A 69,444-nucleotide genomic window follows, 5' to 3' on the forward strand; every position below is an offset into this window, starting at 1 on the left:
ACTGGGAAATTGGGATTGACATATATACACTACTATACATAAAATAGATAAGTAATAAGGATCTACTGTAAAGCACAGGGAACTCTATTCAGTACTCTGTAATGACCTATATGGGAAAAGAATCTAAAAAAGAGTGGATATATGTATATGTATAACTGATTCGCTTTGCTATACCCCTGAAACTAACACAACATTGTAAATCAACTATACTCCAATAAAAATTTTAAAAAAAGAAAGCTCATCATTACCTACTGTGCATTGAGTGTGTCCACCATGCTGGGAGATATGTGAAACTATTTTATCCTCATAACAATCCTGAATCAGAGGCGTGAAGTTACTTAGCTAGGGCTACAGAGTAAGGCAGCATTCGAACCCGGTCTGGGTGACTGCAAAGCCTGGGAGGTCCCAGCAGATGAGGGGAAGGAAAGAGGGGGAGGAGTCATCTGTGGCAGTTGTCCCAGAATGGGCATAAACAGGATGTGGTGTTAGATGAAACCTTTCCCCTACCCCACACCCTGCCCCCTGTAGCCCTGGTCTCCACCCCTAGAGGACAGCGGAACCCAGGAAAGAAGAGGCCTGTGGACAGAAAAGTCATGGTTGGGGCCAGGGTCGTATGGAAAGGGCTAGGGGCTGGAGTGGGGCTGGGGCTAGGAGGACGCCAGGGTGAAGGTCAGGCTGTGGAAGGGAGGTCAAGGCTGGGGGAAGAGAGACTGTGGTTCCGGGTTTAGCCCCAGGCAAGCAAATCCCTGGGCCACCCTGGGCGTTGCCCAAGGGCACCTGCTGAGAGGACTCGAGTCCAGCCTCTGCTCTGCAAGGGGCAGCATCTGCCCTGAGGGAAAGGAGCCTTTTCCTAATGTTCACAAAGGCAATCTATGGGCTATTGGGTCTTCTTCTTCATTAGTAGATGGAGAAACTGAGGTTTGGGCAAGGGAGCAGGGCTGAGGCCAGGCGACTCAGCTCTTGCTGGGCTCCTCTGACAGTCTGACTCCCTGGTGGTGTGCGAGGTGGACCCAGAGCTAAAGGAAAAGCTGAGGAAATTTCGCTTCCGAAAAGAGACGGACAATGCGGCCATAATAAGTGAGTGTCATCTTCCCTCCTGGAAGGATGGGGTATGGGGACAAGAGTGGGGGAAGATGGGAGGGGCCTCTAACCCCCATGTGCCCTCCCTCCTCAGTGAAGGTGGACAAAGACCGGCAGATGGTGGTGCTGGAGGAAGAATTTCAGGTGAGGGGATCGGGGGATGGGACCTCCAAGAAGGGCAGGGTGGGACTGGGAGACCCAAGCGACTGTGACTGATGCTAAGAGCCTGGCACTGGGGGCCAGAAAGACCCGGAGGTCAAGTCCCAACTTAGCTGTGACCCTAGGCGAGAGACTTCACCTGTATGGGTCTCTCTTTCCTCATCTGTGAAATGGTGATAGCAGTCCCTACCTCTTAGGGTTGTCTGTGGATTCAATGATTTAATCCTTGTAGTGAGTTTAGAAGAAAAGTGTCTTAACACCTCTGGGCTTCAGTTTGCTCATCTGTAAAATGGGGATAACAATAAGACCCACCCCTCTGGGATTTGGGAGAGGTCAATGAGTTAATCCATGTGTATTTCTTGGACTAGTGCCTTGGCACACAGTAAGTGTTCATTTAATGGCAGTCTTTTTTTTTTTCTCTCCCCTCATCCCCAGAATATTTCTCCAGAAGAACTAAAAATGGAGTTGCCAGAGAGACAGCCCAGGTATCCTGGGGGAAGGAAGGGGAAGGTTAGGCCATGGGGAGAGGGGTGATGATAGGGATATAGACTGAGGGACTGCTTGGGTTCCAGTCCTATTCATGGGCTCGGGATCTATGTCTTTGAAGTCAAATGTTCCTGTCCTAGGACTTTTTGGTTTGTTTACCAAAATTTTATTGCAGAATTTTACACTAATAGTCATATGTAATGTTAGAGTTTGCTTTTTTTTTTTGCTTTTATTTTTGGTCTCAACATTGCACTTGCTTCTTTAAAAAAAAAAGTTAAAATTTCCTTATTTTTCAATACTTGGGAATACTTTGAGTAGCAAAGGATTTATTTGACCTTTAATGATTGGGGAGAATCCTGTGTGAAGCCAGAGACTGGTGCTTTTGTGTGTGGAGGAGCTTTTTGACACTTCTGTGAAAACTGGTCTCTTTAGATTTTTCATCTCGACTGGGGTGAATTTTGGGTGCCCTACAACTCTGAGCCTCAATCCCAGGCTCTAGATCTCAGCCAGGACCAGCATCCTGGGCGTCTGACAAGTGCAGTCACACAGGGCCCTGTACCCAGAAGGGAGCCTTGAATGCAGGGCTTGATGCTCTACGACTGCCTGCTGTCTTGAAATTCTTTATAGTTATATCTTTGAATCCGTGTTTTGTGTGAAGTGTGATGGAACAATGGAGCATGTGCTGGGGGCTTGGAGCCTCCCTCAGCTCATATCTCCAGCCTGGATGGGTTCTCAGCTACCCATTCCCCGCATTGCCCAGCAATGGCTGCTGCCCTCCGTCCCAGGCAGGGGACCTGATTACAGATCCAGGGAGTGTCAGGGTCAGGGTCGGCACTCACCCCCTGCATGACAAGTTCCAGGGTGTGCCTTTGAGCATTTCCACTCCCTCTGTGAGTGTCCCCACGCCCAAGACAGCGTGATTTTAAATAGGAAATTTTAAAAGATCAATCTGGAGAGAGACTGCAGAAGAAAGGAAAAAAGCCTTTCTCCTGTGTTTATAACAAGGGGTCCTGCATTTTCATTTTGCACCGGGCTTGGGAAATTATGTAGCTGGCTCTAGTCTCATCCCCTGATTCTAGTCCTCTGTATAGTAAAACATAGTGGTTGAGCACTTATACTCTACCAGCCAACTTCCTGGGTTCAAATCTATCCATAGAAGCTTGGGCAAGTGACTGCACCTATCTGGGCCTCAATTTTCCCATCTGTAGTATGGGGATAATAATAGTACTTACATCATAGGGTTGTTGTGAATCAAATAAGCACTTATTTATTTATTTATTTATTTATTTATTTATTTTGGCCACACCACTTGGCATATGAGATCTTAGTTCCCTGACCAGGGATGGAACCCGCACCCCTGCAGTGGAAGGGCAGAGTCTTAACCACTGGACCACAAGGGAAGTCCCTAAGCCATTTTTTCTTAAAAAATTTTTTTATTGAGATATATTTGACATATTATACTAGTTTCAGGTGTACAACATAATGATTTGATATTTGTATATACTGTATTACAAACTGTTCACCACCATAATTTAGTTAACATCTGTCATCATACATAGTTTAAAAAAATTTTTTTTCTTACGATGAGGACTTTTAATATCTACTCTTTTAGCAACTTTCAAATATACAATACCGCACTGTTAACTATACTTACCATGCTGTACGTCACATCCCTAGGACTTATTTAAAATAAATAATGGGAAATAAAATAACTGGAAATTTGTACGTTTTGACTCCCTTCACCCATTTCGCCCACCTCCACCTTCGGCAACCACTAATCTGTTCTCTGTATTTATGAACCTGGTGGCTTGTTTCTTTGTTTTTATTTTTAAAATTCCACATATAAGTGAGATCATAAGACATTTATCCTTCTCTGACTTATTTCACTTAGCGTAATGCCCTCAACATCCATCCATGTTGCATATGGCAAGATTTCGTTCATTTTTATGGCTGAATAGTATTCCATTGTGTGTGTGTGTGTGTGTGTGTGTGTGTGTGTATACTGCATCTTCTTTATCCATTCATCCATCAATGGACACTTAGGTTTTTTCCATATCTTGGCTATTATAAATAATGCTGCAATAAACATGGGGGTGCATATATCTTTTCGAATTACTGTTTTCATTTTCTTTGATAAATACCTAGCAGTGGAATTGCTGGATCACATGGTAGTTCTATTTAGCATTTACTATTATTATTATTATTTTAATTATTAAAAGGACTTTTTGAAATTATTATAGATTCACAGAGTTGCAAATAGAATACCCTTATCCAGTTTCCCCCAATGGTTACATCTTACCTAACTATAGTGCAGTATCAAAACTGGGAAACTGACATTTATACACTGTATGTATAGGTCTATGTTATCTTTTTAAAAAAAATTAATTAATTAATTAATTAATTAATTTTAATACAGCAGGTTCTTATTAGTTATCCATTTTTATTATTATTTAATAAATCATTTATTGTGTTTGAGGCCAGTACCCTGCGTCTCAGTTGTTAACCCTAGGTTCTCAGACTCAGTCAAGATTTCAAGGTTGTGGTCTCAGGTAATGGGCACTGGGCCTGGGCTCCAGGCCAAGTCCTGAGTTTGGATTCCCTCTTGCTGCTGTAGGTTCGTGGTCTACAGCTACAAGTACACGCACGCCGATGGCCGAGTGTCCTACCCCTTGTGTTTCATCTTCTCCAGCCCTGTGGGTAAGACACAGCTCTACGCATCCTGAGAAAGTGGTCTTAGATTCTGTGTGAGGGTGTGTAAGCGTGTGTGTTTGAGTGCAAGTGTGTGTGCATGCCTGTGACTGGTGACTGTGTGACTGTGTGCATGTGTGTAGGTGCCTGTGTGAGAGTGTGGTGTGTGTGATGTGAGTCCTGAGAGGGCATTGGGTGGAGGTGGAGGCACAGAGCCCCCATCCTCCTTAGTCCTGAGGCGTATAAGCAAACTCACTTCTTCCTTTTACCTAGAAACCCCTGTCTGGCCCCAAACCATCTCCAGGGACCCTAAAATAACTTCAAGCCCCCAAACAAACCTGGAGACTCTGACTATAGCCTCCAGGGACCTCCTTAGAACAGTTCCTGGGACTCTTAGAAAACTCCAGGGTCTGCAGGACATTACTAGGGCCTTAGAGAACACTCTGGCATTCCCCAGTTATGCTTCTTCCTTCTCTTTTCCACACAGGCTGCAAGCCTGAACAACAGATGATGTACGCAGGAAGCAAGAACAGGCTGGTGCAGACGGCAGAGCTCACAAAGGTCTGGGCCTGGGGCTGAGGCTCCCGAGTGTGAGAGGGAGAGTCTGGACTCCTGGTCTGAGGCAGGAGGGGGCTGGGGATCTGGGTTCCTGGGTCTGAAGGAGGAGGGGGTCAGGGCCCTCACTGTTTTTGGTTCCTGAGTGCATTATAATACTGAGCCCTCTCTCTGCCCAGGTGTTTGAAATCCGCACCACTGATGACCTCACAGAGGCCTGGCTCCAGGAGAAGTTGTCTTTCTTTCGCTGACCTCTGGGCGGGGGACCTGAACTCAGGCCCCCTAGGACCTGAACATCTGAGACCTTAAAGAAATTAAAATGCAAGAACTCAGAGACCCTCAGTTCTGGCTCAGTTTCTGTTCCTCACTGTGGGCCGTAGGTGGCAGTCCTGCAGTACCAGCCTTAGGCCAGTAGAGGGCAGGCAGATCCAGTGGATGCCTGCTGAGGCCTGGGAGTAAAGGAGGATACAGTACCTGTTCCTCTGAAAGAAAGGGAGGGCCTGCAGGATTTCCTAGGGAGAAATGAGGGAGGCCTGGTCTCCTAGAGGGATTGGGGGGACATCTGAATCTGTGGAGGGGCCACTCCCAAGGGGGACAAGGACACCTGTGTCCCTGAGAGTAAAGAAGGCAGAGTGCCTGTCTCCCCACCTCTCACCTTCCCACCCTAGCAGGCATTAGCTTGTACCTATGCTAATTTTCTCAGTGAGCCCCCAGGCAGGAAGGTTTTAAAGGCAGAAAAGTTGTTGAAGTTGCTATAAAAGTGAAATATAACAGCTTCAGGGGCTGGGGAGTTGCTGGGGGTGGGTGGTTTGTGCAGTTGGGTAGGCCTGAGGGCCCAGGTCTGGGGAAGATTAAGAGGATCCAGGACTCTCAGTGGACCCCCGAGGAGTATGAGGTTGAGGAGGCAGGAAAGGGACACTGCCTGCCCCTGTCTGGAGATTCTTTCTTTCTCTGTCATCTCTGGGTATTTGACTCTCTCAGGCTTTCTGTTTCTGAGGGACATTCATTGAGCACCCACAGTGTACCAGGCTCTGAGGATTCTGAGATGGGCAGGTCTTCACAGAGTTAAATCACTGTCTCTCTCTGCCTCTCCTCCAGGTCTCTGATTGTTTCTCTCTGTGTCCCTAGATTCAGGGACCTGGGAACTCCCTCCTCCCACCCTTTTCCAGGTTCCCAGTTGAGAGGTGGCTGTTGCCATGGTAACAATGACAGAGTGACCTTGGGCCCTGGCTGCCCCTCCCCCGGCCCTGTCATTCCTGGGGGAGGGTCCACAAGCCCAGCTCCAACCCTTCCCCTTCCTTCCCAGCCTTAACATGCCCTGTCCTCATCACCCCACTCTGTCCCATCCCTTGCCCCTTGTCCCCAGTCAGGACAAGCCCTTTCCATGAGGGATTCAGGATAGAATTGCTCTACACTGGACTGTAGAGAGATCCCCACTGCCCTCAGTTTTCTGGGGGGGAGAGGGTTGGGTTGAGCGCCTCTCTTCTCTTTCACCCATTCTGGTGCCCCTATCCCATTTCTCTTGCTAGGGATGTCTCTACACATCCCTCTGCACAGCCTCAGTTCCTGAAGGCTAGAGACAGGAGATAGGATGTGTCACTCAATGAAGAGGTCAGCAACTCCTGGTCTGCAGGGATCAGAGAAGCAGAAGGACTTGTCCAAGGTCATGAACTTACATGATCAAATGGGTAATAATAGCAATTCTTTGATTGAGGGCTTCCTATGTGCCAGGTACTTCTATAAGCACTTTACAGGTATTAACTAATTTAATTCCTACAGTAACCCGTGAAGAAGGTACCAGTATCATCCCCAGTTTACAAATGAAGAAACTGAGGCACAGAAGTCAAAAACAGTTGCTCAAAGCCACACAGCTAGTGGTCTGTACAGTTAGAACTTTAACCCAAAGCTATCCTGTGGTCCACGGCCACTCCCTCTCTTAGGCAGGGGATTCAGGGAACCCGCTCCTCTTCCTCTACCTCCTCTTTCTCCTTCCACTACCCCCCACACCACAGTTGAACTGTCTGCCTCCAGGTTCATGATTGCAAACGATCCAATCAGAAAGAGGCATGTGCAAGGACTTGCCCAATCAGGAGCAAGGAGTTTGGAAAGCAGGGACCAATCAGAGAGGGTGACTCTGAGGGGCAGTCCAATGCAGAGTAGGTTTGAGTAGAGGGCTTGTGGAGGGACCAATCAAAGAGGTCAGAACAGAATACCGCTGTACAATGCAAAGTGGGCTCAATGGGGCGTTGCTTTTGGTTTGGGGCCAGGCCTTTGAGGGGCGGTACAAACTGGGAGCCACCTCCTCTCTTTCCACCAACCTCCCATCTAGGTTCCCACAGATCCAGGCTCCTTAGGCTTTTCCTGGGGCACTTCTCCCTGCTAACCTTGAATGTGAGCAGGGCTTATGTTGAACAGGTGAAGACTGGACGTTAGGTCGGAGCTGAGGATGGGGTACCCAAGCTAGGCCTGAAGGGCCAGTGCCTAGACTGAAAGCTTGATGCTTTTGGAGTGGAGCCTAAGGTGGAGGGGTGGGGCTTAGGTGGGGGCAGGGCCCAGACTGAAGAAGTATGAATGTTATAAATTTTAGGGTGGTGACTAAGGTAAAGGGGTGGGGCTTGGGCTGTGAGGGTGGGACCTAGGCTTGAGGGGGTGTTATTTAAAATATTTATTTATTTATTTATTTTTGGCTGCCTCGGGTCTTAGTTGCGGCATGTGGGATCTTTCCTTGTGGGGGGTGGTGCGTGGGCTTCTCTCTAGTTGTGGCTCGTGGGCTCTGGCCGCGTGGGCTCTGTAGTTGTGGCATGAGGGCTCTGTAGTTGTGGTCTGCGGGCTCCAGAGTGCGTGGGCTCTGTAGTTGTGGCACGTGCACTCTCTAGTTGTGGCGTGTGGGCTTAGTTGCCCCACAGCATGTGAGATCTTAGTTCCCCAACCAGGGATAGAACCCGTGTCCCGGGTATTGGAAGGGGGATTCTTAACCACTGGACCACCAGAGATATCCCGAGGGGTGTTATTTATTTAGGTCAGATAGGGCAGGGATTTTGCTGTGGGGTGGGCCCTTAGAGACAGAGGGTGGAGCCTATGCTTGGGGGCAGGGCCTAAGTTGCTGAAGAACTAGATTGGATCTCTATTAGCTGGTCTAGGTCAGGAATTAGGGCCCCAGGGAATTAATCACACTATCAGCTTCCACCTGTTGCCCTGTTTTTTAGGCCATCTCACATTCCCTGACCTCATGGGGCATTCCCCTGCCTCTGGGGTATATCTCTCCCCTTGCAGGGACCCCAGGCTGGGAGATCCTGTTTATTCCTGAATGTGGGCTCTCCAGTGAGTCTGCAGCAGATCTAGCTTCCAGACCCTCTCCTAAGAGGCGTTCAAGAACACATGTTTACCGAGCACCTACTGGGTGTCAATTACTACTCTGGACACTGGAGAAAATTGGTGCCCATGCCACCTCCCTCAGGTGGCTTACGTTCCAATGACTAGACAATAAGAAATAAACAAGTAAACAATAAATAGGTAAACAAACAAGCAAACAAGAGTATTAGCAAGAGTGATTGGGCTATGAAGGAAATAAAATGAGGTGACGGGATGATAGAAATGGTGGGACCCATCTGAGTTTTTTCTTTTATTGCTGCCTCTTTAGTCTCTAGAAGAGTCTTCTGGTTTTTTCCCCACCAACATTTATCATGAAGCATTTCAAACATACAGCAAAGTTGAAATAATTTTACAGTGAACACCCATATATCCATCACCTAGATTCTACCATTAACTTTTTTTTTTTTTTTTTTTTTTGGCTGCGCCATGTGCCATGTGGGATCTTAGTTCCCTGACCAGGCATTGAACCTGTGCCCCCTGCATTGGAAGCTTGGAGTCTTAACCACTGGACCGGCAGGGAATTCCCTACCATTAATTTTTTTTTTTTTTTTTTTTTTGCGGTATGCGGGCCTCTCACTCTTGTGGCCTCTCCCGTTGCGGAGCACAGGCTCCGGACGCGCAGGCTCAGCGGCCATGGCTCACGGGCCCAGCCGCTCCGCGGCATATGGGATCCTCCCAGACCGGGGCACGAACCCGCATCCCCTGCATCGGCAGGCGGACTCTCAACCACTTGCGCCACCAGGGAGGCCCCCTACCATTAATGTTTTGACCGTACTTGCTTTATCACATAGCCATCCATCTATCCATCCATTAATCCATTTTTATTTTTAAAGTATTTCAAAGTAATCTGCAGACATCAGGAGAATTGGTGGTGGTGGGGATGTAAATTGGTCATGGGAAAGAGATCTCTGAAGAGATTACATTTGAATTAAGAATTGAATGAAAAGATGGGATCAGCCATGGAAGGGGAAAACAGTGCAAAGGCCAAGGGGCTGGAATGAGGTGGTATGTTGGAGGAAGAGAAAATTCATTATTGAGGCTAAAAGACAAGCATGGTGAGGGATGATGTCAAGAGGTGGGCAGGGGCCAGAGCTTACAGGGCCAGATATGCTCTGTGAGTGAGGCTGTCTCTGCCTGGGCTCAGGTTCTTTGTTTCTCCATCTCTGTATACCTTTGTCTCTCTTATTATTAACTTCTCACCGCCCCGCCCCCTTCCACTGCCGTCCATCCCAGGCCCGCCCTCACCCTCTTTCCCCTTTGCCTCCACCTTGTTCTGACATTTACCATCTGTGTGACCTTAGGCAAGTGACTAAACCTCTCTGTGGCTCAGTTTTCTTCATCTGTGAAATGGGGATAATAATGCGACTTCCTTATCTGGCTGCTATGAAGAGTGAATGGAGTCATATATGTGAAGCCCTTAGATCCACTCCTGGTACATAGTAGTGTTGGACACGTGTCCCCTTTTGCTGTTGCTGTTATTATTCTCCCACATCTGCCCTCCCAGCCCTGGTCCTCCACATCCTGGCAGGGAGCACCAAATACCAGGGTGAGAGGTGGGGATGGTGCCTGGGTGGTGGTGGTAATGGTGGTGGTGATGATGAAATCTAAAGACTAGGGGGTGGGAGGTGGGATTGTGAGTGTCCCCAGGGGGATCTAATGGTTGTGCGTCATTCACTAGAGCTTCACTAGAGGGAGGTTCACTAGAGGGAAGCTCTGCAGAGATGCCCTTGATCTGGGGGGCAGGGCAAGCTCCATGTGATGATGTGGCTAGGAAGAATTTAGGGAAGGGGTTTAGGGGAAGACCTTGGAATCCAAATGGGATTCAAAATGGGAGGGATTTGGGCCACCAGGAAGCTGGGGAATTGCAATAAGACAGATTTTGAGGGGAGGACTTGCTGCGTTTAGGGGCCAGTGAATATCTCAAAAAGAGGTGGAAAGTGGCCTGAGATACTCAGTGGGAGAAGGGCTGGGGGTCAGCTATTTGATAGGAGTTGGGCAAAGGGGTCTGAACAAGGAAGGAACAAGGCATTCTGTACTCCACAGAAGTCACAGGGAGGGGGAAAGGTCTTCAGGGTTCAAGAGAGGGAATAGGAATGGGGAGGAGGCTGGGTCCTCAGGAGGGCAGCACGGTGGAGAGGGTGATCAAGAATCTGGAGCAAATTGGGCATTCTGTAAACCAAGGGGTGCCTTGGAGGGGAGGATGATCTGGGATCTAATGGGGGTAATCAGGAACGTTTAGGGTCATGGGGGTAAGAGACATATTTGAGCCTCCTAGATGTTAGACGTGGTCTGGAGTTCCTATTGGGGGGCAGGGAATGGTTTGAGGTCAAGAGGTTAGAAGGACATAGAGGGTCCCCAGGAAGGAGTGGGATACGGTTTGTGGTCCTGAGTGGCTGTAGAACATGGTTTGGGTCCCCAAAGGGAGTAAGGCGCGATCTGGGGTCTCCCTGGATGTTGACATATGGTCTGAATCCTCTCTGGATGTTGGGGTGTGATCTGGGGTCCACCTGAATGTTGGGGTATGACTTAAGGTCCCTGATGGGGGTGCTGTGGATCCCCTTGGATGTTGGGATGTGATCTGGGGTCCCCTTAGATTTGGGGGTACAGACTAAGGTCCCTGATGGGTTTGGGGCAGAGTCTGAGGTCACCAAGGAGAGTAGGACATGATTTGTGGTCCTGGGTGGCTGAGGAACATGGTCTGGGTTCTCAAAGGAGGTAAGGCATGATCTGGAGTCCCCCTGGGTATTGGGACACGATCCGAGGTCTCCACTGGGGCTTCAAGGGTTCCCCATGCCAGTCGGGGCGTGGTCTGGTGGTCTCCGGGGAAGCCGGCAAGGCTGGAGGTGGGGCTGGGGAGGGGTTGGGGGCGGGCCGGCAGCTCCGCAGGGGAGAGGGGTCTGCGGCGGGCCCCAGGGCGGGGGGCGGGGGCGTGTGGCCCCCCTGCCCGGCCCCTCCGGTCGGCGTCTCCTCCCCGCTTGCGGCGGTGGCGGCAGCGGGGCTCCGGCGGCGGGCGGTGCGGAGGGCGGAGCTCGGCGGCGGCTCGGGAGGGAGGGCGGGAGGCGGGAGGGAGGCGGCACCGCGGCACCGCGCCCCCTCCCCCGGCCCTCCCCCCACCATGGCGCGGAGCAAGGCAGCGGCGGCGGGGCCGGGCCCGGGCCCCCCCCCCCGACTGGGTGAGCGCGGCCCGCAGCGGCCAGGGAGGCGGCGGGCGGGGGCGCCGGTGTGAGCGCCGGTGTGAGCGTGCGAGCGTGTGAGTGTGTGTCCGCGGCGCTGCGGCGGGCCCGGCGTGCGCTCGCGCGGCCCTCTGTGTGCCCGGCGCCGGCGTGTGCGGCGCCCTGCTTGTGTGGCCATCCGGGTGTGTGCCGGGTGTCGAGCCGAGGTGCTGTGTCCTGCCGTGCGTGTGTGTCCCCCCGGGTGGCTGCCCCTCCTGCTGTGTGTCTGGGGGGCTGTCGCGCGCCCATCGGAGGGGCTGTGTGCAGGTGTGTGTGCGTGGGTTGTGTGCCCAGGTGTGGGTCCCCCACCCTACCCCCCCCGCAGCTAGTGTGTTCGCGCGGCTAGCTGCGTGGGGTGTTTGTGTCCGGGTTGGATGTCCATCCCAGGATCTGTGTAGCCGGGTGTGCCCGATTGGGTGTCCATTTGTGCGTGTGTGTGTGTGTGTCTGCGGGTTGTATGTCTCCGAGGGTGTGTGTCTGTGCGTCCATGTCAGGTTCCCGGCGGGGGGCTGGGGCTCAGCGCCTCGTGGGACCAGGCCTCTGTGTGGGTTTGGGGGAGGGGAGTTTGCCGCTTCCTCGGTCCATGTCAACTCCGGCGGGGGGTGGTCCTCGGCGGTCCTTGGGGGAGACGGCCATGTCTTCCCCTTCCCGGTAGCTGGGGGGGGGGGATGGGCAGCCGGTAGGTGGACAGATGGAGGGATGAGAGGCCGAGGGATGGACAGATGGGCCCTAGGGGAGGGACGCAGACCTGGCCCTTTCCCACCCATCCCACCCCACTCCCCCACCGGCCAGATCTCCGCAGACGGGGCCGGAGTTGCCTGCATCCAGATAGCCAGGCTGAGGGACCTTTGGGCTGCTGGTGGGAGGATTGCCTTGGACCAATGCTCTACGACTCAGGCCCCCAACCCTCTGAGATTCGACCTGCTCAACTCTGACCTGGCTGGGGAGGGGTTGTGCTGGGAGGGAGGAATGTTAGGATTTCTTTGGCCTGGGAAGTAGGTGGGGTGGGGGTGCCTCAGGGCTGGGAGGCATGTGTGTCCGTGACTGTGTGTGAGTGGGATTCTCTGCTTATCTGTTGACTGTGCCACTGTGGTTCAATATTTTGTGTGTATTTGTAAGTGTGTAAATCCCTCCCAGGGCAGTTGTGTGAGCATGTCTGTTATGAGTGAACATCTGGGAGTGTCTGTGCAAAGGTGGATCTTTCTGTACCTGTGTGCTTGTTTGAGTATGTATCGGCCTTGTAAGTGTCTGTGCACGTTGTGGTTCTGTGTATGTGTGTGAGGTGTGTATTTGCAAGTGTGTGCATTTGTGCATCTGTTGGTGAAGTAATGTATCAGCTTTGTGACCATGCATCATGGAGATATGTGAAGTTGCATGAGTGTGTTTGGGCATTTAAGAGCATGTACCTGTGTATCTTCGTATGTGCCCCTGTGTGTTGGTGAGTGTGCAAGGGTAGATCTGTTATAGGTGCACGCACCTGGGGACACGTGGGTTTCACTGTAGTGTGTGTGCATCTGTGTGTGAGTGTACAAGGGAAAAGGCAATATTGTATGTGTGGTTGTGTGTCAGTGTGTCAACCTTGAGGATATGTGTCTATACTGTGAGTCCATTTTTGTGTTCACGTTGGTCTCTGGGGGTGGGGTTGTGTATGTTCAAATACATACATTCAGGATGATATACGCACATGTGCCTGTGTCCTTGACACAAGGCTGACCCCACTTATGGGCCCAGTGAATTGGGGCCCATATGGCATGACCTGTGGTATGCTGGGAATCCAAGGATACAAGTGTGCCCACATCCTGGACTAAGAGCCTATTGTAGGCAGGGGGCACACAGATCATGCTGCTGTGTCCATGGAAATCCAGATGGAGAGTCGTGGGTTGTGGGCCCATGTGGGTTTTGGCATGGCCACACATGTTGGTGTGACAGTGGTGTGACGGTGAAGATGAGAATCTCTGGTCCTCCCCCAGCTCCTGGTACTGTTCAGGTCTTTGAAGTTGGGGGACTGGGATGTGGATTCTGGAAGGAGGAGGCTGGGAGCCTAGAATCCTGGGTTTGAAGGAGAAGAGGGCTGGGGGGCCAGAGTCCTGTGTCTTGAGAAAGGAAGGAACTGAGACCTGGACTCTTGAATCTGAGGGAAGGGGAGGATGGGGTTCTTAGCCTCTTGAGCCCCCAGACGACAAAGGACAAAAGTCCTAGACTCTTGGGTTTTGGAGGGTGAACAGTCATAGGCCCAGACTCCTTCGTTTCCAGAGATGACTTTCTGGGTCCACCTGAGACTATGCAGAATCTGCAGCAGGAGAGCTGAGAGAGTGATCACACCAGGGACTTCCTTGGCTGAGATGGTCTCTGGAGAGGAGCCAGAAGAATGTTAACAGTGCAGTTTTGTTCCTTTGCAGGTACTGGCCCAGGCCCTGATTCCCTGAAGAGAGGTGAGTGGGGGTCCCACAGGCTGGGGAGAGAGATGTGGAGTGACTGGGCTCGTTCTGAGCCAGCTGGAGGCCTGGAGCACTGCCTTGTATGGATTTTAGTGGCGGGTATGGCAGGGACCAGGTGCCCCCCAGGCTGGGGGGTAGTGACAAGGTCAGGAACATCGTGTTTGGGTAAGGGCTCGAAAGAACCATGGCATGGGTGGTAGGTGGTGGTCTCAGACCTGGAGACATCCCCTTTCAGGACGAGTCAAGTGGTCGGAAAAGGGAAGTTTCCGCATATCTGTAAAGGATGCAAAAGAGTCTCCTGACGTGATATGACCCTGCATTTGGAGAGTGGCATGGATATGGTTTACCATTGTGTGTGTGTATGTGCATGTACATGGGAAAATCTCCTGATACTCAGACCTGCTGGTGGCTGAGAAAAAGCCAGAGAAAATGATAATTTAATGCTAATAGCAGCTAACATTTATATAGTGTTTACTCTGTCAGAAACTACTCTAAGCATGTTACAGTATTATCTCATCTAATCCTCACAATAATCCTATGAGGCAGGTGCTGTCATCCTTGTTTTACAGATGAACACACTGAGGCACAAAGAGAGGAAGTCACCTGATTAAAGTCACACAGCAGGGAATTGGGGTGTGAACCTGGAAAGGTTGGGGCCAGATTCTGTCCAGCAAAGCTGCACTGCCTCTCGATGAATGTTAGCTATTTTCAGTGTTATTATTACAGTTTCAACTTGAGTCCCACCCAAGCTGTGGGACTTCCCGTTGCATAGATTGTGGTTCTGAGCCCTAGAGACCCTACTGCCAAGCAGGTACAGAGCTGGGCCTCCTACCTTGGGAGCGCCACCTCCCAGGCCAGGGTTTTCTGTCTGATGTAGAGCAGTGTCCTGGAGGGAGTGCAAGACAAATTAGTGGGGGGCCTCAGAGATGGTGGGATGCCCTGACTTAGCCTTTTTCTCTCTTCAGCCCCATCACCATCTCCCTCAGTCTCTCTCTTTCTTCCCGTCTTTATCTGTCTCTATAACACTCTTACTTTCTCTTCCTGTCTCTCCCCCTCTCCATCTCTGTGTCTCAGTCTCTCTTTTCTGTGTGTGTCTCCTCCACCCAGTTTTTCTGTCTCTCTTTGCTTCAATCTTACTGTCTCTTCACCTTTCTTTCAGATTCTTTCTCTTGTTGTCTCTTTGTCTCTCTCTCTGAATCTGTCTCTCTGTAACTGCGAGTCCATCTCTTTCTCCCCCTCATCTCTGTCTGTCTCTTGGTCCCTTCTCTGTGTCCACAGTCCCCCTCCCCATGGGCCGAAGGATCAAGGCCACATCAGGCCCCAGGCCCCAAATGCAGATTCCTGGGAGGTGGGCCAGCAGGGACTGGGGCATGGGGTGGGGTGAAAACAGTTTCAGGGACCCCCCCTTCCCATCCTTTTCTCTTCACCCCCCACCCACCCTGTGTTGTGATGGGAGCTGACATGTCGTGGGCTGCAGCTGCCGCAGGGGGAATCCCTGCCGGAAGGTTTTGCCTGGAGCAGAGGCACAGCCTGATTTTGTGTGTGTGTGTGTGTGTGTGAGTGTGTGTGTGTGTGTGTGTGTGTAGGCATATATGGGGTCTTGTGTTGTGCCCATTAATGTGAGCATGAAAGTCTGCCCCCTGTGTGGGAGCTCAGCAGAGCCCAGGATGAAACCAGGCTCAGAGAAAGACTTCTCAAGACTGAGCAGGGAGACTGACGTGTTTTTCTCAGCCTCTCCCACCTTCAGACCCCCTCTGCTACAGCCAGAGATTGCGGGGGGTGTATTACCCTTAACATGTACTGAATACTTACTGTGTGCCAGGCCCCGTGCTCAGTGACCCCTATGAATGAGTTCACTGAACTCTTGCAGCAACCCAATGAAGACAGTACAATTATCAGACCATTTTACAAATCAGGAAATTATGGCCTAGTTAGGGAAAATCATTGGTTTGGGGTCACAGAGCTATCAAGTTGGGGAAGCCAGGACTTGAACCTGAGTCTATTTGATCTAAAGCCCTCGCTCTTAATAATAGTGCACATTTCTATCTCTGGCACATATTGGACATGATGATAACAATAATAATTATCCACTTACATGTATTGAACACATTTTATGTGCTGGGCACTGTTCTGAGTATACCATGCTCATTAATCCATTTAATCCTCACAGAGGTAAGGCCTGTTTTTATCTCCATTTTACAGATGAAGAAACCGAGATTCAGAGAGGTTCAGACACTTGCCCGAGGTCACACAGCTAGTAAGTGGCAGAGCTGGAATTTGAACCCAGGGAGTATGGCTTTGAAATCCATGACTTTAAGCCCTAGTCAGCAGTGATTTTTCAAACTATATCATGGGTAGTGGAAGACACAGGCTGGGCCAGATGACATCCCTCTGGTTGTGAGATTATAAGAGGTCTGGGAGCTCCTAGAAGAGGGGCAGAGGTGGGGGTAGGACACTCAGAGGTGGGACAGTGGTAATTTACCAAGCAGCCATGGAAATACTGTTATCTGTTAACAAGTGCATGCCAGCTGATGATCAGTCTTGTCACTGTCCTATAGGATCCGCTTGTCAGGAAGGGAGGGATCTGGGTCGGACTCCTAGCAGGAAATCCCAGGGTGGCCAGGCTGGTGGTCAAGCCCTACGCCTGGGTGACCCTCCTCCCTCCTTGCAGATCTCACCTCCCACTCCTCCCGTCTTCCCCCTGCACCATGGCTCCGGGCCCCTTCTCCTCGGCGCTCCTCTCGCTGCCGCCTGCTGCCCTGCCCTTTCTGCTGCTTCTCTGGGCGGGGGCATCTCGAGGCCAGCCCTGCCCCGGCCGCTGCATCTGCCAGAACGTGGCGCCCACGCTGACCATGCTGTGCGCCAAGACCGGCTTGCTCTTTGTGCCGCCGGCCATCGACCGGCGCGTGGTGGAGCTGCGGCTCACCGACAACTTCATCGCGGCCGTCCGCCGCCGAGACTTCGCCAACATGACCAGCCTGGTGCACCTCACCCTCTCCCGGAATACCATCGGCCAGGTGGCGGCTGGCGCCTTTGCAGACCTCCGCGCCCTCCGCGCCCTGCACCTCGACAGCAACCGCTTGGCGGAGGTCCGGGGCGACCAGCTCCGCGGCTTGGGCAACCTCCGCCACCTGATCCTCGGCAACAACCAGATCCGCCGGGTGGAGTCGGCCGCCTTCGACGCCTTTCTCTCCACCGTGGAGGACCTGGATCTGTCCTACAACAACTTGGAGGCCCTGCCGTGGGAGGCCGTCGGCCAGATGGTGAACCTGAACACCCTCACGCTGGACCACAACCTGATCGACCACATCGCCGAAGGTACCTTCGTGCAGCTTCACAAACTGGTTCGCCTGGACATGACCTCCAACCGCCTGCATAAACTGCCCCCTGATGGGCTCTTCCTGAGGTCCCAAGGCCCCGGGCCAAAGCCACCCACGCCGCTCACGGTCAGCTTCGGCGGCAACCCCCTGCACTGCAACTGCGAGCTGCTCTGGCTGCGGCGGCTGACGAGGGAGGATGACCTGGAGACGTGCGCCACCCCTGAGCACCTCACCGACCGCTACTTCTGGTCCATCCCCGAGGAGGAGTTCCTGTGTGAACCTCCACTGATCACTCGGCAGGCAGGCGGCCGGGCCCTGGTGGTGGAGGGCCAGGCGGTCAGCCTGCGGTGCCGCGCTGTGGGTGACCCTGAGCCAGTGGTGCATTGGGTGGCACCTGACGGGCGGTTGCTGGGGAACTCGAGCCGGACCCGGGTCCGGGGGGATGGGACACTGGATGTAACCATCACCACCTTGCGGGACAGTGGCACGTTCACTTGCATCGCCTCCAACGCCGCCGGGGAAGCCACGGCACCGGTGGAGGTGTGCGTGGTGCCTCTGCCTCTGATGGCGCCCCCACCGGCCGCCCCACCACCTCTCACCGAGCCTGGCTCCTCGGACATCGCCACACCTGGCCGACCTGGTGCCAATGAATCTGGGGCTGAGCGCCGGCTTGTGGCTGCCGAGCTCACCTCCAGCTCTGTGCTCATCCGCTGGCCAGCCCAGAGGCCCGTGCCTGGCATCCGCATGTACCAGGTCCAGTACAACAGCTCTGCAGATGACTCCCTTGTCTACAGGTGGGTGCTGCAGTCCCAGGACCTCCTCTCACCCCAGGGGCCCTCCCTCCCATCTGCCGGCTCACTAGGCCTTCTTGCTCAGCTGGGGTTCTAGATGGGTACGTAGAGTGGTCTCCGGCTCTCATTTGCCATATTTCCTTCTCTCTCTCTTTCTGTCTCACTGTCTTTGTGTTTCATGCATTTTGCATATCTTCGTTTAGCACCCACATGAGCCAGACCAGGGCTGGGCACTGGAGTTATAACTGTGAATGCGCCCAGCATGATCCCTGCTCTCATGGGGCTCAGGGTCTACATCACTGCTCGCCAAAAGTGTCTGATTGTCTACCTTGTCAGTTAAACATTCTAGAGCATGAAATATACTCACACATATATATTTACAGTTACATTTATATTTGGAAATTATATACCAGTACTACTGTATCAATACATTGGGTACATTATAGAAACAGAAAAGTATGAGAAAAAGATATAAATACAAATTATTTCCACCATCCATTGGGTTAGAAGCCATTGCCCCCGTGAGGACAGACACGTATGGTGTAGACAGATGTTAAAGAGTTGCTTTCCCCCATCATCTCTTTTTCTCTTGTTCTCGCCGTGTCTCTGTCTGTCTGTACCTTCTCTCCCTCCTGCCCTCATGAGGCACTAAGCCCCTGCTCTCTGCTAGGCCCTGAGCTGGGTGCAGGGGACACAGGGAGACCAAGAGAGCAGTCCCTGCCCTCAGGGAGCTCACAGCCCAGAGGGAGGAGGCAGTACACGATGAATTAACAGCCTTGGCCTTGCGTTGCCTCTCCAGCTGGGTAGTTTTTGAGTGTGGCTGACAGCCACAGACCTGGCACACAGTGGGAGAGTTTGATAGGTGGTTGTGGTCTCTGTGGACATCTCTCCTTCATCCTGGCTCTGCCCGCCTTGGGCACACTGTAGAGTGCCCGCTGAATGCTTAATCCTGTGTTTGACTTCACCTGGGGGCACCAGAGGGGGTGGAGCCATTTCCCTACTTGTGGGCAACCCCAGATCTTGGGGGTGCTCAGACCTGCATGAGAAGTCTGCCTCTTGGGCTCCATCTTCACCTTGCCCAGTGTTCTCTTGGCCACGGTCCTGGCACACAGTAGGCACTTTCCCACTGTTGGTTGAATGAGTAGCTGCCTCCCTTTTCTCTTGTCTCTGTCATCCTCATTTTCCTCTCTTTTTGAATCTGGTCACCAAACACTGAATAAATGCCTACTGCATGCCAGTTTCCATGCTGGGCCCGGGCCTACCGAGATGGATCAAACACCGGCCCAGTCTTACAAACATTGGGGCAAACAGATGAACAAAACAAAAACTTTTATAACATACTACCAAGGATTCTACTCCATTCGACCTTCCCAACTCGGCTGTGAGGCAGCCATGATCCCCCTCCCATTTTACAGATGGGGAAAGTGAGGCTCAGTTGGGAGAAGTCACTTGCTCAAGGTCACACAGAAAGAGGCAGAGCCAGGATTCCAGTTCTTACCCTTCTAACACCTAATTCTGCCCTTTTTACACTGAACACATGTTTATCGAGCACCTACTGTTTACCAGGCAGGGATTAGGGGAGATGGATAATACATTTCGGTAAACAGCTCTTGGTTTCTGTGATTCTCCACCTCTCTCTTTTTCTTTTCCTTCTATCTCTAACCCATGGTCACTACATGATGGAGTGGAGGGAGGTTTACAGGTCCCCAGACCCTGCATGTATGCCGACATTGGTGGCCCTCTGTCTCCAGCTGGGCAACAGACCCTGGGACTCTTCCATTCCCTGTAGGGCCACAGTCCCAATCCTCCGTCCCCCATTGCAGGCGCCTGTGCTACAGCACTGCAGGGGTTAACTTCCTCACTGCCGCCATGGGCGGAGGTGACAACCAACCAGAAGCCTGCTCTGCTGCTTGCTTGGGTCTTACAGCCAATTAGAGACACATGGGCTCAAGCTTTCTTAAGGAGGCAGCCTCTGTCCTTGAAAAGGGGGGAGCCCCTAGTAACTGGCTATTTTGGGGGAAGGAGCAAAAGGAATCCAAGGCTCTTTGAGAAGGGATGATGAAAGGAAGAGGAAGACTTACAGCCAGGGGCCCAAGGTTGGATGGGGGGGGCAGTGGTCTGTGAAATGGCAGGCAGGGGGAGAGCCGGAGAGGTGGTTGGCCTTTATGAGGTGGTGAGGGCCTTACTTGAAGTCTTTCGGTGGGAGGATGGCTCTTGGTGGTGGTGGAGGAACTGAGGTGGGTTTCAGGACCAGAAGGTGGCCTGTAGAGATGGGGGCATGGCCTTTAGAGGAGGTGGCGCTCCTGCAGCATCGTCCCCACGCAGATGAAGAGGCGGTTCTTGTCTCTGGTGACCCACTAAGAACTTTGTGGGAGAGGAGAGCTTGCGAGATTGAGTGCATGCAAATCTGTGTGGATGTGGCAGTCCCAGGTTAGCCGAGGCTGGACATGGAAGGGATGTGCCCAACAGAAGAGGGGCAAGGCCTAGTGGGAATGGCCTTATAGATGCGGAGGAGCACAGCTGGCAGGAGAGTGTGAGCCACAGCAAGGGTTACTGACCAGCATCGTGTGGGATGCAAGCTGTTAGTGAAATTATTAAGTGCCAGGCTTTGGGTATGTTAACTCATCATACTTCACGCCATCTCTATGGAGTGGGAATTGTTAATACCCCCATTTGGGGGAAATGAGACACAGAGAGGTTAAGAAACTTGCCTGAGGTCACAGAGCTAGCAAGGAGCAGAAGAGAACTCAAACCCTGGCATCATGGCTCTCAGACTTTGTCAGCTTAACCACTTCTCTACACTGCTGCTCATTTGAGGGCAGGGGCCCATAGCAAGAAAGAAGCATGCTTTCTTGGCTACATTTGCCCCAATTATGGATGAAACTTACCAGGGGGCATGATTTAGTGACTTCAGGCAGTATAGGGGCAGGGCATGCACAGAGTGGTTGCCTTTGTTACCTGGACACGTGCAGGACATGCAAAGAGTGGACATGGTCCTAGGCACAGTAGGGAAACCATCTCCAGTGGACCGTTGTGGGGTGTGGCTTGGAAGGCACCTGTCAACCAGAAGGGAAGTGGCCTTTAGCCCTGGCCCCTTAGTAGGCGGAAATATGTAGTTGAGGGACTTCGAAATTGTCCCAGAAGATAGATGCAGCTACGAGATGTGTATACCCAGGGATGTACAGATGAGGGGGAGTGGTCTGTATCATGGTTTCCCCGAAAGGACAGGAATGTGTAGAAGAGAGGAACTAGAAGAGCACCCATTGCCCCAGTAGGAGTAAGACGGGGTGTGAGGTGACCTCATTGTCCACTTGAGTGAGGGTGGGGCATGCAGGTAAGGGGGCGTGGCCTGTAGCATCCATCCCCTTAAAGGTGGGAATATGTAGATAAGAACGTTTGAACGGCATTTGTCCTAGTAGGAATGAGACACTGCTAGGGAGCACGCCCCTTGAGGGCAGGGCATAAAAACTGTAGCATTCCTCCCTGGCAGGGGCCAGGATATGTAGATGAGGGTAGATGAATGGCTAAAATTATCCTAGTAGGTGATGAGACACGGACCGGAGGTGGGTCTGAGGGTGGGGCATGCAGATAAGGGGCATGGGCTGTATCAAAGGTCCTGAGAGGGTGAGAATTTGTTGCTTGAATGGCTGCTGTTGTCCCAGTAGAGGGTGAGACACTGGTAGGGATGTATCGTTTGGTCCCCCCGGGTGGGACATGCAACTGAAGCATCGTGGTTCAGAGTGGAGCTAACCCCGCGCTGATCCCGCCCCCTCCCGCAGGATGATCCCATCCACCAGCCAGACCTTCCTGGTGAATGATCTGGCAGCGGGCCGCGCCTACGACTTGTGCGTGCTGGCCGTCTACGACGATGGGGCCACGGCGCTGCCCGCCACCCGAGTGGTGGGCTGCGTGCAGTTTACCACGGCGGGGGATCCCGCGCCCTGTCGCCCACTGAGGGCCCATTTCTTGGGCGGCACCATGATCATCGCCATCGGGGGTGTCATTGTCGCCTCCGTCCTCGTTTTCATAGTTCTGCTCATGATCCGCTACAAAGTCTACGGCGATGGGGATGGCCGCCGAGTCAAGGGCACCTCCAGGTCGCCTCCGCGGGTCAGCCACGTGTGCTCTCAGACCAACGGCGCCGGCGCAGGCGCAACGCAAGCCCCGCCCCCGCCGGCGCAAGACCGCTACGAGGCGCTGCGCGAGGTGCCAGCTCCGGCTGCTGCGGCGGTGGCCATCGAGGCAGAGGCCGTGGCTGCCGACACGGCTTCCGCGGAACCGGAGGCGGTCCTTGGACGCTCCCTGGGCGGCTCAGCCACCTCGTTGTGCCTGCTGCCGTCCGAGGAAACCTCCGGGATGGAGTCCCGGGCCGCGGCGGGCCCTCGGAGGAGCCGTTCTGGGGCCCTGGGACCGCTGGCTTCGGCTCCCCCCACTTTAGCTCTGGTTCCTGGGGAAGCCCCGGCCCGGCCGAGACCGCAGCAGCGCTATTCGTTTGACGGGGACTACGGGGCGCTCTTCCAGAGCCACAGTTACCCGCGCCGCGCCCGGCGGACAAAGCGCCACCGGTCCACGCCGCACCTGGACGGGGCCGGAGGGGGCGCGGCCGGGGAGGACGGAGACCTGGGGCTGGGCTCCGCCAGGGCGCGCCTGGCCTTTACCAGCACCGAGTGGATGCTGGAGAGTACCGTGTGAGCGGCTGGCGGGCGCCGGGACGCCTGGGTGCCGCGGACAAACGCCCAGCCGCCCGGACGCCGGACGCCGGGGCAGGACTCGGGGGACAAAGCGCCGAGCCACGACGTCGGACTGCAGGGGAGGCGTGCCCTTCTCCTCCCTGGAGGGGGTGGGCGGCCTGGGCTGCGGCTCGAAGTCACGCCCCCGCGCTCAGGGGGGTTTGAGGGTGGGCCGCCGAGCTCCTCTCCCCCACGGACTTTAAGCCCCCCTCCTGCCCCTCCCCCCGCGCGCTCGCGGACCTCGCTGGAGCCGGTGCCTTACACAGCGAAGCGCGGGGAGGGGCAGGGCCCCCCGACACTGCAGCACTGAGACACGAGCCCCCTCCCCCCGCCCGGGACCCGGGGCAGGGGCGAGGGACCCATTTCTTGTATCTGGCTGGACTAGATCCTATTCTGTCCCGCGGCGGCCTCCAAAGCCCCCACCCCCACCCCATTCAATTCCCTGGTCCCGTCGGGTCTGGCGTGGGGTGCCCCTTTCTCTGTTCCCTTCGTTTGTCTCTGTCCCGCCCTCTGTCGTCTCTGTCTTACGTCCTTCCCTGTTTGTCTCTCATCTCTTCTCCCTCTGCGCTCCCGTATTGCGTCCAGCCTCCTTGTCTCTCCAGATTATATCTCCCCAGTACACATTCTCCCGGGCAGGTCCCACTGGAAGGACCAGACTCTCCCCTATTCCTTCCTCTTAACCCCCAAATAAATCCCCACATGAACAAAATCCAAAACCAAATCCCCCTCCCTACCGGAGCCGGGACCCTCCGCCACAGGAGAATTAAACTATTTTCTGTGTCTGAGGCCACTCTGCTGACCTCTGTGTGTGTCCATGTGTCTTGGGGAGGTTGAGGGGGAGGGTGACCTAGATTACAGCATAAGGGCTCTTAAGTGAGACTGAAGGTAGGACAGCTAACTGGGCCCAGGGAGATTTGCAGACAGTTTCCTACCCTCTGAGAGACTTAGAGGTGGGGAATAATATGTCAAAAACAAAACAAACAAACAAAACCCCAAAGGCACAAACAATAGCTAAGGTTTAGTGAGTGCTTGCTGTGTGCCAAGCACTTAATTCGTTTAATCCTCACAACAGCCCTAGGACATCAGTACCATTATCCCATTTTATAGATGAGTAAATTGAGGCCCAGAAGTAAAGTAACTTGCCCCAGGTCACATAACCAGAAGGTGGCAAAATTGGGATTTAAAAAGGCAGGCAGGCTTCTGAGACTTTAGTGCTGAGCATCTAGGAAATGTTCATTCTACACATAGGCATTGTGCTAAGCACAGCTCATCTCTCCAAGGTCGGATGGCTGTTGGAGGCAGATGCATTTGGCCCCATTTTACAGACAGGAATCTGCACCCGAGAGCGGTGAAGTCATGTACCCGAGGCTCCCCTGGTGAAGAAATTGCAGAGCTGGCCGTTTGACCTCAGTATCTGTTCCTCACCACTACCAAATGTAGCCTCTGATGTCTGTGTCTGGAGGCTAGAGAATGGCCCCAAGGACCTTAAGTTAGCTGAGCCTGGGTATCCAAAGCCAGCCTGGTGGGGGAGGGGACGAGGGAAAGGGCTCATTGGTCATGCTGTCTGGAATCTGAGGGCTCTTAGGTAGAGAAGGGGTCTGCTTAGGGCGCAGGGCTTGGTGTGGGGAGGGGAGTTTCTCAGGTGAGGGTGTGGGCTGTGGCTGGGGAAGGGAAGTCGTTTTGGCTGGTGGGCCCTGCAGTGAAAACTCTTTCCCAGTCCTGGGGAAGGAGGAAGAAGGCCTCATGCCAGCCAGGGGCCTCCTGAGGCCTGGGGAGGAGGAGAGAAAGACAGAAATAGAAACAGAGCAGGAGGGAGGGGAATGGATCTGGGCAGACAGGATGGGAGGCAGCAAGGACAGAGGCACCAGAGAATCACAGGCCAGAATCACCCAGTGGCCTAGCCACACTTATCTATCTCAGTCATCACGACTCCTGGGTACTGAGGGCTTCCCACACACCAGGCACTGTGCTCACAAACCCTCCCTGATGCATGAATAGAGAGTGTGCAGCTCAGCCTCTGGCACATAGCACTTACAAAATGGACTTAAGATAGTAAGCATGATTACATCTATACTCTGCAACAGATGTGTGCGCTGTGTGCACCCTCTTATTTATTTATTTTTGGATAGGTAAGAAGTGGATTTACTTAGAAACACACTCCACAGACAGAGTGTGGGCCATCTCAGAAGGCAAGAGGCCTTGTGTACCCTCTTTTTTTAGATAAGGAAACTGAAGTTCAGAGAGGTGAGGACCTGCCCAAGATCATGCAGGCAGTAAATGGCAGAGCCATGATTGGAAAGTTTACTGCCTCCAAATCCTGCACACCTAACCATCTGACTATATTGTCTCTGATCCACCTGATAAAGCTTTCTTGAGCATGTACTATGTACCTGGCCCTGTGCAGGGGCTACAACAGTGAACAAAATAGACAAAACAAGAAACCCCTGCCCCATGGAGTGAGGAGACAGTAATCAAGCAAGTAAATAATGGGTGTCTGGTAGTGAATAAGTGTCACGTTGAGAATGAAAACAGGATGCTGAGATGGGATGACTGAGAGGCTTACCTTAGGTTAGAAGGTCAAGGAAGGTGATGCTGGAGCTGAAGAAATCCACTTTGGGAAGAGCCAGGGAAGAGCATTCCTGGCAAAGAGAACAGCATGTACAAAGCCCCTGAGGCAGGAGTGTGCTTGGTGTGTTGGAGGTATAGCGTGTCTGGAATGGAATAAGGGGGAGAGTGAGAGGAGAGCAAGTGGGAGAGGCAGGCAGGGAGCAGGTTCTGCAGAGCCTTGTGGGCTGTGGTCAAGAGTAAAGATTTTATTCTCAGAGCTGTGGGAAGCCAGTGGAGTGTTTTCAGCTGGGGCAGTATATGGCCTGATTTCCATGGAGAATCCAACTTTGAGCAGGGCATGCCTGTCTTCAAAACAAAATCAGGAACGGCCACCTCAGAACTTGGCATCCACCCATCAGCATATTTGGGGCCTACGTGGTCCCCGGTTCAGCCCTTTGGATGACAACCATCACCTTCCTTCCCCTGTAACTTCAGGTCTTTCATTTTAACAGAGAAGTATTTATCAATGCCAATGACATGCTTGGTTTTGTTTTTTCCCAAAATTGAGAGATTTAAACCCAAGAACAGGTACATTAGGTGAGAGAGGGCATAGTATCATTCGAGGGGAGTATTGGAAGATCTGCTCTGTGCCCTGGTCCTGTGATGGGCACTGGTGACCCAGCAGTGACCAATTGGTCAACAGTGACCGACTGACCAAGACAGCTCCAGTTCCTGCCCTCTTGGAGCTCAGGCAGACAGATGGCAATAGGGCTGCGGTGGGAGAAACATAAAGCCTATCAGAGCCCAGAAGAGCTGCCTGACCCTGCCTGGAGGTTCAGGGTAGCAAGTGACAGGAAGTCAGCTTAACTGGATTAAGTGTAAAAAGTGTGCATTTGTTGGCTCATGTAGCTAGGAAGGAGACAGTCAAGGGTAAAGCTACCAGGAACTTGGCCTTAGAGACTGGAACCCAGGCTCAACTCCATCATGACAGTCTTCCCATTCATTTCTCTTCTCCGCTTGTCTCAGCTCAGATGTATCCCCTTCAACTGCATGTAGTAGGGAAAATGGCCACTTATTTACAGACACAGACTCAATCCTTCTAGCACCATAGCCCAGAGGTAAAATGGCAAAATCTCCAGTCCTAAATGAAAACAAAAAATCCCAGGGAAGGGCTCTGATTGGCCTGACTGGGGACACATGCCACCCCTGCATTGATTGTGATATCCAAAGGAATGGAATGCTTTGACTGGCCAGGTTGGGGTCACACGTCCAGATCGTTTGGTTGAGGGACGAGGGAGGTGCTAAAAATATTTGGGTGAGCGATATGGAATTGCCAGTTTTGTAGGTTAGAAATGGCAGAACATTGGCAATTTCATATGGTTGAACCTAAATAGTCACTGGAAGAGTAGGATGGGAAAACTTATTGGGCATATAAAAGCAATAGAAACCCCAGTGCTCCACTCAGAAGGATTTTTTTTTTTTTTTTTTTTTTTTTGTGGTACGCGGGTCTCTCACTGTTGTGGCCTCTCCCATTGCGGAGCACAGGCTCCGGACGCGCAGGCCCAGCAGCCATGGCTCACAGGCCCAGCCGCTCCGTGGCACGTGTGATCCTCCCAGACCGGGGCACGAACCCGCGTCCCCTGCATCGGTAGGCGGACTCCCAACCACCGCGCCACCAGGGAAGCCCACTTAGAAGAAATTTTGGTGGAGGAAGTGATATTACTGAGACATAGGGAATGAGTGGAAATTAGATGAAGACGTGGTAGTGGTGGGAGAGTAGTGGGGACATGTCCCAAGCAGAGGGAACAGCTTATGCAAAGGCTGTCATGAGGGAGGCAAGGGAAGACTGGTCACTTTACTCTGGAGATGGGGTGCTCTGACTGGGCACACCTGAGTCTTGTGTCCAACCAATGAGGGAATGGGAAAGGGGGGTCACGCCCCAGAGGAAAATTGAGAAGCTTTACCAGGTGAAATGGACGCTGGGCAGGCAAACCAAAATATATCCAGTTCAAAATTTCTTTGTTAGGCCTTGGCATCTCCAAGCAGAGGTTTGCAACCTTGTTTCAATTACATCACTCATATTGAAAAGGGGTATATGCCTGAACTCAGACATGTCCTACATGATTCAAATTTTTATTATCAAATAATTGGTCTCTTTCTCTGGGTTCTTTGCTGGGCATACAGAGATGGATTTTTGAGGATACATTTGGCTGAAGAAACAAAACCCAATTAACATGACTCAAGATATTTGGTTATCTCATTTAATATGTCTGGAGTTGGGAGTTTGGAGCTGTTAATGCAATAGCTTATTGATATCACCAATGATCCATTCTCCTACTATTTTGTTCCACCTTCCTTAGAAGAATAGTTTCATATTCTAGGCTTGCTGCCTCATTGGCCACCACAGCTCCAGGTCTCTCGTCCTTATACCAATGAACTAAGCAGGAAGGAAGGGAACAAATGGAAAAGCTTTCTTTGTGTTAAGGAAGAAAAAAATCCGAAAACAATAAAAATGACAGCAATAAATGCATATATGGGACTTAACCTGGGCCAAGAATTGTTTTCAATTCTTTACATAAATTAACTCACTTAAGAAGCCCTTCAGTCTCATGGCCACTCCAAACTGCAGAGGCAAGTGATCCACACTGGGCCTTGTCCAATTTCGTGACCCACAGAATCTGTGAGCATAATAAGATAGTTGTTTTACTCCACTAAGTTTGGGGTGTTTGTTATAACTTGGAGGATATTGTTTGTGTGAAAGCTGGAGCCATGGCTGCTGTCTTGAGACCGTGAGGTAGCCAGAGTAAGAATCAGTCAACAGAAATGGAAAGAACCTGGTTCCCCAATGACATTGTTGAATGAATGAATGAATGAGTTTTGGAACTGCCCTGCCAATGCACTTTTTACTGTGACATAATAAATTCATTTTTGTTCTACCCATTTGAGTTGGGTTTCTGACACATTATAGGATAAAGCATCCTGACTGATATAGACTTCCATCTGTCCTAGGTACATATGGAAAAGAGAGATATACAGTTCACACAGGGAGAGATATATAAACGTGCATAAATACACACACACTTACACACACGTGGGCATGAATATGCTGTTATACGTCTTCAGTTGGACTCAGGTTCAGGCAGATACTCACTTGGATGCCTGTACATACTCAGTCACAGAAGTCAGGCACACGCAAATATACGCAACCTGTCATGAATTTTGCCTGCACTACACAGACATCCACACTCAGTCACAGACCCCCAGTCACACACACACACACACACACACACACACACACACACACTCAAAGATTCACTTATCACAGAAGATTCCAATTCCTTACTGTTTATTTCTGCATATTATATAAATGTAGAAAAAGAAACATTTCTTTCAGGTCTTAGTCAGGGCTGCAGGGGTGAGAAGAAATAACTTAAGGCAGGGCTGGGGTTAGTGCATAAATAAGGTCTGGGTTCCCAGATGGGCTGGGGTAGGTCCCAGTTATCAGATGCACAGGTCTCCTCTGGCAGCACAATTCAGGTCCCAAGTGAGGAGGTGGAAGAGGATGAATGTGACAGAGGCCTTGAGGCCATCTTGAAACTCCTGTGGGAGAGACGAGAAGGTGGTTTCCCATTGCCCAGGCATCAGCCTCCTCCTTACCCAGGACCCAGGCATCCACCCTCTTCCCGGGTCACTCACCTTCTTTGGGGCCTCCTGGAGCCGATGCAGCCAGTACTGGAAGCGGCTCCTGGGGCCTGGACCCTGCTGTGGGCTGAGCCTGCACCTGAGAACAGAGGAAGGTGGTGTGTGAGACAGGGCTTGGGAGAGAGGGGTGAGGTCCCACCTTCCCAGAACCCACAGATATGGCCCGGGTGTCCCGAGTGCTCACACAGGCCTGGAGCTTGGAGTGGATGTGGTGCAGCGTGTGAAGTGGCTGGTCCAGGATGTGATCCAGGGATGAGTTAGCCACCATCCCCAGGACCCTTCAGTGTCAGGGCCAGCTCCGCCTCCAAGGCTGTGGGGTGCTCCTACACCTGAGGAGAGGTGAGAGAGAACAGGTGAGGTGGAAAGGTGAGGAAGGATAGGCAAGAAGGCCCAGTTAAGTGGGGACAGGTAGGAAGAACAGGGGAGGAGGGCAGGTGATATGAGACATATGAGGGAGACAGGTGATGGGACAGGTAAGGGGAGACAGGAGAGGGGAACACATGAGGAAGGCGGCAGATGAAGGGGATACAGGTGAGGCAGAATGATAAGGGAAGAGGAAAGTGAGGGAACAGGTGAAAAAGTGAAATGGGGACAAATGAAAAGTGACTCATGAGGGAGGTCACCAGGGTCTGAAGAACGGGGCTGGGAACGGGTGAGAAGAGAACAGTTTGGGGAGGTAGATGAGCACGGGACAGTTGGCTGCATAGGTGAGAAGCGTGGAGGAAGGAGAAGTGTTCGCTGGGAAAAGATCAGCGGAGGAAGATGACAAGGGACAGAGGTGAGAGCGCGGGGAGGGCAGGTGAGAGGGGATGAGGGAATCAGTGTTGAGAGTAGATGGTGACAAGGTGGGCAGGGCAAGGGGCACAGGCTGGGGCCAGAGCCGGGAGAGAAGAGAGAAGTGAGAAGGAACAAGGTAAGAGTGCAGGTGAGAGGGACAGGTGGGGGAGATAGGGAAGTGAGGACAGGCAGAGAGATGATAAAAAGGAACCCAGGGGAGGGACAGGGTCAAGGGAGCAGTTGGGGAGGCACAGGGGCCCAGGACAGAGGAGGAGAGACCAGAGAGAGGGAAGCACAGGTGAGATAAAGGACATCAGGGGCCACCTGCAAAGCCAGAGGAGCGGGGCGGGCAGGTGAGGGCAGGCGGGCTTGACTCTCCCAACTCACCTGCAGCTGCCTCAGGTCCCGGGTCCTGGGGAAGAGGCGGGAGCTACAGTTACAGTCCTTCTGCAAGAGAGACACTTCCCAGAGAGCAAGGGCAAGGTCAGCCCACAATGGGAGGGACAGAGGCTAGCAGCAAGGATGAAGGTCTAGCAGGAGGGCTTGAGTTTAATCCACAGCAGAGAGAATAGATGTTAGTCATAGCCGAAAAGCTAGAGGCTAGCCCATGTAGCAGGACGATAGAGGTTAGGCCAACAGTAGCAGGGTAGCAGCTTGGCTATGGTAGAAAGGGCAGAGGTTAGCCCACAACAGGGACTTACCAAGGCATCTTTGGCTTTTTTTTTTTTTATGGCCGCACCCCGCGGCTTGTGGGATCTTAGTTCCCTGACCAGGGATCGAACCCGGTCCCGGCAGTGAGAGCGTGGAACCCTAACCACTGGACCGCCAAGGAATTCCCATCCTTGGCTTTCTTGAAGGCCACCAGCTCGCTTGGCAGCAGAGATTTGAACATGCCAATGTCGCAGCCCTTCCTGGTTGTGGTGGGGACAGGACATGCTCTAGCCAAGCCCAGCCCCATGGTCGTCACCAGAACTAGCGTCAAGTCTGCAGCCATGGCCAAATCGCAAACTGCTTCCCCAGCTGCCTGGCTCGGCTTTTTAGCCAAGCTAAATGCGCAACCCTGGCTGAGGGCTTTGACTTTAAAAGGCATGAGTGGATGGGACCAGCTGCTAAGCCAGGTGAGTTGACAGGTATGGGCGGGACCAGGTGAGCTCAGAGCTATGCCCAGAAGGAAAGAGAAACTGAAATCCCAGGAGGGAGCCTGAGAAGTTCCTGAACCTAGTTTAGGAAACCCTGGGATGTTGGGGAGCCCCTGACTGAGGCTGAGGCAGGAAGAGAAATGGGAAGCTGTCACAGCAAGGCAGGGGCTGGGGCGGGGTGTGTGTGGGCGGGGCTGCTGGAGCAGCAGAGAGGGAGCTTCCTCCACTGGCTTAAGCGTGTTCCGCTAACTCATTCATATGAGGCTCCGAACATTCCCGTGAGTAGTTATTTTTATCATCACCCCCCATTTTACCAGTGAAGGAACTAGGGCACAGGAGGGTAAAGTGACTTAACCTAAGGTCCCACAGGTGTTTAATGGCAGAGCTGGGGTTTGAATGGAATCCCATGCAATTACTCCCTATTCTGTGTACAGCCAAAGCAGAAGATGGGAACCTCTGGGACCCACAGACGTCCAGCTTTCCTTTCTCTCCCTCTGGGTAGCATGAAAGGCCAGGAAGTTCCTCATTTGTGGGGCAAGAGCACGTGCTGGGGACTGGAGGGGCTGCCTGAAAAGAAGGCAGTGAGTAGGGCTTCCAGAAGGCAGGCAGAGTCTGGTTGCTTTGCTATCATCATCCCCTGCGGCGATAATCATTGTGTAGTGAGAAGGGAATTGCTCTGATGTACAGGCACTTCACATTTTTCATTCCTTTATTTTTTTCTTGGCCCTTAGGTGCAGAAAGATACTAATCATACTCTTCGGATCATAATATAGAATCACAATTGGCCCATGAAAGACCCTCTAAGCTTTTACCCCCAGCCTCATGCCCAAGCCCTATCCCATCCCTCCCCTTCACAGACACCCACTTTAATGTGCTTGATACATAGCTGCGAAGATATATCTTTATACTTTGTGATTTTGTGTGTGTATATGTCTCCAATTTACATAAATGAGATTGGGCCATAAATCTTGTTCTGTTTCTTCCCCCTCTTTTTTTAAACTTAACAGTATGTTTCTGAGGTCCGTGTAGTGGTGTACATCAATCCCTCTGTTTCTTTTTTTTTAAAATAAATTTATTTATTTTATTTTTGGCTGCGTTGGGTCTCCATTGCTGCGTGTGGGCTCTCTCTGGTTGTGCGAACAGGGGTAATCTTCATTGCAGTGCGCGGGCTTCTCATTGAAGTGGCTTCTCTTGTTGCAAAGCATGGGCTCTAGGCTCGCGGGCTTCAGTAGTTGCAGCACGCAGGCTCAGCAGTTGCGGCTCGCGGGCTCTAGAGCGCAGGCTCAACAGTTGTGGCGCATGGGCTTAGTAGCTCTGTGGCATGTGGGATCTTCCCGGACCAGGGCTCGAACCCGTGTCCCCTGCATTGGCAGGCGGATTCCCAACCACTGCGCCACCAGGGAAGGGAAGCCCCCAAGCTCTCTGTTTCTAACTGCTGTGTTGTATTCCATGGTGTGCCAACAGCATTCCTTCACTTATTTATTCCTCCAGTGACGGCCATTTAGGTTGCCTCCAGCTCCCTATCACCATAAGGCTCACACACATCCTCTCTGTGGGAGGTTTTCTAGGCTGCTGTAGCCCCAAGCGGGTGCCCCCACCCTATCACTTCAGCTCATTTTCTCTCTCACTTGTACATCTGGTTCCCACACGCGCTGACAGCTTCCCACCTCATGTGTCCGTATCTATCTGCTTCTCTATCTGAGTCTTTCTCCTGTGGGCATGCAGAACAGACTGGAAGTGCCAGGATTAATTCCCCATGGGCAATCTTCAACCAGTGAGGGTCAGGAGCTTGTGCTTAAACACTTTTGCTTCCCTTTTCCTCAGTGAGTCAATTCTGAGGTATGTTCTACATGATTTCTCAATTCCTTAGAGGGTCCTGGGTACCAATGAGCTCTAGTTGTTCACAGTGGTCACCCTTTCGGGGCTGGGACTAGGGTGAGGAAGCAAGGTGTCTAGGGTGCAAAATTTAAGGAGCCAGCCCCCCTCAGGTTCAGGTAAGCGCCCTAGGTGCCTCACTTGCTTCACTCTAGTCCACACTCTGCACCATTTATTGGCTTTTCCTCTCTTTCCTTTAAAAAAAAAAATTGTGGGCTGTGCCTCGCAGCTTGTGGTATCTCAGGCCCCCGACCAGGGATTGAACCCGGGGCCATGGCAGTGACAGCACCAAATCCCAGCCACTAGGCCACCAGGGAACTCGCAGCTGTTTTCTCTTTCAGTCCCAATCTTCCCGCTCACTTGTATTCCCTGGGGATACCTCCCAGATAAACTACCTATGCCCTTTGCTCAGGGCATGCTTTGGGGAGATCCCAAACTCAATCCTGATCCCTATTCAGGAGTAAGATTTCTGAGGCACAGGGCACACCTGTGCTTATATTGTCTAGTTAGCACCATTCCGTAGAACTTTCTGCAATGATGGAAGGGTTCTATATCTGTAATGTCCAATACAGGAGTTACTAGCCACATGTGGCTGTTGAGTACTTAAAATGTGGCTAGTGTGTTGGAGGAACTGAATTTTCAATTTCTTTTTTTCCCTTAATTTAAATCTAATTGCTATATGTGGCTGGTGGCTTCCATAATGGGCAGTGCAGTTCTAAATACTCATCTTGTTCTCCCAAATAGTTGCACCTACTTCCCTCCCTTTGGAGGTGCTCGAGAGATCCTGTATCCCTGCAATAGGGTGGCCTCCTCAACACCTGGCTCTGACTTAGATGATGAGGTCCTAGACTTTGACTATGAGCCTGCTGCAACATAGATGAGACTTTTGAGGTTGAAGACAGAGGTGAGTGAATTTTGCATGTGGAAGGAATGTAAATATCTCATGGCCAGAAAGCAGTCTGTAGTAGTTTCAAAACATGTCTTCAAAAACTTTGACCCTTTCCCTACCGAGAAGTGGGTCTGTCCCCTTCCCTTCAATCTGGGTTGACCTTTGTTGGGCTGTACCCTGAAGGCCTGCAAGCCCTGTACTTGCCCAGCCTCAAGGTCAAAGAAAGAGCCCAGAGTGAGTGACAGAGGCATCGATGGTTTAATGGATGGGGGGATCTTACATTTCTGAAGCAAGGTCCTGGAGTGACTCCCCACCGGGTGTGGCAGACAGCGGGCAGGACATGGTGGTAGCAGTATTTGCTACGGGGGTTTGGGAGGGAGGTTACCAGTTAGAGGGGGGAACTGATGTCAGGTTGGCTCACTGGTTACCAGGGAAACCAGCAGAGGAGCATGGCCCCTCACCACCCCTCGGATAAGCTGTCTTGGTGGAGACATTCTGATTTAAGATTAGAACAATCACTAGCTGGGACTGGAGGCAAGTCTGTAGGTGTTTACTGATTAAGCTCTATGATTTAGAGGAAGGGTCAGTCATGTGAGTAGGGTGTAGGTGAAGCAGGGACTGGTCAAGCAGGGGATGTACAGAGAGCGAGAGAACAGCCGTCTTGGGTGGCCTTATCATACAACCTAGTGGCTCACGTGTAACCATAGGTGCTGCATGACCTCTGGGTCTAAGTCAGAAAAGACTTAGGCAGCGTCTGTGTCATTCTCTCTCTCTCTCTCTCTCTCTCTTTTTTTTTTTTTGCCATGCCGCAGGGCATGTGGGATCTTAATTCCCCAACCAGGGATCAAACCCATGCCCCCTGCAGTGGAAACGCAGAGTCTTAACCACTGGACCACCAGGGAAGTCTCCGCATGTTTCTCTTGAGAATCTCTCTCTGGGGAAGGCCTGCTGCCATGTGAAAAGGATGAATAACCAGAGACCACCATGCTCCCACCCTGACTCAGCATCAACTGCCAGCCATGTGAATGAGACATCTCAGACATCCAGCCCAGCTCTCAGAACCCCCAGACTATGGTTGGGGCTCTATCATCTCTAATCCCCACCCCACCAAGGACTCTACACAGCCATTTTTACTCTACTGCTCCCAGGCCTCTGTGGCCCAAATAACAAAATAATTATATATGCACACATACATTCATACATATACAATCTCCCCTTTTATATACAAATGGGTATATATATATATATATATATATATATATATATATATATATACACACACACACACACACACACATATACATACATGCATACATACATACATACATATCTGGTTACAATTACTATGAAACAAATTATCCAAAACTCCAAAAAATGTGATTCAGCCACTGTACGCTACTGTACAAGGTGACCAGCACTGGGAATGTATAAACAGAGCTCTGATTATTGTTCTGGCAGTAACATTTTAAGAAAGGAATTAGAGCCTCATATTATAATACTCCAAATATCCAGGATACAAAAGAAAATAATTCATTATACTTGATGTCTCAAGAATCAGGAAAATCTTAAACAGAATGGGAAAAGCCAATAAGTAGATACCAACACCAAGATGATGCAGATATTAGAATTATTTGACAAGAATTTTAAAGTAACTATTGTAAAAATGCTTCAAGGAGCAATCATGAATGCTCTTGAAACAAATTAAAAAATAGAAAGTCTCAGCAAAGAAATAGAAGACATAAAGAACTGAATGGAAATTTTTGAATTGAAAAATACAATACTTGAAATAAAACTCACTGGAAGGGGTAAATAGAAGAATGAAGATGAGAGAGAGAAGAATCAGTGATCTTCATAAGAGACCAATAGAAATTATCCACTCTGCACAACAGAGAGTAAACAGACTGAAGTCCAAACAAAAGAGGAGTAGATTTTTAAAAATTAAAAGGGAGCTTTTGGGACAAAGGGAGCCTCAGGGACCTTTGGGACAATAAAAAATGATCTAATATTCATATCATTGAAGTTCCAGAAGAAAAACAGAAAGAAACTGGGTCTGAAAAAAAGTTTTGAAGAAATAATGGCTAAAAATATCCCATAGTTAGCAAACTATATAAACCTACAAATTCAAGAAGCTGAATAACCCTTAAACAGGATAAATAAAAGAAATACAAATCTAGGAACATCATAAAAACACTTCTGAAAACTAAGGACAAAGAAAGAAACTTGAAAGGAACCAGAGAGAAAAGATGCATTACATTTTATAGGGGGACAATAATTTGATTGACAATGGATTGCTCTTCAGAAACCATAGAGGCCAGGAGAAAGTGACCCAGTTTTCAAATGCTGTAATGAAAGAACTGTCAACCAAGATTTCTTTATCCAGTGAAAAATATTCTTTAAGAAAGAATATGGGACTTCCCTGGTGGCGCAGTGGTTAAGAATCCGTCTGCCCATGCAGGGGACACGGGTTCGAGCCCTGGTCTGGGAAGATCCCACATGCCGTGGAGGAGCTAAGCCCATGTGCCACAACTACTGAGCCTGTGCTCTAGAGCCCGCGAGCCACAACTACTGAGCCTGCGTGCCACAACTACTGAAGCCCGCATGCCTAGAGCCCGTGCTCCACAACGTGAGAAGCCCACACACCACAATGAAGAGTAGCCCCCACTTGCTGAAACTAGAGAAAGCCCATGCGCAGCAACGAAGACCCAACGTAGCCAAAAAAAAAGAAAAAAGTAAATGGTTGGAAAAAGATATAGCAATCAATAGAAAGCTGGAGTGCCAATAGAAATACTAGATAAAGTAGGCTTTAGGAAATTATCAGAGACAGAGAAGGACATTACATAATGATAATAGGGTCAATGTACCAAGGAGACAAAACAATCTTAAAAGTGTATACACCAGGGCTTCCCTGGTGGCGCAGTGGTTGAGAGTCCACCTGCCGATGTAGGGGACATGGCTTTGTGCCCCGGTCCGGGAAGATCCCACATGCCGCGGAGCGGCTGGGCCCGTGAGCCATGGCCACTGAGCCTGCACGTCTGGAGCCTGTGCTCCGCAGCGGGAGAGGCCACAACAGTGAGAGGCCTGCATACCGCAAAAAAAAGCACCACCAACAAACAAAATTAAAAATAGGATACCTCTTACAATTGCTAAAAAAAACCCACTTAGATATAAGTCAACAAAATATAGATAGAATCTGTATGTTAAAAGTTACAAAATTCTGATGAAATGTTACCGAGACCAAGCTCATATGGCTTGCTGCACAACAGGCCAATAAATCGAGAGATGAGTTGGGGCAAGGAATAGGGGCTTTATTTGGAAAGCGAGCAGACCGAGAGCGTGGTGGACTCGTGTCCCAAAGAACCATCTTACCCGAGTTAGAATTCAGGCTCCTTTCATGCTAAAAAGGGAGGGGGTATGGTTCGTCGTTGCAAGCTTCTTGGTGGGGAAATCCTTTGTTCTCTCAGCTATTCACTGTAGGGCTGGTTGCAATATTCTTATAAATCTCCAACAAGACAAATGTTATTCTCTATCCTGCAACTTTTTATCTCTATATGAATGGAAAAGTGTTATATATTTAAAGGTCAGATGGACTATCATGTATATTTCAGGCTATAGGCAACATTCTTTTACAAAGGTGTAGGGCCAGAATTACTAAGCAGAGGCAACAGAGCACAAAGGGTTAGAGCTAAAGGAATAGGTCGGATATGGAATCAGGTTTGTTCTTCTCTTTTTACAGAAAGGCATCAAAGGAGAAATAAATAAAGGTAGAGACATACAGTGAACAGGAATGCTCAATGTAGTAAAGATGTCAATTCTCCCCAAACTGATTTGTAATTCAATGCAACTCCTATCAAAATGCCAACAAGATTTTTTTTAGTATATATACACAAGCTTATCTTAAAATTTCTATTTACATGGATTATTATATTTAAATTTATATGGGAAAGAACCAGAACGGTTAAAACAATATTAAAAAAATATTAAAAAAGAAAAAAAAATGTTAGAGGAATCACACTACCTGATCTCAAGACTTATTAGATAGTGACAGTAATCAAGACAGTGTGGTACAGGGGGAAGCATAGACACATTAATCAATGGACCAGAGTAGGGAACCTAAAAATGGGGCCACATAAGTATGCCCAAATGAATTTTGACAAAAACTGAAAAACAATTCAAAAAGGAAGGATAGTCTTTTTAACAAATGGTGCTGGAACAACTGGACATTAGTAGGCAAAAGTATGAACCTTGACCTAAACTTCACACCTTATACACAAATTAACTCAAAATATATATATTCATATATATTCATATATCTTCATGTAAAATGTAAAACTGTAAACTTTTAGAAGAGAACATAGGAGAGCACCTTCATGACCCAGGATTAGGCAGAGTTCTTAGACTTGACACCAAAAGCACGATCCTTTAAAAAAACAAAAGGATCAATTGGACTTCATCAAAATTAAAAACTTTTATTCTGTGAAAGGCTCATTTAAAAGGATGAGAAAATAAGTAGCTGACTGGAAGAAAATATTTGCAAACCACATATCTGACGAGGACTAGTATCTAGAATATATTTTAAAAACCTCAGAAGTCATCAATTTTGAAAAGTCAAAAAATCCAATTAGAAAATGGGCAGAAAACATTGACATTTCACCAAACAGTATATTCAGGTGGCAAATGAACACAAGAAAAGATGTCAGCATCACTTGCCATTAGGAAAATGCAAATTTAAATTATGCAAATTGAAATCGTGATGAAATGATGATTCATCATTCACTACACACCTACTAGCCTGGCTAATAATAATAATAATACTGATAGGACCAAATGCTGGTGAGCGTTAGAAGAAACTGGAACTCTCATACATTGCTAATGGGAATGTAAAATGGCACAGCCATTCTAGAAAACAGTTGGAGATTTCTTAAAAAGTAAAGCATACACTTACACTGCATGACTCAGCAGTCACGCTCCTGGGCATTTATCCTAGAGAAATAAAAATTCATGTTCACACAAAAATCAGATATGAATATTCATAGCAGCTTCAATAGCCCATTAAACTATTTAATACTAGCTAACCTGGTTAATATTATTAGTTTGTAGTAGCCCCAGACTAGAAACAATCTGTATGTCCTTCAACTGCTGAATGGTTAATATTCCTTTGTTGCCACATCCATGCAATGGAAGAGTACTGAGCAATAAAAAGGAAGGAACTAGTGATACACAAATTGGATGAATTTTAAGGGCACTGTGCTGAATGAAAAAAGCCAATCTCAAAAGGTTACATGCTATAGGACTCCATTTATATAATATTCTTGAAATGACAAATTATAGAGATAGAGAACAGATTCGTAGTTGTCAAGGGTAACAGAAGAGGAGGGAAGGTATGACTGTATAAACGGGTGGCACTTGGGCATTCCTCTGTGGCGAGAAGATAATTCTGTATTTTGATTGTGGCACTTATACATATGATAAAATGTCATCGAATTATACACAAAAGTCCAAAAACAAACAAACAAACAAACAAAAGGGTGCATTGGAAAGCTGGGGAAGTCCCAGTCCCAGTAAGGTCTATGGTCTAGTTAATTGCATTGTGACAATGTCAATTTCCTAGTTTTGAGACAGTGCTATAGTTATGTAATAATGGATACAGGGAGCTTCTCTGTAGTATTTTTGCAACTTCTTGTAAGTCTATAGTATTGTAAAATTTTTATTTTTTTTATGTACTATGCAGTAAATGTACTAAAAGAAAAAAACGATTCCATGCGCATTTTTCCGTTCAGCTTATGCTCCTTTTCCCCTTTCTTTCTTACCTCCCTTTCTGCCCCTCCCTGCCCTACTCCAATCGCCTTAGATAACCATTGTTAACTCACAGCTTTTCCTATACACTTATATCAAATGCAGATTCATGCACATATTCTCGTTTTGGTTTTACAAAAGTGGCATCAGTCATATGTTTTTCTGTAGTTTGCTTTTCTCACTTTGCAGTGCTCCTGGAACTGGCCAGCGTTTTCCTGGGGGTCAGGGTAGGTCTGCGGGAAGGAGTAAAGGGGAGGCACGAGTTCCCAGGTGGGGGTAGGAGGGGCTGTCAGGGGACCCTGATTGGGGTCTCAGCCCCCCTCCCACTGCGCATCACTCCCACAGTGCCTGCCGGGCCACCTTGAAATCTCTGGTGCATCTCTCAGGAGCCCCACTGCAGGTGTGTAGGGGACCCAAGGGGCAAACACAGGGGGCGCGTTTTCAAGGGCAGAGGCTGGGAGACGGCAGAAAGGGGCACTTCGGTTCCCCGGGGGGTTGAGGAGGTGGATGGGCTGCACAGGCTTGCCCTGCAGAACGTCGGATGCCACCCCGAGGTTGCAACCCAAGGGAACCTCCATCTCCTACTCAGCCTTTTCTGCACGCTCCTCCCCACCTCTTGCTTATCCCTCCTGCGCAGGTCTGAAAAGTTCCCCAGCCCCTACATTCCTTCCCAGCCCTGAGGTCCACAGCCCTACCCAACCCTGCCTAGGGTGCCCAGAATCCCTGAGAGCCTTTGGGGCACCCTGGGTGGGAAACAGGAAGCCCTTGCTAGCAAAAAGGATACAGAAGAGGAGACAAGTGGGGAATAAGCGAAGGGGGAATGATGAAAAAGACAGAGGCAGAGGGTTAAAGGTGAGGGGGGAGGTCTGTGAGGAGTGTCTGAGAGGGGACAGGTGGGCAAGGCAGGCAAGGGAAACCACAACTGGATTAGAACAGTTGAGAAGGTTGAGTGAAGGGGGCAGGGAGGTGGGACAGTGAGAGAGTTGAAGGGAAGTTAGGAGAGGGAGAAAGGTGAGGGGAAACAGGTTATAGAGGCTGGGGGGGAGAGCCGGATGAAAAGGCCAGGTGAGGCGGCCAGGTGAGGCAGGAGAGTTAAAACGCCCATTGGACTCTCCTCCTTCTCTCTGACTTGCCCCTTGCCTGTGCCCGCCACCTGTGCCACTCAAATGTGTCTCCTCACCTCTCTCTCTTCACCCTGACTTTGTGGGTCTCCTTCTCACTGATCACCTGTCCCCACTGTCCTGCTCAGCTTTGCCCCTCACATGTACCCATCTTTCAGCTCCCCCAGCTCCTCGCTTGCTACAGCAGGTCCCAGCTTTCAGGTCCTCCGGAGGGGCAGGAGCCATGCCCACCAAGTCCCTAAGGATTCTCTCATCTGTTTTCTCATCATATATTAATGAGCCCCCAGTGTGTGCCCTGGGTGATCCAACATTTACTGCCTTGGTCCCTCAGAGAGGAGTGGGTCTGAGGACAGCGGCAGGGCGGGAGGGGGTCTCAGCCCACAGCACGAGGGATGGGGGAATAGACCTCAATAGTAAGAGCTACCACTGTCATCACCCAACGAAGGAACATGTGAGTCCACAGACGACCTGAGAGAACAGTGCCAGGAGTGAGAGCCCCAGAGGTGAGCCTTTAGCAGGACAAGTGGGAAATCATAAAGCTCCCCCAGCTTTATGACAGTGGTGATGTTTGAATGCTTACCCTATACTAGGCACTGTTCCAGATATGTCACTTGTGTTGTCCCCCTTAATCCTCAGAATAGTCTTAGGACCTAACTCAGACATATTATTTATATTTCCCATTTTCCAGATGAGGAAACTGAGGCACAGAGAAGTAAAGTAATCTGCCCTAGGCTACACAGTTTGTAGGTGGTGGAGTCAGATTCAATCCCAGGTCTGCCTGACTCGAGAGCTTCTTAACACTCATAGGGGAGGCTTACAAAGGTGGTGGCCTCTGCTCTCTTGGATGCCTGCCCACTAGAACCTGGCAACACAGCAGTCTCTCCCAGGTGTGTGCCCCCAAAGGTGCCACTTGGACAGGGCTGGACCTATGGCCCTACCTGTTGGATGGACAGGCTGAAGGGATAAAGACATGGAAGGGAGAGGGGAGTCACGGCTGGGGCATGGATTGGGCAGATGGATAGATGGATAGATGGATAGATGGATGGGCATTGATCAGGGGAGGGAGGTCTGCCTCACCTAGCTTTGCCTCTAACTTCTGGCTGTGGAAAGTGTTGGTACTTCTTCTCTGTGGGTGTATTTCTCCTGGAGTCTCTGTCTCCCGCGTTGCGTGAGTCTGGGGCTCAGCTTTTGATTTCTTGGGTCTCAGTCTCTGGCGCTTTGCTGCTGTCTGTTTTCTGGCTCTAGCCTCTATCTTGGTGTCTGCATCTCTATTTCAGTCTGTTTTCATATTTTATCAATATTTCCATGGCTCCTGGGGCCCCAGGGGGCAGCTTTCAGCCTTGCTCAGTGTTTTTCAGCCTCTGCTGCACATTAGAAACACCTGGGGAGTTGATAATATTCATAACAAAAATAGCAAATATTTATTTGGCGCATATCCTATGCTAGGCACTGTTATACTTATGTTAACTCATTTAATCCTGACTATGCCCTTATGAGATAGGTATTATTATTACCCCCATTTTACAGATGAGAAAACTGAGACCTCAAGAATCCACTTCCAAATCTCATAGTTAATCATAGGCAGAACTGGGATTGAACCTGGTACTCCTTAAACTTTAACCTATGTATGAACCACTTGAAGTTATTGTTAAAATGCAGATTTCTGATTCAGTAGGTGGGGGTGGGGTCAGGCCTGCGATTCTGCATTTCTAGCATTCTCCCAAGGTGATGCCAATGGTCTGTAGATCACACTTGAGGAGCAAGAGTTTTAACCATTTCCAGTTACCACCACTTGGTATAGGGCAGTGCTTCTCAAAGTGTGGTCCTTGGACCAGCAGCATCAGCTTCACCTGGGAACTTTTTTTTAATCTTTTTTTTTTAAATTACTTTATTTTTTGGCCGCATTGGGTCTTCGTTGCTGTGTGTGGGCTTTCTCTAGTTTCGGCGAGTGGGGGCAATTCTTTGTTGCAGTGCACAGGCTTTTCATCGCGGTGGCTTCTCTTGTTGCAGAGCACGGGCTCTAGGCACACGGGCTTCGGTAGTTGTGGTGTGTGGGCTCTAGAGTGCAGGCTCAGTAGTTGTGATGCATGGGCTTAGTTGCTCCGCAGCATGTGGGAATCTTCCCGGACCAGGGCTCGAACCCGTGTCCCCTGCATTGGCAGGTGGATTCTTAACCACTGAGCCACCAGGGAAGTCCACTGGGAACTTCTTAGAAATGCAAATTCTCTGAGCTACACTGAATCAGAAATTCTGGGTGTGGAGTCCAGCAGTCAGGTTTACTAAGACCTCCAGCTGATTCTGATGCACATTAAAGTTTGAGAACCACTGATTGAGTGTGACAATTAAGACCAGTCAAATCTCTGGGACTGCAGCCCAGACATTGGTGTCTTTACAGTTCCCCAGGTAATTGTAAAGCAAGCAAAGACCCTGAACCACCAGATTAGCTGGAGGGGCAATCCTAGTTTATGTAAGTAAATGAACACACTAGCTGAATTGGAATTTGCTGACAGGGTTTGGGCAGGCCTGGGGAAGCCCAGGTGGGCAGTGGCCAGGAGATGACAAATGGGAAACTGAATTAGGAAGAGTACCAGAAAGGAGGCTAGAACAGGGAGACTGGAATCCTTCCAAGAGACTCCTGGACAGGCAAATCCTTAGAACCCATGGAATGGTGGGAGGGGAGGAAGTTGCCCTGAGTCACCCCTATTTTCCTTGTGAGGGACACAAAATAAGGGGGCAAATGTTTTTGAAGAAATTGGGGCATGGTGGAGGGCTTTCTTGGAATCTCAATGGACACATGTAGGGTTTGGGGGTGCCAGAATAAAGATGATGGGTTTAGATGAGTTGTCTCAAACACACCCCATAATAAATAGTGATGACAGTGGTATATGAAATGTAAGAAGTGTTCTATACCCACTGTTATAGAGACTCCCTGGGATGACCCTGTGCAGTAAGTATTGCTTTCCTTTTCCTGTCGATGAAATTGAGGCTTCATTGTAACCATCAAGTCATACTTGATTTTTCTTTCTCCCTCTGTCTGTCTGTCTCTCTCACACATAGTCCGTACTATTCTCAATTTATCAGCAAATTCTGCTGGCTGTACTTTCAAAGTGTTTCCAAATTCACCCACTTCTCATCCTCTCCACACCCCCAGCTGGTCCTGTTATGCTCACCTCCTGCCTGGACGATCACAGCAGCCTCCTCCCTGGTCCCTCACCCCCACCCTAGTCTGTCTCCCACATACAGTCAGCGATTATGTCCCCCTTCTATTCAAGACCCTCTCATGGCTCCCATTTCACTCAGAATCAAATCCAAACTCCCTGCCATGCTTTACAAAGCCCGTTGAGGGCTGGCCCTCCAGGTCTTCCAACCTCATCTCCCTCTTCACCCCCCTCTCCTCCACCACATGACCTTACTGCTGTCCTTTCAGCAAGCCCCTTCCTGCCTGTATCTGTCAGGACTCTTAGTTGCAAACAACAGAATCCACACTGTCTAGAGCAGTAAAGACATTCAATTAAAGACATTGGGAAGCTCATAGATTACCAGAGAGGGCAGAGTGGCAGCTTATGGAGCCAAAAGCCTGGAATAATCCCCAGCCACACCATGAGGGCCTCTCTGGGGAGAAGAACCCTGTACCTGAGGCTTAGAATCTCTAAAGGTCAGAACCAGGCTCCAGGAACAGCCTTCCCCAAAGAACCAGAGGCTTTTTTGTTTTTTTAAATTTTACTGAAGTATAGTTGATTTAAAATGTTGTGTTAGGGGACTTCCCTGATGGTCCAGTGGTTAAGACTTCGCCTTCCAGTGCAAGGGGTGTGGGTTTGATCCCTGGTCGGGGAGCTAAGATCCCACATGCCTCGCAGCCAAAAAATCAAAACATAAAATAGAAGCAATATTGTAACAAATTCAATAAAGAGTTTAAAAATGGTCCACATCAAAAAAATCTTAAAAAAATAAATAATGTGTTAGTTTTTGCTGTACAGCAAAGTGAATCAGTTATACATATACATATATCCACTCTTTTCTTTTTCTTTTTCTTTTTTTTTTTGTGGTACGCAGGCCTCTCACTGTTGTGGCCTCTTCTGCTGTGGAGCACAGGCTCCGGATGCGCAGGCTCAGCGGCCATGGCTCATGGGCCCAGCCACTCCGTGGCATGTGGGATCTTCCTGGACCGGGGCACGAACCTGTGTCCGCTGCATCGGCAGGTGGACTCTCAACCACTGCTCCACCAGGGAAGCCCTGTTTGATTCTTTATTCATGATTTAAATTCAAGTTAAAAGTTTGGCCAAGAGTAATTCAGAGATGACATTGTGTCCTCAGTGTGTCACATCCCGAGGAAAATGTTGTCAGTTTATCTCCTTTTTGGTGATTGGGTTAAGGTGGAGTCTGCCAAATTTCTCCATCATAAAGGTTTCTTTGCTTCCTTCTAGTGAATAAGTCATCTGTGGGAGGATACTGGAGATTGTGTGAATATCCTGTGCTCCAACAACTTTTCACCCAAAGGTTTTAGCATCCATGGATGATCCTCATCTGAATCATTTATTCCACTGATGGTTACAAAATGCCTTGAAGATTTTGAAATATCAATTTTTGTTCTAGCATAAACAGTGCGGATTTTCCATCAAGAGGGAAAAATTTTTTAGCAGTCTGGTATTCTTTGACAACAACGTGGAAACAAGTTTTTCTTGCTTTTTTCTTGAAATCTTTTTGTAGCTCGATTCCCGCACAGCCTGAATCTATTTGTCTGCTTCTCTTCCTGTCCTTATTGATTTTTTTACCTGTCCTGGTTTAGAATTTCTTGGAAAGACTGGCCAAACGTCCCTATATTCTAGTGTTTGTGGAGAAATCATTAAACTCAAGTGGGCAATGAAGCTTCAGGAGCACGGATAGGTGATGATGACCATGATGATGATAACTAACATTTATTGAATACAGATGATGTGCTGAGAATTATTCTGTGATTTATATGCATTAAATAACTTTAGATTTTCAATAACCTTATGAGTTACGTGTCATTTTTATTCTTATTTCAGAGGAAAGTGAGGTACAGAGAGGTTAGACGATTTGATCAAAGGCACATACCTAGTAAGTGGCAGATCTGGGACCTGAATCCAGTGATCTCACCTGAGATTATCTCTCTGACTCACCTCAACTTTAACAAAGAGACTTTGTAAAGAGGAAGACTTTGAAGCAGCTCCCAAGTATCTTGCAAAAAGACTGATATTGATATCAGTCAGGGTTCATTTCTAGAAGAAATAAACCACTCTAGCTATTCTAAACAGAAAGGAGTTTAATAGTAAGTAGTAGGCACTTACTGTGATGGTTAATTTTATGTGTCAAGTTGACTAGGCCATTGTGACCGAGTATTTGGTCAAACATTATCCTGTATGTTTCTGTGAGTGTGTTTTTGGATGAGGTTAACATTTAAATCAGTGGACTTGGAGTAAAGCAGATTTTCCTCCACCATGTGGGTGGGCCTCATCCAATCAGTTGAAAGCCTGAATAGAACAAAGAACTGACCTCCTCTGAGCAAGGGGAAGTTCTGCCAGCAGAAAGTCTTAGGACTTGAACTGCCACCTCCCTTCTTTCCAGGATATCCAGCTTTTCAGTGCACCCTGCAGATTTTGGACTTGCCAACTTCCATAATCATAAACCTCTGTCTGTCTCTCTCTTTCTGACTCTCTCTCTATATATATCTAAATCTATATCTATATCTCCTATTGGTTCTGCTTCTCTGGAGAACCCCAACTAATACACATATAAAATCACTTAAAGGCTCAGAGGAGAAAGCTGTAGGCTTGGCCTCCAGAAATGACTCTCAAACAATGCTGCAGAACTTACCCAGAACTTACTATTTCTGCCACAAACAGAAGATGGGAGTTCAAAAGACTATAGCGGGACTGTTGAATTCAGGAGCAAATTGGGAGAACTGATTATTCATCTGTAGTCTCAGCCTCCAGCTCATTTGTCTCCACTCTGCTCTATGATTATAGGGCTGAAAGCCTACAAACTACATTTTCCTAGACTCCTTTGCCATCTTCTGATTAAGTTCTGCCAATGAGGGCAGAAGGGATCAGGAACTTTCTTCCTGCTTCTAGCTCAGATCGGCATCCTCTCAGTCGCTGTGTGTCACGGCTGGGGTTCCCAGGGAGAGCACTAGGGAGGGCTTCTTCATACCTGTGAAAGAGGGAACTGAATCAGCACTGGGCAGAGGGGAAGTTGAGCTGTGATGCATTCCCAATAAAGATCTCTCCCGACCTTGTGGGACCTCTGGATGGCTCTTCAGAATTGTCTTGAGTTGGGGTGAAGGATATGGGTCTTTATACCTCCATGTTCATCAGTTATTGGATGCAGGCTGCCCTGGAGTGGGGTGTGAATTTAGGCAAAGCAGTTTCCTTCAACTCAGGCAATTCTTAAAGAGAGCTGACAGCTAAGCAATGCCAGCACCTGGAGAAGTTCTTCATTCCTGAATGGGAGTCTGGGTCATTTATTGTAGCATCTACCACACAGTGGATAACTCTATTTTCAGCTGGAATACTGCAGTATTCCCATACTCTGTACCGTCCCTAAAATATTCTAGTAGGCCAATATGCCATGCACCATGGATGATCAAAGAACCAGCTGCAGGGAACCTACATTTGATGATCAGAAAATCAGCTTCACAGTTCTCCATTCAGAGCCTGTGCACCTGATGCAGGGGGCTCCCTTCAGAGGCCAGAGCATGAGCTGCCTTTGTGCCTCCTTGGAGGTTCCAGCCCCAGCTCTTGGTAATCTGGGACTCTACCAAGTGTGGCCTCATCTCTCAGACCCTAGATTCAGGGAGTACCACCTGTCTTCTTTTGTTCCTTCAGTCCCAGAGGTGACAGTGGATTTATTCCATTACAATCTTCCAGTTACTCTGACATCCTTTTTTTTTGCTTATTCAGGCTTCCAAACCTCTGTGCAACAGAATATCTGAATTATTTATATATATTTATATATTTATTTTTATTGAAGTATAGTTGAATTACAATGTTGTGTTAATTACTGCTGTACAGCAATGTGAGTCAGTTATACATATATATATATTCTTTTTCATATTCTTTCCGATTATGGCTTATCACAAGATATTGAATATAGTTCCCTGTGCTATACAGTAGGACCTTGCTGTTTATCCATTCTACATACACCAATTTGCATCTACTAATCCCAAACTCCCAATCCAATCCTCTCCCACCCCCATCCTCCTTGGCAACCACCAGTCTATTCTCTATGTCCCTGATTCTGTTTCTGTTTTGTAGATAGGTTCCTTTGTGCCACATTTTAGATTCCACATATAGGTGATATCATATGGTATTTGTCTTTCTCCTTCTGACTTACTTCACTTAGTATGATAATCTCTAGTTGCACAGATATCTGAATTTAAAACCCTCTTGCTTGAAATAACCTAGAGTTGTTCTCTTTTCCTGACTGGACCCTGACTGATCCCTCTGCCACAAATAGCTGAAGATGGGAGATCACGAGGTTATCACTGGAACAGATGACTTCGAGAACACATCCTGGGGCTTCCCTGGTGGCGCAGTGGTTGGGAGTCCGCCTGCCAATGCAGGGGACACGGGTTCGTGCCCCGGTCCGGGAGGATCCCACATGCCGCGGAGCGGCTGGGCCCGTGAGCCATGGCCACTGAGCCTGCGCGTCCGGAGCCTGTGTTCCGCAGCGGGAGAGGCCACAACAGTGAGAGGCCCGCGTACCACACACACAAAAAAAATAAATAATTCTTATCTACAGAAACTGTAAAATAATAAATGTGTGTTGTTTTAAACTGCTAAATTTGTGGTAAGTTATTATGGCAGCCATAAAAAATACTAAAAAAATAAAATAAAATAAGAGAGAAAGAGCCCCCAGATGAGCATTTACCCTGCCTGATGATCTCCATGTGTGTCCTCATCAGGCTGCAGAGGAAGGAGCTGCCCAGCCTGAGTGGTTTCTGAGGCCAGAGTCTATAAATGAATCACCCAGTATGTGGCCCTTTTCTGGCTTATTTCAGGAGTGCAAGGAAGGGAAGAATTACAAAGTAGCAGGGGAAAACTTTAGCAGTTGGTGATCTATTATCTTGATTGTGGTGATGGTTCCACAGACGTTTTCATATGTCAAAATTGATCAAATTGTAAACTTAAATATGTGCAGTTTATTGTATGTCAATTATATCTCAGAAAAACTATATATAAAAAATAGGGACTTCCCTGGTGGCTCAATGGTTAAGAATCTGCCTGCCAATGCAGAGGACATGGGTTCGAGCCCTGGTCCGGGAAGATCCCACATGCCATGGAGCAACTAAACCTGCGAGCCACAACAACTGAGCCCACATGCTGCAACTACTGAAGCCCACACGCCTAGAAGCCCGTGCTCCGCAACAAGAGAAGCCACCGCAATGAGAAGCCCGCACACTGCATCGCTTGCCACAACTAGAGAAAGCCCATACACAGCATCGAAGACCCAACGCGGCCAAAATAAATAAATAAATAAATAAAAACAGTAAACTGATTAAAAAAAAAAAATAGACAAGGTTAAGACAGGAAAAGACAAGCCATGGATGGGGAGAAGATATCTGCAAAACAATGATTAGATAAAGGCTTTTTATCCAGAATATATTTTTGAAAACTTGCAACTCAATAATAAGCCAAAGAATCAAATAAAAATGAGCAAAAATTTTGAACAGACACTTCACCAACAAATATATATAGATTGTAAATAACAGTATGAAACCATGCTCATCATTATTAGTCATTAGGGAAATGCAAGTTAAAATCACAATGAGACACCACTCCTCACTCACCTGAATGGTTTTAACTAGAAGGACTAAAAATACCAAGTGCTAAGGAGTTTGAGAGTAACTGGCCTGGGAACTCTATGAGGGCAGGACCTGGGCTCTCTTGGTCATCACAGTGTCCAGTCGTCACCTAGTTCAGGGCCTGTCACAGGGTAGGTACTCAGTAGATATTTATTGAGTAAGTGGACAAAATTCTTTGGGAGGACATTTCTTGATGATTTCTGGGGTCCCAGAGCAATTGGACTTTCTCTCCTAGGGGCTCCCCTGAGGTAATGTCCCACCTCAGGGGTGATGACTTTCACTATAGTTGTTGGTTCATTCCTTCATTCATTAATCACGTATTTCTTTTACTTATTTATGTATTTATGTACTTATTTACTGAAGTACAGTTGATTTACAATGTTAGTTTCTGGTGTACAGCAAATTGATTCAGTTTTATATATATGTACATATACATATGTATACATATATACATATATACACATGTATATATTCTTTTTCATATTCTGTTCCATTATATTATATTATTATAAGATATTGAATATAGTTCCCTCTAGTATACAGTAGGACTCTGTTGTTTATCTATTTCATATATAGTAGTTTGTATCTGGTAATCCCAAACTCCTAATTTATCCCTCCTCCCACCCCCATTTCCCTTTTGGTAACCATAAGTTTGTTCTCTCTGTCTGTGAGTCTGTTTCTGTTTTGTAAATAAGTTCATTCGTATCATATTTTAGATTCCACATATAAGAATCACATATTTCTTTTTTTTTTTTTTTTTTGTGGTACACAGGCTTTTCACTATTGTGGCCTCTCCTGTTGCGGAGCACAGACTCCGGACGCGCAGGTTCAGCGGCCATGGCTCATGGGCCCAGCCACTCCGCAGCATGTGGGATCCTCCTGGACCGGGGCACGAACCCGTGTCCCCTGCATTGGCAGGCGGACTCCCAACCACTGCGCCACCAGGGAAGCCCAAGAATCACATATTTCTGACATCTGTATTTCTGGCATCTGCAGAGTCCAGGACTTTGTCCTCGATACTGGAATCCAGTGTGGCCCACCGTCTCAGCCCTCTGAGGACTCAGAGGCCACATTAAGAAAGAGCTCATACACTCAGTATGTGTCATGTGCAGTGTGTAGGAAGAAAGGTGAATGTGACTTACTGATGGAACCAATGAAGGCCTCTCAGAGGAAGAGGGGATCTCGTTAGACCTTAAAGGATAAAGAAGAATGTCTGAAACTCCACAAGGACAAGGAAGGGTCTGTCTTATCATTACTAAAACTCCAGTGACTAGTACATGGGCAGATACAAACTGGTAAATATTTACATAAAAGAATGCTGCTGTTTTATATGAGGCCCTCTATTTCCACAGAGAAAGATTGCCTGTGTGAGGTCACCAGGATGCATTGGCTGCAAGTAACTGGAAACACTGTCTCACCTGGGCTTAAGCATTAAGGAGAATGTATTTCATTACAGTTAAGGAATCTAAATGTAGGTGGCTCTGGAGGGTAGTTAATGAATTTTAAAAGATGAAGGAAGTATGGAAGGCTTAGATTCCTTCCTTCTCTCTGACCTGCTAGTCTTAGACAATTGACTTGTCCTCAGATCCTTATGGTCCCAAGATGGCTGCTGCAGCTCCAGGCATCACATGGAGACACAGCAACATCTAGGGTAAGAAGGGGATGGAAGGATCTCCTGGTCTTATTATCAACCAGGAAACCTGTCTTGAATATGTAGGTTGATGCTCTGCATTCACTTCAACTTCCCTCTTGTACACAATCCTGCCTGCAGGGGCTGAAGGGTTTAAAACAACTTTTCTGACTCTGGTGTAGCTGGGATCTGCCTTACATTTGGGTTCTTCCAACCAGATGCACTCAGACAAGATTTGAATGATGGACGAGGGGTGGAGGCCATTCTTCTGCTGGCTCTACCCCCATGGAGGTGTCTGCTTTTTTGTGGTGGTCTTTCTGATCATAGCAGTTTCCAGATGGCAGTTGTCCCATAACTATGACAGATCCCTGGTGTGTGGCCTGTGGCCTTCCTGATCATGGCAGTGGAAGCCAATTCCTAATTAAGCAGTCAGGATCCTGATCCTAGAAAGGAAGTGGGCCTTTGAAAAGCTCTGGTTTATGGTTTGGCTCTTAAAGTTATACCTGAATGGTCAACACAGAATCTATTTGTTCAACATTCCTGACACTTCTGTGAGCCACTTATCACCCTATAATAAATCCTTTACTGCAGACATTAACCAGAATTGGTCCTGGTCTCTGTAATGAACTGTATAAGTTTACCATGGCTACTGTAACAAATTACCTCCAATTTTGTGGCATAAAACAACAGAAATGTATTCTCTCACCTTTGTGAGGCCAGAAGGCTATAATCAGGACCACTGGGCCAAAATCAATGTGTTAGCAGAGCCATGCTCCTTCTGGCAGCTCTAGGGGAGAATCTGTTCCTTGCCTCTTCCAGCTTCTGGTGGCTGCCGGCACTCCTTGGCTTGTGGCTGCATCTCTCCATGTCTGCCTCCCTGGTCATGTTCCCTCATCCTCTTCTGTGTGTGTAATCTCCCTCTGTCTCTCTCTCTCTCTCTTTTCTTTTTTTTTTTTGGCCATGCAGCTTGAGGTATCTTAGTTCCCATACCAGGGATTGAACCCAGGCCCTTGTCAGTGAAAGCACGAAATCCTAACCACTGGACCACCAGGGAATTCCCTCCCTTTGTGTCTCTCCTTTCATGATGCCTGCCATAGCATTTCAGTCTCACCCTGATAATCCAGGATAATCCCATCTCAAAAACTTAATTTAATCACATCTAAAAAAAATCTCTTTTTTTTTTCCCCCAAATAAGGTCACATTTACAGGTCCCAGGGATTGGTACATGGATATCTTTTGGGAGAGCCATTTTTCAGCCTACCGCATGAAACACCATAAAACCTTTCTTAGAGGGCTTCCCTGGTGGCGCAGTGGTTAAGAATCCTCCTGCCAATGTAGGGGACAGAGGTTCAATCCCTTGTCCAGGAAGATCTCACATGCCGTGGAGCAACTAAGCCCGTGTGCAACAATTACTGAGCCTGTGCTCTAGAGCCCACGAGCCACAATTACTGAAGCCCACGGGCCTAGAGCCCGTGCTCCGCAACAAGAGAGCCACCGCACCGAGAAACCTGCGCACTGCCACGAAGAATAGCCCCCGTTCGCTGCAACTGGAGAGAGCCTGCATGCAGCAACGAAGACCCAACAGAGCCAAAAGAAAGAAAGAAAGAAAACAAAAACAAAACCTTTCTTAGAGCATCCACCTCCCCGCAAGCCAAATTCCCCTAATCATGGGCCAACTGGATCACTGTGAATCACGTCCTCTCTCCTTCTGTTTTTTGACCACGCCGTGTGTCACGAGGGGATCTTGGTTCCCTGACCAGGGTTCAAATCCGTGCCCCCTGCAGTGGATACACTGAGTCTTAACCACTGGACCGCCAGGGAAGTTCGAAAACGTCCTCTCTTTTCCCTCTGGATTCACTCTCCAATCTGCTCTAGGTCCGGGAATGTAGATTACATCAGTTGGGACTCCCTTGCCTTCTGTCTTCCAGCTGGGTTCAGCAATGGGAGGTGTGAGCAGAAAATTGGAGAGAGGAAAAGAGAGCAGGTGGGTGTTTACTCTCCTACTTCCCTGCTGGGCTGTGGGCTGGCAGCAGTGATGTTCCAGAATCTCTGTCAGGGGACTGGTAACCGCTCCCTCCCAGGTCCCTTCTGGTGGTTTAGGAACAGTGATAGCTTCCGGCTGTTGGGTGGGCCCAGGTGCTGCCCTGTGTTGGTTTCCCCTAACCATAACCCGCATCTGTACGTTGTTGCTTAAATAACTCCCTTACCCCATTTGACCATTTGGTCTCCTGCGGGGATCCTGGCTGACGCAGTCACAAAGCCAAGCCTACACGAGTCTTTAGCAAGAGGGCTCGTGTAGGTCGGTTTAGGTCAATCAAGAATGACGTGGGGGAAGGGCTGTGCCACAAAGAATGACATGAAAAATTTTTGCTGGGCTGGCAACGACTGTGTCTCCTTTATCCATTTTAGAGATTAGGGCACTAGGATAAAGCTTCATCTCTTCTTTGACAGTTCACATGTTAGAAAAAAATTTTAATGGTGATATATTGATTTAATAACAAGTCCTTAGGTTGTGCCAGGGACTGTGCCTTGGTACTTGACGTGATTGAACACATTTAATTCCCACTACCACCCAGTGACGAAGGATATTATAATATAGCTTACTGATTGGAAACTAAAAGTTCAACTGACTTGCCCAAGGTCATGCAGTAACTAAGCGAGCAGAAGTTGGGATTCTAAGATCTCTGTGACCTCAGAGCTTGCATTTTTAACCACTACAACCATACTGTCTCCTTTATCATACTTGAGATACTTCTATCCACCAGGTGAGATGCTAATTGCTTTACGTATATTGTTTCTAATTTACAGAAGAACCTGTCTACGTGAATACATGTCACCATCATCTCACACCCAAACTCCCTCCTGTACTCTTAGGCATTCCTGGGTGTTCTCCTCTTATGAGTCCTGAACTTTTAGAAACATAAACTGGAGCAGTTGCTTCTTTGCTTAAAACTCTGCAGTGACTGCCTATGTATCTTCCAGAAAAATCCAAGTGCTTAAAGATCTCACAGACGTCCAAGGCCCTGGTCCCTATCTACCTGTCTAACTTCACTCCTAACCACCTTTTCGTGGAGTTCTGGACTGCAGCACACTGGCCTCCTTTCTGTTCTTCAAATTTTAATGACCAACTCCTTCCCCAGTCTGAAGCTCCCCGAGGACAGGGGCCTGTGGCTCTGTATTACCAATACTGGCAAATAACAGGCAGCTAGGAAATACTGTCCATGTATATAATGAATGGATGACTGAATGGCTGCATGGATGAATAAATGAACCTTTCAAAGAGAGGTATCCCTAAGTTATTTTCAGATGAAGAAATCTAGAGGCCAGGAAAGGCAAGTATATTACTAAATGTCACTCAGCAGATAAATGTTCCATCTGGGTATCAAATTCAGGTCTGAGTTCAGAGTTGGGCTTCCTCTACTCACACTGTCTCAAAATGACTGCACCCACTAGTAAGTACAACACCATTTGATAATGAAAATGAATTGACACCAGGAGAAAAGATTGACACCAGAGGTACAGGGTTTGCAAACATGAGGACACATAAAAAGCAGGACCCAAAGTATCATAACTGGGAACTTTGACATCTGTGATCCCCAAATCCCTCAGGGAACGAGACCTGCTCAGGTGGGGAGGTCCAAGAGTGACAGATTTATAAAATCCCCAAAAGGTGTTGGGGATTCACATTAGAGGACCAGCCCTGTAATGGTCGGAGGAGCCCAGGCAATTATGTCAGACTGGTTCATGGTATGTGGGGGTCAGTGACCAAAGCAACCCAGGAATCAAGTCTTCTACTGACCACCTGGAAAGATATTCTGGCCATGCATCCCACGGAAATGTCACTGCATCCAGGGAACTCGTTCTGGTCTTGGGAAAGAATCCATGCCTCTTGCACCCAGTGTGGGTGGGTCAAGGTTCAGCCAATGGTGGCAGAGAAGCCACCTGTAAGCGCTCTGCTCAGCATGCCCAGCTGAACTCCCAGCCAACAGCTGCCCTGTGGGTGAGCCATCAACTGCCTCCAGCCCCGTCAAGCCTTCAGATCAATCAAATCTTAGCTGACATCCAACTGCAACCATGGGAGAGACCCCAAGTGAAAAATCACTCACCTGAGGGAGAACAGGAGGAGGAGAAAGGCACAACATGGACAGGTGAGAGGGTACTGTCTTACTTCCCCACAGACAGCAATTGCCAACTCTGAACAAAATATTAAAAAAAAAAACAGGCCTTCCCTGGTGGCGCAGTGGTTGAGAGTCCGCCTGCCGATGCAGGGGACACGGGTTCGTGCCCCGGTCCGGGAGGATCCCACATGCCGTGGAGCGGCTGGGCCCGTGAGTCATGGCTGCTGAGACTGTGCGTCCGGAGCCTGTGCTCCGTAACGGGAGAGGCCACAACAGTGAGAGGCCCGCGTACCGCAAAAACAAAACAAAACAAAACAAAAACCCAACTATTTGAAGGCACTGGAGAGAAACCAGACACAGGCAGAAGATGGAGGGGATTCAGCCTTATGAGGAATGGAAGACACTGGGAATTCCCTGGTGGTCAAGTGGTTGGGACTGTGCCCTCTACTGCAGGGGGCACGGATTCAATCCCTGGTTGGGGAACTAAGATCCTGCGAGCTGAGCGGCATGGCCAAAAATAAAATAAAGAATGGATTTTTTCACTTATTACTAGACCACAGCATGGAAGCACATCTAGATTTCAGGGTGTCAGATCCAGACAACCTTTCAAAAGCAAAGTACCAGAAGCATCCAAAAAGGAAACGAACTATGTTCATGAAGAAACATTTGGCAGATTTGAACTTCCTTTTCAATAAAAACCCATACCCCACCCCTAGCCTTCAGTGAGAAATGGCCTCAAAAATGGACATACATCCAACAGTCCTGCAGGTTTGGTTCAAGAATCGTAGAGCGAAACTCAAGAAAGCCAAATACGAGGATTTTCAGTCAGAACAGCAAGAAGCTCAACAGCAATTATCCGAGGCAGGAGGAAAGATCAGCTCTTCCAAGGGAAATATGGATACACCTCCCAGGTCCCCTAATGGTACCTCCCCTGCATCTCTAGATTATATGGATCGTCCAATACCTTCCTTCCAACTCAGCAGGTGGCGCAATTTGAAGGCTGTCACAGACCATTCTCTTGGCCACAAAATGGTCCATTTTGGCTACTGCCAAGACCGTAATATATACTGCCTCTATCCCATTTTGGAATCCCAAGCTCTCTCCACAAGCTTCAATTCTAATTCTTTTGGCTCTTTTTTGCCATAAAGATCTTAGAGAAGCTAGACACAGAAAGTCATATATGATTTGTAATGATTCCCATACAAGGGAATACTTTTCAGCAGTGAAAGGAAAAAACAAGATATACACAACATGGATGCAGTTCAAGACCATTATGTTGAGTGAAAGAAAAAAGAACCCACACAACAGAGTACATAGTGTATAATTCTGTATAAGTCCCACTACATGAATTTGTAGAGCAGGCAGGAAAAACTAATATACAGCAGCCAGAAGCAGACTAGTGACTGTCTATGTCGTAGAAAGAACTGAGTTGAAAAAGGCACAAGATGATGTAGAGGTTTCATGTCTTTTTTTTTTTTGGCCACTCTGTATGGCTTGCAGGATATTTCCCTGAACCTGGCCCACAGCTGTGAAAGCGCTGAGTCCTAACCACTAGACGGCGAGGGAATTCCTCTCACGTCTTAAAATGTCAGTTACCTAGGTGTAAAATTCATCAGAGCACTACATTATATACTTGAAAGTTGCAAGAGACTGGATCTTAAATGTTCTCCCCACAAAAAAGAAGTAAGAATTATGTGATGGGATGGATGGAGGTGTTAGCTAATGCTATGGTGGTAATCATTTTGCCACATATAAATGTATAAAATCAACATGTAGTATACCTTAAACTTATGTGAAGTTATGTGTCAATCATATCTCATTAAAGCTGAAGGAAAAAAACAAGAATGGAACACACTATGTGAGATCAAGTTCATATGGCTTTTCCTCTGAGGACGCACCTCCATTCATGTGGCAAGGGACAGCTTGAACTCAAGCAGGAAACCAGTCTTTTTTTTTTTTTTTTTTTTGGGGTACATGGGCCTCTCACTGTTGTGGCCTCTCCTGTTGCGGAGCACAGGCTCTGGACGCGCAGGCTCAGCGGCCATGGCTCACAGGCCTGGCCGCTCCGCGGCGTGTGGGATCCTCCCGGACCGGGGCACAAACCCATGTCCCCTGCATCGGCAGGTGGACTCTCAACCACTGCACCACCAGGGAAGCCCAGAAAACCGGTCATTGACTTGAAGTATCAGACCCTAGAGTTCAGGGCAGCAAGAGTAGTTGGAAACTGACAGGAGAAATCCTAATATGGAGGGAGCCCCAGACAAAGAGGACCTAAGTCCGTATATAAATTACCCTTGAATCTTTAATGTACTGAAATAAAAAGAAAGCTGTCAACACAGAATTCTATATCCACTGTAAATATCCTAGAAAATTGGCAAAATAAGATGGCTGCTCTCATTTCTGTCATTCAGCAAGAGTGGAGACAGGAAAGGAGGAGGGCATTGCCATTTCCTTTAAAGGACCAACTCATAAGGTGCTCAGATTGCTTTCACTCATTTGCATTGGCCAAAACATAGTGCCATAGGTGTAGGGAAAGCTGGAAAATGTTGTCTTTAGTAGAACACTCTTAAATCCACTAGGTAAAGGAAGAAGGGATAACAGATACAGGAACAGCTAGCTGGCATCTCTGTCATCCAGCTTTATAGACAATTATGTGGTTGTGTGATGGCTGGAGCTGTGGCAGCCATATGATGACCATGAGGGGAGACAGTACTGATACACTGAGGATGGAGGAGCAGCCAGATGGGAAAACCCTGGCTCTACTATGACATCATGCTCTCTAAACTGGCACAATTCAGTATAAATATTATGTGAGCCATGCATACCATTTAAAATTTTCAGTAACCATGCTTAAAAAGTTAAAAAATATATATGAAATTAATTTAAAATATACTTTATTTGACCCAGTATACCGAAAATATAATTTAAATATATAATCAATGTAAAATTATTAATGATTTTAAATCTTTTAAACAGTAAATAAAAATTCTGTATGTACACACATCTGTTTCCTAACTCTATCCACTGAGAGAGTGTAGAAGCAATGATATCCTTGTAGCAATCAGTTCACCCAGGTGTTGGTTTCTAAATACTGTTCTCCACTAAAAGGAACCAGAGCTCCTTGGGGAAATGACCAGAGTTACAGAGATGAGGCAGGAAAATTACAAAAGGAGCCTGGGAATCTGATACCAGAAAGCGAGGAGGTGCTCAACAAATGATGGGAACACATCAAAAGGACATGAGCCCTCTTGAAAAGGTTCCCATTGGCTTCATCTGGGACAACTTGAGCGTCATGATAAATGATAGTAAAGAACTACAATTATAAAATAATAACTCATGAGTCCATGTTGATATAAAGCCATTGGTAAATACATGAATCAGGAAGGGGAGGAAGGCTCTTCCTAAGAGTAGAATATTGACTAAGAAATGTAGAAAGAATGATGACATTAGAGGCTCACTATTTGGTAATGGTCATAATAGTAACTGTAAGGCAAACTCCATCAATGGATGCTAAAATGAATGGGTCAGAGAATAGGAATTTACATGGTCTCAAACTCTCTCCACATCCTTATTAACTACAAAGAGAAAACTTTGGCAGGCAACATCTGAAAAAAGAAAAATAAGAAAAATAAGAAGTCATTAAATTCTGGAGGATATTTTATACTTAGAGCACAACTCGGCTTGTACTAGTTACCTTTCAAGTGCACAGTGGCTACATGTGATCTGGGAGCCATACTGGACAGCTCAGCTTAAATGGACCCTGCTGTTTGAGATTTCTCATCCTGTACAATAATAAATGTTCTCATTATTAAGGCACTTTGAGTTAATATTACTTTACTTATAACAGGATGCAATCTAATGACACCATTATACCATCACATACATACCGTGGGAGGATGAATTATGGCCCCCAAAGATGCCAACCCGCAGTCTCAGACCTATGAATATCCCCTGTTACATGCCAAAGGGACTTTGCAGATGTAATTAAGATTTATGGACTCTAAAAGAGAGAGATTATCCTGGATTCCCTGAGTGGAGCCAGTCTAAACATACGAGTTCTTAAGAGCAAAGAACTTTCTCAGGCTGTAGGTAAAAGAGAAATGTGGCAGAAGGAGATATGAGAGGGATTCCAAGCATGAGAAGGATTTGACTCTGGGATGTAGGGTAAACGTGCAGGGACCAGAAGGAAGTTGCAAAGAGCTAAGGATGGGCCCTCACAGCCAGCAAGGAAAAAGGATCTCAGTCTGACAACCGCAAGGAACAGAATTCTGCCAACAACTTAAATGAGTTTGGGAGAGGATCCTGCACAGAGCCTCCGAAACAATCCAGCCAGCCACACTTTGATCAGCCTTGTGAGACCCACAGCAGGGAAATTAGCTGAGCCCACCCGGATTTCTGACCTGCAGAAATGTAAGATAATGAATCTGTGTTGTGTTGAGATGCTCAGTTTGTGAGAATTTGTTACAGCAGCAAAGAAAAACCAACACACACACACACACACACACATACACACAGTCCACACCACAAAGAGCATCTTTTCTTCATTGTTTATTTGTACAGTTTTTATAAAAAAGTAGAAAAATAAACATTTTATGGGGTCTGAGTTTGAGAAATCACACACATAAATATAAAAATAGTCATTGGGAGGCAATAAATTAAAAAAAGGGTTTTGATGTATAAATAATATCGAAGATGCTGAGACAAGTTGCAGGTGGGTCTCTGGGGTCAGACACACTGGTCTCCAATGGCAACACATTTCAGGTCCTGGGTGAGGAGGCGGAAGAGGTTGAACACGACAGAGGCTTCAAGGCAGTCCCGGGACTCCTGGGGGCAGAGGGGGAATGGCTCAGTAGCTCCCACGTCTGGGCTCCCAGCTGAGCCCAGCCATCGGTTTCCCCTCCCCGGTCACTCACCTTCTTCGGGGCCTCCTGGAGTCGGTGTAGCCAGTGCTGGAGGCGGCCCCGGGGCCTGGGGCCTGCTGTGGGCCGAGCTGGGACCTGTGGGCAGAGGAGGGTGGTGTTGAGGGTGTGAGGCAGGGCCTGGGACAGAGGGGGACGTACAGGTGGCCAGAGCCCAGACAAGGCCCGGGTGCCCCGAGTGCTCACACAGGCCTGGAGCTTGGAGTGGATGTGGTGCAGCGTGTGAAGGGGCTGGTCCAGGATGTGATCCAGGGATGAGTTAGCCGTGGCCTCCAGGACATTCAGTGTCAGGGCCAGCTCCGCCTCCAAGGCCACGGGGCGCTCCCACACCTGAGGAGGAGACAGAAGACAGGTGAGAGTTGCACGTGAGAGAGAACAGGCGAGGAGGCACAGGTGAGGGGGACAGAGGAAGGGACAGTGGAAGGTGAAAGTCGGGGTCAGGTGAGAGCCAATGTGGTTGGCTGAGGGGAAGGGGTCAGGGGCCGGGTGGGGGGGGCAGGGAGAGAAGGACGTGAGGGAAGGAGGAGGCGAGGGGCCACCTGCAGAGCCGGAGCGGGGCGGGCAGGTGAGGGCAGGCGGGCCTGACTCTCCCGACTCACCTGCAGCTGCCTCAGGTCCCGGGTCCTGGGGAAGAGGCGGGAGCTGCAGTTCCAGTCCTTCTGCAAGAGCGACTCTTCCTAGAGAGCAAGGGCAAGGTCAGCCCCCAGGGGGAGGGGCAGAGGGAGGAGCCCAGGGAGGCTGGAGGAGGGCCAGCAACAGGACGGGAGGTTAGCTTCCACAAGGACCGCAGAGGCACGTCCACCGCAGGAGGACAGGAGATCGCCCACCGCGGGGAGGGTGGAGGTCAGCCCAGTGTGGGGAGGGCAGGCCCACCTTCAGCCCAGGTAGCCTGGGAGCGCACAGAGGGAGGGGTGGAGGGTCGCCCACTGCAGGAGGGGTCGGGGGAGACTCACAAAGGCATCCTTGGCCGTCTTGAAGGCCTGCAGCTCTTGTGGGGACAGAGACTTGAACTGGGCCACGGGGCAGCCCCTTGCACCTGGGAGGGCCCCGAGGGGTGAGGGCACAGGAACTGCTCCTGTCCTGCTCAGCGCCACGGTCATCAGCATCAGCACCAGCGTGCAGCCGGGGGCCATGTCTGTGTTAGGGAAGGACAGCAAGATGAGGCGAGGGAGGGCGTCAGGGGGTGAGGGCGGGGGCTCTGGGGAGTGAGGGTCCCGGACAAGGATGTAGGGGCTGACCCAGCTTCATTCCTGCGCTCTGGTCTCTGTCAGCAGATGGGGGATCAAGTGTCCTCTCTGAGGCCGCCGCCTGGGGTCTCTCGGTCTCGTCTGGCGCCTCTGACTTCAGCCTCCTGTTCTGGATCTCAGCTCGTTGCTCTGTCCTTGTCTCTGAACTTCCAGCTCCGTTTGAGGTGTGATTCCTGCCTGAGCTCCATGGCGCAGCTTTTAGCCTGTGCAGCTGGGCAATCCCAGCTGATGTAGGAAAAGTGAAAACACAGCTAGAGGCTGACACTGGCACCAGGGGAGGTGAGGGCTGGGAAAGCCCAGAGCAGGGCGGGGCCTGTGAGCCATGTGAGCCGCAGAGGGAAAAAGAAACTGACATCGATTCATGTCCCATTTCACCTCCGAGAAAGTGAGTAAGGAAGTCAAAATCAGGGCTGGGGCAGCTTCAGCCCCACATGGCGGGTCCCCTGCGCCGGTGCCCAGGCTGATCTAGGACTGGGGTGGGAGGCGACAGAGGCCCCAGTACAGGGAGTAGAGGGAAAAGGCACCTGTCGGAGGTGCTGCCCTGAAGAACCTGGAACTTCCAAGAGGGGGGCTGTTTAGGAGGTGGCAGAAGGTCCAGGGCTGCTGCTGCGGGTGGGAGAGAGCGTGAGAAAGGCAAAACCTCGTGAATTCAGAGAGGACACCAGCTGCTCCCCACCCTTCCCCACCTGGTACCCACAGAGACAGCATGGGGGAGGTCGGGAGCCTGCACCGACCTGCTCTCTGACTGTCAGGTGCAGAAGGACCCAGGAATAGGAGGATGTGCTACGAAATTGAGCTGTGACCAATACTTCAGGGAAATCAGGTGGGGTTGAGAAAAACGCCTTGAATCACCAAGTACCTATTTGCCCTCCCACCCCCACTTTGGGTCAGACCCTGTTCAAGGTACCAGGAAGAGAGCATTGAAAAAAGAAAAGACACGAAACAATCCTTCATGGGGCTTTTTACTAGAGAGAGGTACCAGATAGTACCTCTCTGGGACACGGGGATTAGGCATGTGGTATGTATTACGTTAGGTAAAGTCAGATCATGGAAAATGAAAGAAATGAAGCAGGGACGAGAGCCGAGTGCGAGAGGAAGTCTGTATTAAATAAGGTAATGAAATGACATTTGAGGGAAGACCTAAAGGAAGTGAGGGAGGGAGCTCTGTGGAGATCTGAGGGGGAGCCTTCCAGGAAAAGGGAACAGTCAGTGAAAAAGGAAAACAGAGACACCCCCTCCTTCTGTGAGCCTGTATATGTCTCACCCTGTTCGCGGAGGCTCTGCCACAATGTGGTTTGTTTTCTTTGTTGTTGTTGTTGTTGTTTTTGGTCGTGTCGCTTGCAGGATCTCAGTTCCCCGACCAGGGATTGAACCGGGCACTCAGCAGTGAAAGCGCAGCGTCCTGACCACTCGAATGGCAGGGAATTCCCTCACAGTGTGCTACTGAAGACTCATGGTAGCACCAAGGACATCCTGTGCTTTGCCTACATTTCAAAGACAGAGGAAACTGCAGGGACTCAAAGGGGTTAAGAGGCTTGTCCAAGGTCATACAGCAAATAAGTGGTGAGGGCAGGATATTAACTGAGTTCTGTCTGACACCAGAGAGTAACCACTGCACTCAACAGCCCCAGTGTAGCTACATCTCCTGACTTGGAGGTAATGGACGTCTGGAACAGAAGGTGTGGAGTCCTTTTGACTGTTACTCCCACCCCCTCTTTCCCTCATTCATAATTCCGGGGAGAGGGTGGACCAAAGTCCTCAGTTGGGAATGTCTTTGAGCTCTGATATGTAACGTTTTTTAGAAATTTTTTTTATTGGAGTATAATTGCTTTACAACGTTGTATTCGTTTCTGCTGTGCAATGAAGTGAATCAGCTATATGTATGCCTATATCCCCTCCATCCTGGACCTCCTTCCCACGCCCCCATCCCACCCATCTAGGTCGTCACAGAGCACCGGCCGAGCTGAGCTTCCTGTGCTTTATAGCATGTTCCCACTAGCTATCTATTTTACGCATGATAGTGTATATGTGTCAGTCTTACCCTCCCACTTCATCCCACCCTCCCCTGCCCCCACTCTGTCCACATGTCCATTCTCTAGGTCCACGTCTCTATTCCTGCCCTGCAGATAGGTTCACCTGTAAGAGCAGGTGGACTTCCCTGGGGGGTCCAGTGGGTAAGACTCTGTGCAGGGGACCCAGGTTCGATCCCTGGTAGGGGAACTAGATCCTGCCTGCATGCCGCAACTCAGACCCAGAGCAGCCAAAATAAATAAACATTAAAAAAAAATAAATAAAAGCAACAGCAGGGATGTGCCCAAGTCACCTACCAGTGTTCTGGTCAGTTTCTATTAATTGCATCGGCCTTATATCAGGGGAGGACACATTGCAACAACTGTGAATCCTGAAAATTGACAAATTATCTCAAAATCCCTCAACAGCATACTGTTTCTCTTAGAACGGAAGTTCAGGGGAGTGGTTGGGAGCATGGGAACTGGAGCTAGACTCTGGGGCTCAAACCTGGCTCCGACCCTCTCTAGCTGTGTGACCTTGGGAAACAGGCTTTGCAGTTGGCCACGAAGATTGCCCATCCACAGACGCAGACAAATTTTCAAAGTACAATTGTTCTGCATTTATGTGTGTGATTATTTAGTGGAGACCAATTATTAAGGCCATTCTGTGGCTTCAGCTGGAAGCTTCAGAAACATTATTTCAATGTATAGTACTCACTGCAAGGGAAGTGTAACAATGCCGTGGCATAAATGAGTAAACTGAGGCTCAGAGAGAAGGAATTTGCCCAGACACGCAACACTAAAGTGGCAGGGCAGAACTGAAACTCAGCTCACCTGATTTCTCTGTCTCAGCATTGTGTGCTGAACAGCCCCCCTCAAAATGACCACGGAATAAACAACCCGCAGAAATGCAAAAATATTTAATAATTCGCAATAAATTAACAACAGAAGACAGAACAGCAAATACACACAGGAACTTCATAAATACAAAACACACTTAAGTAACGGAATTCAAAAAACTACTTATCCAGAGGACAAGTAGTCCTTTGGCCTTATCACTACCCAGTCCCTCTGGGAATGAGGCCTCCCCAGCGGGGAGGTCCAAGAGTCACATATTCATGGAATCGCAAAGCGGGCACTGAAGGTTCAAAGCACGGGGTGGGACCTGTCATGAGACAGGGCTGTTCCTGTAACCACAGAAGTAGAAACTGGTCCATGGTACGTGGTGGTCAGCGACCAAGGCGGACACGGACTCCAGTCTTTTCCTGCCAGCCCGGGCCCTGGAAGATCTTAGGGCAACGCATCCCGCGGAAATATCGCTGCTTCCGGGGGAACTCGTTGTGGTCTTTGGGAAAAGGGCGCCTCTGGCACCAGCGCCGGCGGGTCCAGGCTGAGAGACCCGCCTGGTCCGAGGGCGCCACGGAGGAGGGCGGCGTCCGCAACCAGGCGCCCCCAGAGCTTCGGGTCCCAGGCGGAGCCGCGGCGGGATCACAGACAAGGACCCGAGTGCGCCACCAGCCGCAGGTCCCACGCGAGCAGGCGCAGGAGATTGAAGATGACGGTGGCTTCGTGGCACCGAGGCGAGCCCTGCAGCCCGGGAAGGAGGCGGAGCGGGGCTGAGCCAGGGATCTCCTTCCCCGAGAGACCCCCCTCCAGACCCTCACGGCTCCAAGCCGGGCTCCCGTCTAGCCGCTTTCCCGCCTGCGCCACTCACAGCTGTGCGAGTTTGGGGACGCCTCCTGGGCCGCCGCAAGGACTTCCTTCGGGAGTCTGGCCGGACCAGCTCGAGCTGGAGGGAGAACAGGAGGTTAATGAAGGCGGCGGGGAACCGACCCTCCCCTCGTCCTCCCCCTCCAGCCGCAGACCAAAGCCCGGATTTGGGGACATCGAGAGGACGTGAATCGTGTCTGCGCCCGTTTCTGGCCTCATGGGACAGATTCGCAGTCGGGGGGCCTGGCCTTGAGACCAGGGGCGCAGAGCGAGCCGGGAGGGGTGCGGGTCCAGGGCGCGGCGCACTCACGCAGGCCGCCACGTCCCGCTCCGCGGCCGCCAGCAGCTCCAGGGTCGGTAAGACGCCGGGGAACAGCTCGGGGCTCGGCAGGCTGCTCAGCACGTCTTGGGCGTCGGCGAGGCCGCGGGCCACCTGGCGGAGCAGCGCACGGGACTGCGGGGACCCGGCGGGAGTTAGACGGGGCCGCGCGCCAGCACGCGCTCCCCCACCCCCACCCCCACCCCCACCCCCACCCCGCCCGCCGGCCTCGGGCCTCACGGAAGGCCGCGGAGGGTCCCTCCTCCGGCGGAACGAGCAGTTGCGCGGCCTCCAGCTCAGCGTCTCTTCTTCCTGCGGGGCAAGGGCTGGGGTGACGCGGAGTCTCCTGGCAAGGGCCCCTGAAGCGCTGGGACGTCGGAGATTCCTGGACGTGGCTCGGGACTGGCCCGGACGGTTGTGCTTATCGTGTCCCGAACCAGGCAGCGCTCCGATGGCTGAGCGGGGCTGAAAGGCACCCGCGCTCCCCATGCGGAGCCTGCGCCCCGATGTGGAGCCGAGTCCGCCTGGAGGGGGCGCCCCCCTGTGACCCGCACCCAGGCCGTGCATGAGCTGACCACCGGGGCCTCCGGGAAGATGTCGTGGTCACAATTCTGGACCCTGAAATCTGAGATGTGCCTGCTGGACGCTAGGACTTGAGGGCCCCTCGGGACAAAGACTGGTGTCTCCGAGCCCGGCGGGCCCGGGGTCCAGGGGGCGGGGGCGTCTGAGCATCACTCACATAGTGGTCCCTCAGTGCCTTGATGGCCAGCAGCGCCCGGGGGTCCAGGGAGCGGTAGTGTGAGAGGAGGCGGCGCGGAGGCTCCACCACTTCGGGGTCCGCCGCCACGCCCACCGTCACCAAGACCCACAGCCCCACGGCCACCGCAGCTGCGCCACTCGGCCCCATCTCTGCTCCTGCGGGACGCGACGGACGTCAGCGAGCTCAAAGAGAAGGCCCCGAGTCCAAGCCCCTGCCTGTGGTTAGACTTGCAGAGGGACTGATGCTCAGAGTGTGGGCTGTGGACACACGCAGGGGAAGAGACAGGATGGGCCCCCTCCCACCCTCAGCCTCTCTCCTCTCACTCCTCACCTACAATGTGTCTCTGGTGCCTGGTGCTGCAGCAGGGCCTGCCTTCCACTGTCCTCTGGGTGGTGTCCAGAGTGGTGTCCACCTGGGACAGCGGTGCCTGCACCCTCCATGGTGGCTTTTAAGTGCCCAGCTTAGAATGGTGAGCAACTGGGCTTCCCCGTGCAGGGTAAGCTTTCCCAACGTCATTGCTGGCCATTGATTAGCCCAGAGAGTTGCAGGCAGGGGTTTGAGGACTTTACCCACCTGTGGGCCAGTGCCAGTGGTGTCTCTGCTCAACCCTGTCTCCTGAGCCAATTGCTACGTTTTGTTTTCTGCACCTTTTGTCTTTTCTGTGTGTTGGTCTTTCTTTTGCGCTCTAGGAATGAACTCAAAACACACCTTTTCCTTTGGCTGGAAGCTGCAAGCTTGGCAGAGATACCCGTACAAGTGCCTGCTGTCAGGAGTTCATACTCGGGTTTCTTTCTTTCTTTTTAAAGATTTTTTTTGATATGGACCATTTTTGAAAAAGTCTTTATTGAATTTGTTACAATATTGCTTCTGTTGTAAGTTTTGGCTTTTAGGGCCAGGAGGCTTGTCAGATCGTAGCTCCCCAACCAGGGACTGAACCCACACCCTCTGCATTGGAAGGTAAAGTCCCAACCCCTGGACTGCCAGGGAAGTCCCCATACTAGGGTTTCTAATGCTTGCTCTTCAGTCACTCTCTTGTCATTATATCCTTTCTCTCCCTGTCTTTTTTTCCCTCTTTCTCTGCACAAATATCCTTCCGTTCTGTTTTCTCAGCTTCTTTCCTCATCTGGGACTTAGACAAACTCTCTCTGGCTTCCTTAGTCTGTTATTAAATGATATGTATTCCGGGCTTCCCTGGTGGTGCAGTGGTTGAGAGTCCACCCGCCGATGCAGGGGACACGGGTTCGTGCCCCGGTCTGGGAAGATCCCACATCTAGCGGAGCGGCTTGGCCCATGAGCCATGGCCGTTGAGCCTGTGTGTCCGGAGCCTGTGCTCCGCAACGGGAGAGGCCACAACAGTGAGAGGCCCACATACCGCAAAAAAAAAAAAAAAAAAAAAAATGTATTCCTTTACCCATTATAAAACCATTCTCTGTTTGCTGTTGAAAATTGGAATTGCAAACATGTTTTTCTCAACCACTGTTAATAATAATTATAGTTGATACGTACTGAGCACTTCCTGTATGCTTGGCTCCACTTTAAGCTCTTCTCATGTATTTACTGCTTTATTCTCCCCAGCAAGTCTGTGAGGTAGGTCCTCTCACTGGCTGATGCTTTAGAAGATGAGGAAACTGAGGTACCGAGTCTGTGAGTCTGTCCAAGCTCACACAGCTTGTAGATGTGATCCCAGGCTGTCTGGGTTATTACTGGTGATGCTCTGCCACTTCTCACCTATATAGACAGATCTATTCATGTGCAGAATAGTTAAGGTATGTTTTGAGCGAGTAAAGCAAAGTTTCCTACATGAGACCACCTTTAACTAATTGTAAAGTTTATTAATAAATATTGATAATTACAGGCAAGTAATGGCTGTTTTTCCCATGTATGTCTTCCTCAGCATTAATATGAAAAAATTATTTTGTCTTTCAGTGTATATTTTCCTTATTGAAAGGCATAGAGCTTTTAAAAAACATCAAAGTGGTTGAAACAGAAGTACTCTGAAAAAAACATGAGAGAAATTCTACTGAAACACTAGACGAGATCAGCCAATGTGTCCATGCGCAAACTTTCCAGGCTTCCATTACTTCTCCCCAAGTCATCCCAGCATCCCCCCATTTCAGTTGGAGATCCAAATGGTTTGGGGAAGGTGACTTGACCCCCCATCTCTGGGTTGGCATATGTGACTTGGCTGCAGCCATTTACCTCAGTTAGCCTCCCTGGCCACAGTGATTGCATTTAGGGGTGGGCATATGACCTAAGCCAATGTAATCAGAATGAATCTCAATGCTGGACATCTTATCTCCAGATAGTTTTGTGTATCAAGTTTGTTCCTTTTTATTGCTAAATGGTATTCCGTGGTATGAACGTACTACAGTTTTGGGTTTTCTTAAACAGTTACCTGTTAAAGAACATCTGGGTTGTTTTCTGGCTGTTATAAATAAAGCTGCTATAAACAATCATGTGCAAGATATTGTATGAATGTAAGTCTTCATTTCTCTGGGAAAATGCCCAGGAATGCAATTGCTAGGTCATATAGTAGTTGCATGTTTAGTTTTTTTAAAAAAACTACAAACCCTATTTTCCAGAGGGGCTGTACCATTTTGCATTTACACCAGCAATAAGCGATCAGTTTCTCCATATCCTTGTTAGCATTTTATTTATTTATTTGTTTGTTTTTAGGCATTCGGATGGCTGTATAATGATATCTCGTGGTGGTTTTAATGTGCATCTCTTTGTTGGCTAATAACATTGAACATCTTTTCATGGACTTATTTCCCATCTTTCACTCTTTAGTGAAATGTCTCTTCATGTCTTTCACCCATTCCCAAACGGATTGTTTAATTTTTGTACTGTTGGTTTTTGAGAGTTCTTTATCTATTCTAGATACTAGTCCTTCATCAGATAGGTGGTTTGCAAGTATTCTCTCCCAGTCTTTAGCTCGTTTTTCTATCTTCTTAACATGGTCTTTTACATCGCAAAAGTTTTGGATCAAATTCAGTTGATCGATTTCCCCTTTATGGATTAAGCCCTTGGTGTCAAGTCTAAGAACCCTTTGCCTTGCTCTAGATCCTGAAGATGTTCTTCATAACTTTTTCAAAAAGTTTTATAGCTTTATATTTTACATTTAAGTCCATGATCCATATTGAGTTAATTTTTATTTTAGTGTGAAGTTTAGGTCAAGGTTCATTTTTTGGCCTATGGAAGTCCAGTTACTCCAGCACTATTTTTTGAAAAGGC

General features: G+C 49.3%; 5 protein-coding genes and 1 pseudogene across 6 annotated transcripts; 3 read left to right on the forward strand and 3 right to left on the reverse strand.

Annotated features, from left to right (window-relative positions):
• Positions 1-498: 498 nt before the first annotated feature.
• Positions 499-5,310, forward strand: GMFG (glia maturation factor gamma). The gene is made up of 7 exons (XM_060084374.1): positions 499-596; positions 981-1,077; positions 1,175-1,224; positions 1,675-1,724; positions 4,340-4,422; positions 4,901-4,974; positions 5,148-5,310. The coding sequence occupies exons 1-7, from the start codon at positions 594-596 to the stop codon at positions 5,217-5,219; spliced, it is 429 nt and encodes a 142-aa protein (XP_059940357.1). The 5' UTR covers positions 499-593; the 3' UTR covers positions 5,220-5,310.
• A 6,139-nt stretch (positions 5,311-11,449) lies between these two features.
• On the forward strand, positions 11,450-23,585 carry LRFN1 (leucine rich repeat and fibronectin type III domain containing 1). Of its 2 annotated transcripts, none has more exons than XM_060083581.1 (5): positions 11,450-11,513; positions 13,952-14,155; positions 16,193-16,247; positions 16,662-18,104; positions 21,881-23,585. In XM_060083581.1, exons 4-5 carry the CDS (start codon positions 16,699-16,701, stop codon positions 22,791-22,793), a joined length of 2,319 nt encoding a protein of 772 aa, XP_059939564.1. In that variant the 5' UTR covers positions 11,450-11,513; positions 13,952-14,155; positions 16,193-16,247; positions 16,662-16,698; the 3' UTR covers positions 22,794-23,585. The 2 variants fall into 2 exon arrangements, with proteins under 2 accessions (XP_059939564.1, XP_059939563.1); XM_060083580.1 differs by having other exon boundaries at positions 11,468-11,513; positions 13,952-13,984.
• A 5,294-nt stretch (positions 23,586-28,879) lies between these two features.
• Positions 28,880-30,815, reverse strand: LOC132479578 (interferon lambda-3-like; annotated as a pseudogene).
• A 24,992-nt stretch (positions 30,816-55,807) lies between these two features.
• Positions 55,808-56,392, forward strand: DPRX (divergent-paired related homeobox). The gene is given in 1 exon segment (XM_060083121.1): positions 55,808-56,392. A coding segment is annotated over 1 exon segment (585 nt).
• Positions 56,393-59,971: 3,579 nt separating this feature from the next.
• LOC132480194 (interferon lambda-3-like) lies at positions 59,972-61,298 on the reverse strand. The gene is made up of 5 exons (XM_060084169.1): positions 61,119-61,298; positions 60,765-60,842; positions 60,352-60,495; positions 60,160-60,243; positions 59,972-60,070 (listed from the first exon to the last, which is right to left on the reverse strand). The coding sequence occupies exons 1-5, from the start codon at positions 61,296-61,298 to the stop codon at positions 59,972-59,974; spliced, it is 585 nt and encodes a 194-aa protein (XP_059940152.1).
• Positions 61,299-64,909: 3,611 nt separating this feature from the next.
• LOC132479580 (interferon lambda-4-like) lies at positions 64,910-66,357 on the reverse strand. Its single transcript, XM_060083122.1, has 5 exons — positions 66,190-66,357; positions 65,691-65,762; positions 65,442-65,585; positions 65,136-65,210; positions 64,910-65,008 (listed from the first exon to the last, which is right to left on the reverse strand). Exons 1-5 carry the CDS (start codon positions 66,355-66,357, stop codon positions 64,910-64,912), a joined length of 558 nt encoding a protein of 185 aa, XP_059939105.1.
• Positions 66,358-69,444: the final 3,087 nt, after the last annotated feature.

Source organism: Mesoplodon densirostris, chromosome 19, assembly GCF_025265405.1.
Source record: "Mesoplodon densirostris isolate mMesDen1 chromosome 19, mMesDen1 primary haplotype, whole genome shotgun sequence".
NCBI classification, from domain to species: Eukaryota; Metazoa; Chordata; class Mammalia; order Artiodactyla; family Ziphiidae; genus Mesoplodon; species Mesoplodon densirostris.

Bases quoted from the DNA above. Each gene is read 5' to 3' on its own strand.
- LRFN1 (XM_060083581.1), top strand. From the start codon at position 16,699: ATGGCTCCGGGCCCCTTCTCCTCGGCGCTCCTCTCGCTGCCGCCTGCT. The intron at 18,105-21,880 runs GTGGGTGCTGCA...CCCCTCCCGCAG, and splicing joins GATGACTCCCTTGTCTACAG to GATGATCCCATCCACCAGCC.
- LOC132480194 (XM_060084169.1), bottom strand. From the start codon at position 61,298: ATGGCCCCCGGCTGCACGCTGGTGCTGATGCTGATGACCGTGGCGCTG. The intron at 60,843-61,118 runs GTGAGTCTCCCC...CTTGCTCTCTAG, and splicing joins AGACGGCCAAGGATGCCTTT to GAAGAGTCGCTCTTGCAGAA. The intron at 60,071-60,159 runs GTGAGTGACCGG...CTCTGCCCCCAG, and splicing joins TCCAGGAGGCCCCGAAGAAG to GAGTCCCGGGACTGCCTTGA.
- GMFG (XM_060084374.1), top strand. The intron at 1,725-4,339 runs GTATCCTGGGGG...TTGCTGCTGTAG, and splicing joins TTGCCAGAGAGACAGCCCAG to GTTCGTGGTCTACAGCTACA. The intron at 4,423-4,900 runs GTAAGACACAGC...TTTTCCACACAG, and splicing joins CATCTTCTCCAGCCCTGTGG to GCTGCAAGCCTGAACAACAG.
- LOC132479580 (XM_060083122.1), bottom strand. From the start codon at position 66,357: ATGGGGCCGAGTGGCGCAGCTGCGGTGGCCGTGGGGCTGTGGGTCTTG. The intron at 65,586-65,690 runs GTGAGGCCCGAG...GGGTCCCCGCAG, and splicing joins GGGACCCTCCGCGGCCTTCC to TCCCGTGCGCTGCTCCGCCA. The intron at 65,211-65,441 runs GTGAGTGCGCCG...TTCTCCCTCCAG, and splicing joins AGCGGGACGTGGCGGCCTGC to CTCGAGCTGGTCCGGCCAGA.